At 37.6% G+C, this 71,237-nt stretch overlaps 6 protein-coding genes across 8 annotated transcripts in view; 3 read left to right on the forward strand and 3 right to left on the reverse strand.

Annotated features, from left to right (window-relative positions):
- tmem134 (transmembrane protein 134) overlaps positions 1–2,506 on the forward strand; it is a 5,853-nt gene extending 3,347 nt beyond the window's left edge. Inside the window, exons 6-8 of the mRNA XM_007551869.2 lie at positions 79–123; positions 1,173–1,226; positions 2,140–2,506. Of these exons, the coding sequence (XP_007551931.1) occupies positions 79–123; positions 1,173–1,226; positions 2,140–2,222 (182 nt within the window). The 3' untranslated portion in view covers positions 2,223–2,506. The remainder of the gene's footprint in view (positions 1–78; positions 124–1,172; positions 1,227–2,139) is intronic.
- A 2,426-nt stretch (positions 2,507–4,932) lies between these two features.
- aip (aryl hydrocarbon receptor interacting protein) lies at positions 4,933–9,456 on the forward strand. Its single transcript, XM_007551870.2, has 7 exons — positions 4,933–5,071; positions 5,595–5,777; positions 6,164–6,352; positions 7,096–7,272; positions 7,363–7,504; positions 8,282–8,511; positions 8,597–9,456. The coding sequence occupies exons 1-7, from the start codon at positions 4,973–4,975 to the stop codon at positions 8,600–8,602; spliced, it is 1,026 nt and encodes a 341-aa protein (XP_007551932.1). The 5' UTR covers positions 4,933–4,972; the 3' UTR covers positions 8,603–9,456.
- Positions 9,457–9,626: 170 nt separating this feature from the next.
- On the reverse strand, positions 9,627–14,163 carry cdk2ap2 (cyclin dependent kinase 2 associated protein 2). Of its 2 annotated transcripts, none has more exons than XM_007551871.2 (5): positions 14,078–14,163; positions 11,553–11,711; positions 11,312–11,403; positions 10,809–10,929; positions 9,627–10,200 (listed from the first exon to the last, which is right to left on the reverse strand). In XM_007551871.2, exons 2-5 carry the CDS (start codon positions 11,605–11,607, stop codon positions 10,133–10,135), a joined length of 336 nt encoding a protein of 111 aa, XP_007551933.1. In that variant the 5' UTR covers positions 11,608–11,711; positions 14,078–14,163; the 3' UTR covers positions 9,627–10,132. The 2 variants fall into 2 exon arrangements, with proteins under 2 accessions (XP_007551933.1, XP_007551934.1); XM_007551872.2 differs by having other exon boundaries at positions 11,553–11,708; positions 14,078–14,151.
- A 15,941-nt stretch (positions 14,164–30,104) lies between these two features.
- On the reverse strand, positions 30,105–43,059 carry gpr83 (G protein-coupled receptor 83). Its single transcript, XM_007551955.2, has 4 exons — positions 42,164–43,059; positions 41,294–41,419; positions 34,552–34,685; positions 30,105–33,284 (listed from the first exon to the last, which is right to left on the reverse strand). The coding sequence occupies exons 1-4, from the start codon at positions 42,599–42,601 to the stop codon at positions 32,567–32,569; spliced, it is 1,416 nt and encodes a 471-aa protein (XP_007552017.2). The 5' UTR covers positions 42,602–43,059; the 3' UTR covers positions 30,105–32,566.
- A 2,765-nt stretch (positions 43,060–45,824) lies between these two features.
- Positions 45,825–54,993, forward strand: ankrd49 (ankyrin repeat domain 49). Of its 2 annotated transcripts, none has more exons than XM_007551874.2 (3): positions 45,825–45,930; positions 47,149–47,408; positions 53,994–54,993. In XM_007551874.2, exons 2-3 carry the CDS (start codon positions 47,196–47,198, stop codon positions 54,477–54,479), a joined length of 699 nt encoding a protein of 232 aa, XP_007551936.1. In that variant the 5' UTR covers positions 45,825–45,930; positions 47,149–47,195; the 3' UTR covers positions 54,480–54,993. The 2 variants fall into 2 exon arrangements, with proteins under 2 accessions (XP_007551936.1, XP_016526849.1); XM_016671363.1 differs by having other exon boundaries at positions 45,831–45,939; positions 47,177–47,408.
- A 16,198-nt stretch (positions 54,994–71,191) lies between these two features.
- LOC103137895 (uncharacterized) overlaps positions 71,192–71,237 on the reverse strand; it is a 14,578-nt gene continuing 14,532 nt past the window's right edge. The window contains exon 9 of the mRNA XM_007551875.2: positions 71,192–71,237. This exon is cut by the window's right edge and continues 1,527 nt beyond it. The gene's annotated coding sequence lies outside the window, so the exon portion shown is untranslated.

Below are 71,237 nucleotides of genomic sequence, written 5' to 3' on the forward strand. Positions count from 1 at the left end.
AATTGTACATTTGAGTTACTGATGGTATTGACCTGTCTTTCCTTCTCACTCTTGTTTCGTTTTTATGCTTATTTTCAGCTCTCATTTTCACGGGGATCGTCATACAGCTGAATCCAAATGCAGGTAAGAAACCACTGAGCTGTGGCAGTTTATCATTTTTGTTTCCAGAAATTGCGTAATCAATCTGTTAATCATTGTGTATTTAGTGGAAAATCCCAGATAGATAAACTGATTATACACATTTCAAGACCAACTGACTGAATTGCAAATCAATACATGTTTTACTGCATCATACAAGGTGCAAAGAAAATACCCGGAATCTGTTCTTTCACAAAATATTTTTGAAATTGACTAATATTAATGTTTTTATTGACGATCAGTCGTTGGAAATTGGCCTACGTCGGCGCTGGCTGCCTGATAATGTGTCTCTAGCAGATGTGTGCACAGTCTTGTCTTTATGAGGCCATAACATGCTCCGCTTGGTTGATGATAAAGAGTTTCAAGAGTTCAAAGCCCAAGTTCAGTTGTTGCTATAGAGCTGTTTCTTAACCTCTTTATGAAGGCCAACATCCCCTGCTGCTCTGCTTTTATAACTGCACTGAAGTCACAGGGCTGGAGGAAAAACCAAAGGTCAGGGGCTTGTGGGATTTGTGTGAAATGGAGGCTCTGAGTTTCCAGAATGGATTTTCACATGTTGCTTCTGATGGTACAGAGCAGCAGTAGGGTGCTAGCCTCACGGCACTATTTCTATTTTTGTAAAAAGCCTTGAAATAAAGTTATTTGTTTGTTGTTGTTTTTTTTTTCTTTTAGTGAATCAGTTGACTTTTCTAACAATGACTATGAAGTCTGTTGAGTTGAGTTTTGCCATTTTATGCTTCCGGTGTTCCACCATGTTCCATGTTGTCCTGAGAATTAGATGTGACGGGACGAATTTTCTCTGGCTTTAAAACCAAAAGTACAAAATGTTCTGTTTTGCTGCAGCCCTCACATCAGACCAAATCAAAAACATCAGTTTGCAAGGCCTCCTATGAAACACAAACCTTATAACACTATTTTTAAAACTTTAGTGTAAAACGACAATTTAGTGTAAACCTTTGATAATATTAATGAATTAAATTAAAGTTTGGTTGCACAGATAAGCAGATCTGACACTAATCAAAGTTTCCCTACAGGTGTTTCAAGTGCTATTTTCTTTGTGCCTGGATTTCTTCTTCTTATCCCTGGAGGTGAGTACATTTTAAGTTTCATCAGATGTGCATTTTAATTTTAACGTTTTGTTTGTTTGTTTGTTTGTTTGTTTTTTAAGAGATGCTGGTACCTTTTGTTTGTTTAGGACGTTTTGTAACTCTCTTTTTCCAGATTTAGAATAGATATATCTACCAGCAGGGGGCGACAAGAGCTATTCTGTAAATCTGGATTTACAAAATAGCTCTGTTGAATTTTTTTATATATCCATTTCCACAGATCTGGGGGGAAAAGTCAGTTTACTGGTTGTTGTTCAAAGTTTAAGAATAAATATATTATCTTTATCTGATCCACTTAATACTCTTCTGGGAGAGAAAATCTGTGTTTTTCAAGCCAGATCTTGATAAATATTTAAACAGCTGGTTAAAACCAGGGTACTTTGAAAAAGTTGAAGTAAAAGAATAAAAAAAGCAGCTACTTCAAATGGCTGAAATAAATTACACCAAGATACATTAAAAATTATTTTTTTCTGAATTTGCAAAGTATCCTACTGAGTGAGTTAACCCGGTAATATACCATAAATCAGCTAAGTCTTATTTTCATGAATAGTAAATTGATCTGAAACTGCCAAATGAAATGAAAGAGGGTGTGATGAAAAGATCCCAAAAAAATCATGTACATTTAAATTTGATTATGAATGACATTTGAACATTTTACAATTATTTTTCTGTATAATTCACAAAAAAAAGAGATTTATACCTGTGTTTTTAGCACACAGGTCCATTGTGGCTTGTTTAGATGTAGCTACTGGAGTATAGGAGGGAGAAAATGGTAATATATGGCAGTTAAATGAGGATAAAATCTGACAGAGGGGTGAATTGATCCAGAGTCCTGTGAAACCCTCTCATTGTGTTTCAATAACTGTGTCATTTCCATTTTTTTTTTGTCCTGCAGCGTATCACGTGATCTACATCACCTTTGCTGTCCAGGGTCGAAGAGGCTTCAAGTTTTTCTACTTGCCTTACTTTGAAAAATGAGATTTCACTACGCATTACATTTCACTCCATTCCTGGTGTTCTTTTACAATGATTTTTTTTTTATTTTTATTTGTAACATCTGTAGCATAACATACTGTCACACTGTTGTTGTTTTTACCATTTTAATGACCACTGCTACTTGAACCACTCTGTGCCTTGACTACATTTCCCCAACATGAACTGGCGTTGCTCTGTGTACACACTAAGATTGGTCTTGCCTGTGGTTTTTAGTGTTGTGTGAATAATGTCTGTGAATAAAAAATAAAAAAGTGTATATATTTTAATTTGTTGCAGAGGAATTTGGTTTTCAGTGGGACTCATAATGAGCATTCCTTAATCGAATCATTCTTTCTTTCATGCTTGGACGACGAATGAACTAATAAACAAAACAAGACTAGTTTTAATTTGTTGTGAATGTTCTCTAGTCCATGCTAAATATATCACCAGTATTTCTATTGATATTAAATCCACACCTGCTGCTGATAATGGCCCTTGTAATGCTCAACAAATTAGTCCATAAATTACTTGTAATTAAGTGGAATGGCTCAAGGATTAGGTATTTTAAAACATAAAGAAAATATTGGTTTCTTGGCTTATTTTGCCTCCTTATTAAATAGGCAAAGAAAACAGCTTTCTGGTGGCTACAGAAGATGTTTTGGAGCCAACTTACTATGGAACATTTAACCACATATTAGTGGGTGTGTGTACATTTTTGAGCCTGTGTATATAATTAAATTTCTAGATTGGATAAAATCCTAAATCAATTCTCACTTTGAATTCATTCACATATAAGATGGTTTCATTGTGGAATAAAATAACATTTCTAATTCATGATTGAAGTCTCAAAACTGATAATAAAGATAAGGGAATGTAAACTTTATAAACTTTTCACCAGAACCGTGTGCTTTATTTGAGACATATTTCATGTTTTTTTTTTTTAGCCCACAAGCAACATGACCTCAGGTGTTTATTTGGTCCTTTGACATTTCTGTGGGTGGATGTCTTTATCATTTGCATGAGAGTCCAGACTTATCTTTCTCTGCAAAATAGTTGTAAAGTAATTTTATGTCCAAGTTTTAAGTGAACGGTTCGATTGTTAGAAATGTTCATTTCTTTCCTGAATCCTGTGTGGGATTCAATTAAGATAGACAGCAGCAACCAAATGCTTTTTATTGTCAGTGTATAAAGCTAAATTAGCAATCGCTGCAGATAACTCGCTGCAGTTCTAGTTTAGTTCAGCACCAATCATGGTCTAGTTACTCTTAACGTAAGAAAAAAATGAACCTTAAACTTCCATAAAGTGTTGCCAGATTTATGCTTTAGCAAGTTGAAAAAAGACTTTATCTGTTTAATGCTTATCAAGTAAGTTAAAAAAAATGTGAAAATCAAATTTTAAACATCTTGTAATTCTAACATGGTTCTACTTTTGATAGACTTATACATGTTGCAGGTGACAGCATCAGACTCAAACAAGATGAGCTTATTTGAATATTAACTGCACAGCGCTGTGACAATTCCCCAATCAAGGGCTCAAACTGCCACAGTTTCATAAATTGCAGCAAAAAGTACCTCCAATTCTCAAACAGATTTCCAATTGACAACAAGGTTTGTTATCTTTTTGTTTTGTTTTTTTAGCAAAAGACATTTATGAAAACATTCACAATGTCTGTCACATTTGAGGCTCCTGAGTCAGAGAGAAATATTACATATGAATTTAATGTTCTTCAACACCTCTGTTTTTAAGTCCACTAAAAAATGAGTGGTCTGATCTCTCATATAAAACTTGTGCATATATAGTAAATAGCACTACATTATAGAATATTATTTCTAGTGTTAATATTAAAATTATAACACATATTTATATTGTATTTCTGATTAGTCATGTATTTAGGCAGTAAGCACAGAAAATAAATTGCTTCTTTTTCTTTATATACAACTAAAAATAAAAGTGAATGATATAAAAAAACTGAAAACTGAACTTGTATTAGATTTATTGTGTGAATAAGAATTTGTAATAATAACATGGGCATAAGTACCTCCGGAGTACAGCCTGTCTATTAGATACATCCAATTATATCAAAACATCCTACTGTCCGATATGGGTTGGGGTTTTTATAGACCTGGCCTCAACATAGCTGAGGGAACAAAGATTAACAAAGAAGAAAACCTCATCTAAATGCCCTTAAATGAGCACTGTGGTCTACCTTCAGCAACTATATGATTGCAGAGAAGATAACAGCAACTCACTAGCTTAGTAGAATTTTTTTTCTTTACAAGAAAATGTGTGTATAAGTTTGCACAATCGCGTTTTCCAAATGTAATTAATATTTAAAGTGGTCAAATTTACCACTTTAAATATGTCAAAAAAAATTGACATTTTTTTTAAATAAATCATTTATTATTTAAATAATAATATAATATACAAATATATTATCTGTTTTTAAAATAAATAAAAATCTGATCAACCCCACTGAGTCAATATGTCGTAAAACCATGTTTGTGTCTCAGTTCTACACATAATAATGTCGTTTCATAAGAGTTTGCCAAACTTAATTTCAAACACAAACTTCTAAAGATTTTACAAAATGTAATTTAATGGTATACATCAATGACATGCCATCATATGAACAAATTTTCTGCTTGATAATTTTAGAAAATGCCCTTAGTGACGCTAAACGACGGGAAGGACGTAACACGTTACGAAACAAGCAGCTTCGGTAAACATCGTCATTTTCCGTGAACGGTTAAGGATGGAGGAAGAGGGACGCAGGCTTCTCGAAGAGGGAATAAGAAAGAAAGTGATAAGTCCCGGAAAAGGAGACCTGTCGACCTTCCCTAATGGAACCAAGGTAAAAAGTACACTCTCGGAGCAGGCATGGGTTGTGTTTTGGGTCCAGACGTTTGTAACAGACTCCGACGAAGCACGCTAGCAACCAAAATGCTACCAGCGATCATATCTTTGCCAAATATTCCGAAATATTTGCTATTACGAACATTATACAAAACATGCCAGACCTATACTCATAACCTGTGGACTTTTCCGGGGAATAACGTGTTTAAAATAAATAACTGTTTAATAAATATATGTTAAAAGACTGATTAATTTTCAACCGTATGTTTTTTTTTTCTATCATGGTAAGCTAGTGGGAAGGACATACGTAATTCTGGACGCTGATTCGTTGGCACGCCATGTCAATTAGTTTCCCCACATTGTGATAGGTCAGAATACGATGACGTCAGGACCCTGTCTAGACCTGTCAGAGAGGAGCACATTTTTGTGTTGTTTGTGGCAAAAACCAAGCAGTCAGCTGCCCCTGATGTCTCAGAGGTTTTATTAACCAACCTGCCTGTTCGTGTTTGTTTCTGTGTCAGGTCGTCTTCCATTACCGCACCAGCCTCTGCGACGGCACAGTGCTGGATGACTCCAGAACCATGGGCGGCCGCAGCAAACCCATGGAGCTCATCATGGGCAAGAAGTTCAAACTGGCTGTGTGGGAAAGAATAGTAATCACCATGAGGCAAGGCGAGGTCGCAGAATTTACCTGCGACACCAAGGTAAGCGTACTAGTCATGTTGGTGATGCTGCAGCGTGTTGCATCGCTCTTCATAGCCTTAAACTTTTTCACAGTCATTTGTGACAGACTGACACATAGTAGCACATAAATATGAAGCATTACCTAACATATGATTTGAGTTGTTTGCTCTGGATTTTATGTGGCGGTGTCAGAGTAAAGGGGGTTGAATACAAATGCATGGCTCAATTTTTAGGTTTTATGTAAGGAAAAAAAAAAACATGCATCTCTTCCAGTTCACAGCTGTTCACTGCTTTGTGTTGGTTTATCACATACATTTCTAATTAAATATATTGACATTTGTAGATGCGGTGAGATATTGACATTTTTCAGTGCCGATTTGCTTATTTTTGTCTTGTCTGTTGGCAGCACACGGCGCTATACCCACTCGTGTCCCAGTCCTTGAGAAACATAAGTGTTGGTAAAGACCCTCTGGAGGGCCAGAGGCACTGCTGCGGCATCGCTCAAATCCACTCCCACCACTCCTTAGGGCACAAAGATCTGGATCATCTTCAGGCCAACCCACAGCCTCTTGTGTTTGCCATCGAGATGCTGGAGGTGAGGCAGCAGCAGACAGTATCTAGTCCTCACACCTTTTATTAGTTAGTATTGGATGCACACCATATGCATGTGTGTGCATATCTAGTTTCATTTCATTTAAAGAAGAAATCATTTTCCAGTGGATTCATGTTTTATTCTGACCTCAGGGCGTTTATTTAAAGCTGTTTACTTCTCCTTCTCTGCCTTTTTTGGCTAAAGTCTGTCTCCAAAACCCTCGTATTTTTTTTTCTCCATAAAATAAAAAAAATATGTATACTAATTTGGGGAATAATTTTGAAGTAATTTTTTTAGAATAAGGATATGATGTGTATTGTCACACATCAATATATTTTTGTGTCGAACCGATGTTTATTTGTTTGAAATTGTTTAAGGACTAAATTAAATAATAGCCCATCAGATTTAATATATAAACCACTTCAAAGCACAAACCAAAGTGCTTAATGCAAAATAGGGGAAAAAAAAAATAAAACATTAAACATGAGACGCTGTAAAATACTTACAGAAATATTAGTAAGAAAACTTGATATAAATGCAAGATAATAAAATAATCAAGTGGCCTCTGCTTGGCTTTTGATTGTAGATCAAAAGCCAAGCAGAGAGGGTGAATTTTAAAATTGCTGAGGTGTTTTGTGAGAAATGCCCTGGATGCAGCTGTAATAAAATCAAAGTGACATGTAGAAGAGATGAAGCTTCATGAGAATCCAGTCGTGCTCCTGACGACGTCTCTGTATCTGTCCCAGGTCCTGCCTCCCGGCTCCTTCCAGCTGGACATGTGGGCCATGACTGACAAAGAGAAGCTGGACTCTGTGCCTCTGATCCATGACGAGGGAAACTCTCTGTTTAAACAGGGCAAAATTAAGGAGGCTACAGAGAAATACTACAATGCCATTGCCTGCCTCAAAAACCTGCAGATGAAGGTTTGGGAACAGTTTTTACTTGGAACCTGCTGAGTTCACTGAAACTAGAGTGAGGTTTTTGACTCGTGTGAATTCTGAATCGATCTGCAGGAGCATCCGGGAGATGAAGCCTGGGTGCAGCTGGACCAAATGATCACACCGCTGCTGCTCAACTACTGTCAGTGCCTGCTGCTTCAGGACCAGTACTACGAAGTCATCGAGCACTGCTCCTCCCTGATCTTTAAATATGAAGGTAAAGTTCTGACAAAGTTTAGACCATTTGCAAAATCACTTTTTTCCCCCCAAGATGAATAGTAGCTGATTCTGTATAAAAAAATCTTTTTTTTTCCTTCGATATGTTTTTATAGATGTGAAATTGCAATAGATGTTTAGTTTAAACAAACTATCTGGAGATTTCATATATGTCCTTGGGATTGCTGGTATAATTCATATTAACATTTTTACCAAAAAAAAAAAAAGAAAAAGTTTTTTGGTAAAAAAAAATGTTTTTTATGAAATGAAAATATGTAGGAACCCTGGTCTCATTCAGTGTAAAAGTATGGTAATTTATTATTTTTAACCGTCAGATCAACATGTTGGATTTGTTTACTTAATATATTGATATCTACAGCTAATTGTCTCCATTAGTTCAGGTATGTTGTGGGTCTTAATATTAAATAAATTGGATCACATGTTCCAATAAGGCTTGTTTGTCAGAATTGGTTTAATTTAGTGGTTCTTCTTTGCCCGCCATTTTTAACCAGATGTTACTCTCAAGTGGCCTTCAATTAGTTGAAATTAGCAAAAGGTTTTAAGTAATTGGCTGCTGAGAACAAAACACTGACTTATGGCCTTGGCTTAAAGCTGTATCACCAGTGAACTATAACATTATGTCCAAGAATTTGCTCACTGAAATGGTCAAACACGTCACACCAGAGAATAAATAAAAGATTTGTTTTGACTGAAAAGCTCAGGTAGGTTTGACAGCTCGCCTCACGTTCACTTACATTTTTAACGCCCCTCCTCCCAGATAACGTGAAGGCCTACTACAAGCGGGGAAAGGCTCACGCTGCAGTGTGGAACGAGAAGGAGGCTCGGGCAGACTTTGCTAAAGTCTTGGAATTGGACCCATCTCTGGAAGCGTCGGTCAACAAGGAGCTGAAGGCCATGGAGGAGAAACTGCGCTCCAAGCAGGCGGAGGAGAAGGGTCGCTACAAAGGCCTGTTTGACTTCAAAGCGATTCCAGCTACAGCCACTACAGTCAGTCCCGATCTGAGTTTGGCTTCTGCATTCGCTTTTCATCAACTAGCATGAACCTGAAGAACTCCTTTCTTTCTTTCTGCAGGGCTGAACCCTGAAACTGACCGAGAAGAGGATGCCAATGGATTTTGAGATGGAGAAGCAGGAGAGCAGTCCTGCTGTTTTAGTTTTGTCCATGCACTTCAGCCAAACATGTCGCCAATTTGCTCCTCTTCAGGTTCACACACACACACACACACACACACAGGCGCCGCAAGCATTCTTTAGCCGTACTCCTCTGAATTTACGCTGTGTAAATGTGAAGCCGTGGCTCTGTTTGGCGTGTCTGTAATGGCCTGCGGAGTGGCTAATTCAGTGCTGCATATTTTTCATTTTAAGGGAACACCTTATTTATTTATTAAAAAGCCATTAACGGATTCAGAAATGTTTTGGTTAAGGATTTGCTCCTGGTGATGAGCATTCAGATTGTAAACCTTAACTTTTTTCCTCCCCCGTTTCTCCAGAAACTAATATTTTTTTTATAGAATAAAACATCTTTCCCCAGCATTTTCACCAAGTATGTCAGGTATAGGCCCTTTTATTTCATTATTTCTCAGTATCTCCAATCTTTGTAATCATTGCTCACAATTAGTAAATTGTAACTTCATACAGATGCTCCTTTTCAGTTTTGCTTACATGCACACACCTTAAAGTCTGCTAACTACTCAAGCACTAAGTTCTTGTAGAAGAGACTGGACCTTAAGCCTCACTGGTCTGCGACCATCACTAAATTGAAATTATCTCCTATATACTTATTGAATTAAAATATTTACGTTTAGTTGTTCTCTTGATGTATTCAGCAGAAACTCAGCATCTTTGTCAGCTGCTTTGGAGAAGATGTGCTTTTCTGAACTGTTAGCAAGGTGGTGATAATATAACTGTAAATAAATTTGCATTTAATCTCCAGTCTTGGATTTGTTTTTGTCTTTTTAAATATTACTTAATCAGACTGCTTCTCTTAAAACTGGGAATGGGATGGGATTAAAGTCCACAAAGGTTTTAGAAAAGTTTCTGGTTCAAAACCAGACAAATGGTCCCTTCAATTAGATGCCAGGAAACATACAAAACAAAATAAATACTTTTTCCTCTTATTTAATTAAGATATACATACTGAATTGCAAAAATCTGGTTTACAAAATTTCCTTGCTAACAAAATGACTCGATGTAAAAGGTTTGTGGGAATGAGGGAATTCTAATGTGAGCTTGCTTGATGGTGAAGAGTTTTCAAATTAAGACAGGTGCAGTTTTAACATTGATTGTATCATTAAAAAAGCCAACTTTCCAAGTCGACTTACATTATTAAACAAATGCATTTTACCAGAGGTTTACCAAAATGACAAGCGTAAATTTCACATTCTTACAGTAGGTACAAAATTGGTTTTGCATATGCCCCACATGTTGTAGAAAGTGTAACAGTAACATAATTTAATGAAATGTATCAAATATTGGAAAGGGGAACATGATGCTCCTAGAAATGCTCACAAATAAAGCTCAGGGTGGGAGGATGAGCTCTGGTTGTAAAACATCCAACCAGGATCATGATGAGGAGAACGGGTCAGGAGGGGATTCTTTTCCAAAAGGGTTATGTGCGGGCGCTTCTCTCGGTTTCTGCGAGACACTCTCTGACCAGTGCGCGGGCGTGGATTATACCTGAATGAGACAAAACACATGGAACATCCAATCAAACGAGAAGAATACAACAAGGATAAGGACTATTGTGTTTGATGCAAGATTTCCATAAAGCAAGGAACCTAAAATGTATTGGGGGCTCCCCAATACATTTGGGGAGCCCCCAAATGTATATAGCCCCCCCTATATAATTATATAATTATATAATCCTATATAATTATATAGGAATTATACAATTCCTATATAATTATAGGAATTAATTAATTCCTATAATTAATTCCTATTAATTATAGGAATTAATTAATTCTTAATTAATTCCTATAATTAAGAATCCTACAGAGTTCCTTCTGCTTTGAGGAAGTATTCTTGTGGTTGCAAGTTTAAATCATTTTGCAAAGGAAAAAAAGAGCAAAAAAGTCAAGCTCCCGGATATGCAGGGCAGGAAATTTACAGAATTGACTCTTGAGCCCCGAATAGAAAGGGCAATGCGCCCAAAATTGATGGCAAGGCATTCTGGTGTCAGATCTCCTTTCATACTGCAGATTGAAAACAGTCAAACTGCAGCTGCAGGCATTGATCGACTCTTCATGACACCCATCCACATTGACAGAGCTGACAGTATCAAATACCTCTCTTTAGCCTCTCCATTGCGCTCTTGCTGCCAGCGTATGTAGGCCTGATCTCACGGCTCATCTCCTCGATGACAGACAGAAGCTCGCTGTAGGTGGAGCCCTGGGACACTTTGACAGGCTGGTTGAGGAAAGGGAAGAGGGGGAAAAGGAAAACCCATCAATATTTGTCGCTGATGTGAAATCATACCACCAAACTGCAATAGTGAAGCAATTAAAGTGGCCCTGTGAGGCTCTTCAACAAGACGGGTAGTAATTTATAGTCATGTTTTGTTTTGACCAGAAGATGACTGCGATTAATAGTTGATTCAGAATTTAGTTTGCAAATAAAAACAAAAGCTAACTGTAATCATAGGTCACATTAGTAATCATGGGGAAGTTTTACCTGTTGCATAGATTTAGCCCAATGCATCACATATGCAAAGTGAGTAAAAAGTCTAAACAGAAAAGAGGAAGAGTTTTGTTTTTTTTGTTTGTTTTTTTGAGTGGAGATGAAGACGTACCTGAACAAAGCCCATAGAGGGGGGACCAAAGTCACTGAAAGCTGGTCTAAAGTTGGATGACGATGGGAGTGATGGAGAGGGAACTGAAGACCCTGTGTGGAGGAGAGCGACACAAACTATTTATCTCAAGCTTTGCCATCACCTACGAGAAGGAGCATCTTTCTCCAACCCTAATAAGATTACCTTTAATTATGAAAACATAACGACAGCCAATTGAAATCACATTCAAGCCGTCTTTTACCTGGTGGTGTGTGGTTGGAGCCAGACGGAGCCGGAGCGATAGGTTTATAACTCATGGCGATTTCAGCAGGCAGCTCCAGGTATGATGTGCTGCTTCCTTCAGTCCCGTCAACCCAATGCTTATACAGCTTTCCTGGTGGTGATGAGCTCCTAGGAGCTACTGGAAAACAATTACATAGTGGGAATAAACTTTACAATCCATCTTATTTTTTTCCAGCAAATTTTCAGGTTTCACAGATCAAAATCGTAGATTTAACTTTTAAACATTCTAATAACTCACAGATGCTGCAATTTTAACATTAACACTTAGTCGTGCAGCTCACAAACTAAATGATTCACAGCTGAGCGCAGTGTGACTCTGACTTAAGAAAAATTTAATTTGTTTCTTGCTGTTAAGATAAGCTGCTGATTATTGGAATTTCAATCTGTTATCACAGTGATTATTAGCTGAAATTAATTTAAATTGTGGCCGTAGTGTTCCAGTGGAATATCCTTTAAAATGTGTGTTTTTTTTAAAGCTCCTTAGTGCTTCTGCAAATGGCAAATAACTATAAGAAAAAGAGTATGATTATATCTGATAAAAGCAACCACAGCTCATTGCTCCCACTGCTTTATGATTTTTTTCATCTCAACTCCACATGCATGTTCACACAATCAGCCAATATCAATAGCCGATACAAATATAAATATTGCTGCTATGGACATTTCACTGACCTTTTGATATCTTGGAGAAAACAACCACACCTTTGACTTCACCACTGCTTCTCTGTTTCCGTTAAACTCCCCACAATCCTACAATCCTGTCACTATAACTGTCAGATGACCAAATAAAATACCACATGACCAACCCATTCCAATCCAGAAACATACGGCAACAGGATGGAAATAAATAGTGTTGTTAATTTTGCTCTAGTTTTATTACCGAAATGTAAAAACAAAACAAACAAACAAAACAAAAAATACCTAATATCAGTTGATATCAATGTTGGTACCAAGATACCACACATCACTAAGTAGTATAGATATTCATGAAATTTTAAGGCCTATATAGGTATAGAAGTTCATCAAGCATCATCAGGAAACATTACAGGCTCAGCAGTAAACTGTTCATAATGCATCTTCTGATTTGTTCAAACTCAAAGAGCATTTTCAGTGTCTCATGCAGAGGATTGCCTGCTGTGTAATGCGGTTATGAAACGACAGAGAACATTCTGAATCTATTTCACCGTTACGCTGTGTGAAAGTAGTTAGGGAAATGGCAAATTTTGTTTAAAAAAACACCCCACAGGGACTGTTGGGGTTTGGATAATTTTGTCTGCCCTCACAACAACGTTGAAATCTGTAGGGCTATGAAGACGGGGCTATTATTATGAAAAGCACTTTCTAGAAAGTGTATTGAAGGTTGTGTTAGGCTAAAGAAAAAACGATGGACGTAAATAATAATTAGTATCAGCATTTTCATTTTTAACAACAATACTGACATTATAAGTACCATTCACTCCCACCTAAAACTGCTTATACCGTCTCTATATCTTTATCCCAGATCTGTTTGGTTTGTGTCTAGGCCTTCATGACCTTTATTCACAAGTTATCTAAAAACTCTGCTGGGAGCTTCACAGATTGACTAAATCCATTATAATAAATTAGACAAAGCTCGACTTTATTTACTAGTTCTATGACTTCAGGGGTTGACGTGAATTTTATTTAGAGGTATTAGAGTAAAGGGATCTGGATATACATGGATATATTTCACACTCTGCCACTTTCAAATTATTAAGGGTTTTGAAAACCATGAGTGGCTTTCACAAATATGTGATACTTTGCCTTGGTCTGTAAGATAAAAAGAGGTTTCTGTTAGTAAGGTGATAAATTGTAATAATGTGTAAGGGAAATACTTTTTTTTTTTTTTTTTTTTTTACATATCAATGTATTAAAACGCTTCTAAAATGAGAGATAATCGATCCTTAATCGTTACAAATTCCATAACTTTAAAGTTATTGAAAAGCATTTAAAAACAAATAGAATTATTTTACTTTAAAAAGATGAAAAGAAATAAAAATACGTCTGTCTTTTATAACTTTAAACTCTTTTGATCTCTTAACACTTTACTCAACCTTTATACGTCACTATAAAAAACAATTACATCCATGAATGTACTAAGCATGTGTGACAAGTTTAAGTTGTTCAGTCTTTTTACTCCCTTTAAATGTGGCTGTTTGTATGTCATATCTTGGATTTCACGCAGTCTTTCTCAGTTCTGAATGTGACAGCTCTCGGGTGACCAATACCCGCGAAGGAATATTACTGAATGAAACAAAAGCTGACGTTAGCTTTAAGACGAAGGTAACGTTAGCAGGATTAGCATTAACCGGTTAGCAAAACAACACAGGGGAAACAAAGGAGAAATAAGGGCTCTAAGTACAAAGTATCGCCTTTCACAATAGGCACGTTTATAAAAATTAGGTACCCACACTTGTAAACTCCAAAACGGGCTAAAAAAGATTCAAAACAAAGCTATTATTTTACCTTTTTATGAAGAGCTGAAATATTTAGTTGGATGTGGACCTCTTCCGCTGTGTGTGAGCATGCGCACAGGCAAAGTATAGTGTAGGTTTTTTTTTTACTGTTTAGAGCGATTTGATTGGTTGCTAGCGACACAAATACGTTTGTTGGTAACGGCGTCAGTTTAAGACGTAAAACCAAAACCAAATATTTCAAGTAGTTTGAAGGCAGCCATAACTATTTTGTTAATAGTGAAACAATAATAAAATAAAAACTGAATCTAAAGACTGTTACCCTTTCCCCAAATTTGATTGCCTGCCACTTTGCTGCTGTTACACAGCAATTTTCAACATTGTGCGACATAAAAAAAAACATATTTAATACACTAACACGTTACTACTATAGTCGTTGTACCAACAATGACAATAATAATAATAATAATAAGAATACTGCTTATATCTTATCCTTACTGTCAAAGAGGGGCTTGTTCCCATCTTCAGCAATTTGGGAAATAGATCTGATACACCCTGGATAGGTAACAAACAAGAAACATCCATGCACTCATTCACTATACTCAAGGGTAATTTAGATACGGGAACCAACTATCGTGTTTTTGGAGTGTGGCAGGAAGCCATAGTACACCTGGACCCTATTAAAAAAGAAGAAAGGCTGTAAATGACTTAATGGATGAGCATTGTTGTGATGATGTGCTGAAGGCGAAGTGTCAGAAAGAGCAGGAGCTTCATAAAAGCACAGAAGCCAATTTCGAGGTCTCGAATTGCACATTTCGTTTGTGTTTGATATAGCATTTTAATAGCAACTGAAGGTAGCTCATGGGAGGATTGTGGCAAAGGTGTTAGGAGTTTGTCCTGTAATCAGAGGGTTGTCAGTTCACATCCCTGCTCTGTCTGTCTTAGTGGTACAAGTAGGTTGCCATCATCAGCATGTGAATTACTGAATGCAGAGTGAAGTGCTTTTGGGGTCCTCTGGACTTAATAAAGCGCTATACAAGTACCACTGCCATTTGCTTGTGAGTGCACTTTTCATAAAAAGCAGTTCTGCACATACTTTCTTATATTAATTCTAATAATATTCATTAATTAGTCCTACCTATCCTCTTCAGCCTTGTGGACTCATGGCTGGTGGTTGGTACTGTATACTTCTTCTGACCTATAGCAACTTAGTTATGTGGCATCATCTCATATAAAAAATGTAATTATGCAACATTATATGCCAAATTGCCACACAATTCATTGATTTGATTGAACAGTAATTTGCAAAACCTTAACCGTCTTATCATTATTTGACGTCACTCACCGTGAGCTAGTTTTTGTGAAGAAGTTGTATTTTTTTTATATTAGCTATGTTTCCATGGTTTTCCTCTTTTTAATTTCATCCTTCTCCGAGCTAGCCTCGCTCTTTCTGCTTTCTCTCTTTTAAACATTGCTGACCGCATCTCCGGAAAGAGAATGTCGGCTGTTGCGGTCCAAACATTAGACTGGCCCACCAGTTATTGTCCAGGTTTTCCCAAATAACCCGTCTGAGAGTGTACAGTGTACAGCCTCAGACAAATTGTAAGTTTTTGTTTGTTGAATTAGTAGCGGCGTCGCTTTAGGAAAGGAAAACAACTGAAATCATAGAATAAACTCCATTTCTAAAGGTTATCAGTCACTATGTCTTAGAAGCCAAAGATATGTTAATAATTAAATATTACCTTAAGACAAAATTACAGTACTTAAAAGCAATTCTCAAACACAAATCTGTGTTGTTTCTTAATTTGGGTACTTATGATGGATCTCAGGTCAGCTTTCATCTGCATGCCTCTATAACTTCTGCATGCCTCTATAACTTCCAGAGTGCATTTTGTCTCGTAATGCTATATACCAACCAAAAAGTGCCAAAGTGCAGCAAAGACTGACCTTCATAGAGAAGCAGGCAGAGATTTATGCACATTTAAAACACTGAAAGCTTCTGTTACCTAAGTGCGATTAACCATTAGACCTGCTGAGAACACTGAGCTGTGAAGGCTTTGAATAAAATATAGCAATTAAATTCACAGGCTGCTTTCAAAATAAATAGCATGAGTCATATTTTATCTTAAAAATAATGGATTAAATTCAATGCAGTTATTGATGTGAATTTAGTTTGTGTTGAATTAGTGAAAGTAGTTAATTGTTTAGACATTTTTAAATAAAATTTAAATTTGAAGAATATATTTCACTGAATCATAATATCTGATTTTTAAGTAATATTCATTTCATAGTTAAGTGTGTTGCTGTCTCTACTATTTTAATACTGAAGCTCTTTCAATTTAAAATTTCTATACTCTATAGATTATATTTTCTCAAACCTGATCCTCAGGGTCCACTGTCATGTTTTCAGTGTGAATAAATGTGCAGCTGAGTAGGATCATTTTCATAGATTTTCTATATTTCTTTCTAGTCAAGGATTTTAATTAAATGTGCCTGAATATCTATGCAATTAATCCAATGAACTGAGATCCATCAAAGTTTCAAAGCCATGACATACTTTCACCTTTTTCAAGTTGTTTAAACAAGGCCACAAATCTTTCAAACTTTGACGCTTGAAGACTAATAAAAATGTATCTAAAATGTCCAAATATTCTAGCATTTACTAAATAAAAATGTTAGTAATATTAACTGACCTACAACAGCAGCATTTTAGCCTGATATAATTACAGAAAGTGAGGAAAACAAGGTCATGTGCCATAATAGACACTGTATATAAATATCTATTTTCTACTCTATTTACGCTATGTGAACAATTTTGAGTACGTATGTTGGGGAATTGCCTTCTGACACTCTCCTACTTCAGTTTCGTACCCAGTTATGAATTGGCATATTAATGCGGACATGAATAATAGCCAACATTTTGAGTTCAACAACAATTAAAGATAAATATGCACCAAGTCACTGAAGCTTTTTCTTGGTTGTCTTAAATGTTCAGTCATAAAAATACTTGATGAATATTCATATAAAACCTGTCCACCAGGGAGTGTGTAGGGCTGCCGTTCATAACGATGATAACAATGACAGTCAACCAAATCCAAATTGAACAAATAATCTGTCTGATTTTGTGTCTTGCAAAAGCATTTGACTGACTTTGATCCTTTTATTTTTATCACGTTCCTTATAGCTGGATGACAGGTTAAATAAAAAAATTGTGGTTTTATGGAGACGCACTGCAAAAAGAAAGATGAAAAATTCCTTTCTACTTTCATCTTTCATGATTCTCAACCACTGGGAATTAAAATGCCATATCGATCTCTCCCTTCCCTCTGTGTATTTCATCCCTTTTTGCACAGGAAAAAAAAAAAAAAAAGCTTTAGCTGTAAAATCAGAAACTGACTCCTGATTCCCTCCCACTGAGGATGCTGTCTCTTAAAAACCTCAGTGTCTGACCAGGCTTTGCTTGTTATCGGTGCAGTCGCTGTAGCGGCCTTTAATAATGCCTGCCTTGAGGTTAGAACCGTCTCCCTTCAACAAAAACACAGTCTGACAGTTTAAATAAGTTTAGTGCTAGAAGAAGACTTCCCCCTTTAAATGAGTGTTCCTTGCTGTACCAACGCCACCCACCAATCAGCGGCGGTGCAGACATGCCTCAGTGTGTGGTGTCACACAGACGCGCACAACCTTGAGCACAGCAGTTCTGTTTGCACGCTCCATTATACTTGAATTTGTTTTGCAACCGTCCCCCGTCGGTGGCTCGGAGACGAGATGAATATAACTCCCTGCTCTGAAAAAGATGCAAACTCAGTGAAACATTAAATAAGTAGTCTATTGGGCCTTGAGATTGTTTCCCCTCCTCTTCAAACCGCTGCAACATATTGTCCTGCTGGGCCTTTATCAGTGATTATAATTCATGCTTGAAAATGGGGCATCATTCAAGTGACAAGAACAACGATGCTTACAATATTTCTGCCCAGAGGAGTGTGTAAAAGACTCATTGCTATAGTTACTGCAAACACTGAAAACACTGACCAATGACTTGTTGCTGCCAATAATTGTATTTTTTTTTTTTTTTTCAAATTTGGACCATTTACTCCAATCTAAATTTAAAAACTACTGTGGGGCTTTTCTCAGGTTGTCTTTGTCTGTTTTTGAAATGTATTGAAACATGTAAAACACTGAAGCTTTATCAAAGAATAAACAAAAAAACAACAAAGAAAGAGGCTAACGCTTCTTCAAATGAATAAATATATTTTGTAACTGGGGCTGCACAGTGGCGCAGTAGGTAGCACTGTTGCCTTGCAGTAAGAAGGTTCTGGGTTTGATTCCTGGCCCAGGGTCTTGCACAGGGAGAACTGCATGGAGTTTGCAAGTATGTTTGTGAATTCATAATTATTATCTCTGTTTCCAATCTGTGGCTTCCATGCATTCTCTTCATAAAACTCCATTTTCTTCTAATACATATCAAGTTTTAGGCGTTTTTTTTTTTCTTTATTTTTATTTTATTTTTTCATTGGTTTATGTTTGGACCTGACTTTGAACTGAAATCACAGGGAGGGCAATCAGTGCACAGCAAGTGGATTTCCAGGCTTTTACTGACATATTGGCTTTTTTGTGCTTCAAATTTAAGACTGCTGTTTGACTCAAACTTTTGGTGCAGTCAATTTAAAACTAATCTTCAGATCAGTATGATTCAGACATGGCAGGAAATATCAGTGTACTCTGAAGCCGAACAAAATGAGCAAGAGGACACACACACAAAGTGGATACCGGATAAAGCCTAATTTCTAATCATTGCAGTTATTTACCGGTGCATCTTATGTAAGAGACGAAAGTGTAATAATTGCAGCTATAATGTCTGTAATTTCTAAGATTATGTCAAAAGGATTTGTTAATGTCACTAGAAAGACGTTACCAACCTTAATCACATGCAGGATTACTGTATATCTTGTAATAATATAAAATTGTGAAAATCGCTAAAAACAAACTAATTGGAATATCCAAGCATATTGGTTCCAAGTAATGATGCTAATAACTTTTTTTTTCCCTTTTATTTTTTCTCAAGGCATTAACAAAGCTATCAAATGTTTGCAATGATTTCTTAAAAAATACCCTTTGGCAATGTTTTAAAATCACACCAGTACAAAGGCTAAGCTTGTGCAATAGATTCACATATGTTTAGCATTTATTATCCAGACTCCGTCTGCAGGTGAAGCGAGACAAATCCCTGAAAGGTGACGGGATATCTGACGTTTCAAAATGATGTTTTTGTCAGGTAACCAAACTAAAAATGCCAAACTATTCTTCTGACTGAAAATACCTGCAGACGGTGTTTGAGGAGAGAATTAGGATAAGCTGAGCGTTCGTGCACAATGGTTTCACCAGAAGAAAACATTTGGTGATTATGATAGCAGTGTAAGCAGAGCAGGATTACTCTGCTTACATTGCAGCCTGGAGTGTTTTTTTTTTTAACCTTTTGTCTTGGAAACAAATAGATCACATTCATACAAAGTTTTTACTCTGTGAATACACAACTATTAGTTTCTAACTGCCAGAGAAGTCTGTGGGTGGATATCCCACTGTGAGAAAGCTATACTGGTCTGCTTTATGAGCTCCAGTTGGTTGGTAAGAAAAACAACTGGACTAAAGCTGGACTAATTGCTCCCTTACTTTAACCTCTATTCAGCAGCCTTAATACATTTGCCTCATGCTGGATCAGATTATAAAACCATTTTGCTTGGAAAATGCATACTTTAGTGCACAAACAATTAATTTCAATAATTCTCTCATAGTCTGTCAAAAAAAAAAAAAACTTGTTCCAAAGAATTAAGCCTTTGATACTGTACCCCCTACTCAAATCATGTAAAATCTTATTAAATAATGAAAATCCAAAGTGTACAAGACGGACTTTTTATAGATCTTCAGCTACATTTCCATCTGATGCTATGATTTTCAAGCTATAAGCTGCACAGCTGTGATTGAAATGGAAAATAGAGGCTGTTTCTCGCTTCGAAGAAAAACAATAAAAGAAAAAAAGGGGGGGCTCCGAGGAGCCAATAGAAAACTACTTCTACACAAGAATTTAATAATGAAGTAAGTCATTGATTCTTACAAAGAAAAATAAAACAAACGGTTTCTTAAATGACCAGAAACCAGACATTTAAGATATTTTTTAAAATACTGACAAACAGTTTTGTTTGTTTGTTTCTGATTTATTTTAGGGAGAGCTGAAATGGAAAGCAATGTTTGGATTATTTATGCAACACAGGAGAGGTTAATTGCGAGCTTGACCCCTCAGATTTACTGATGGGCTACACTGAATTGTTCATCCATAACAGACAGTGGGTTGTTATGTAATTTTTTATAAATAAAGGAAAGCATTTCATCAATGGGTATAAGCCCATTCTCCTAGAGAAACCAGGAATTTTAAATACTCAGCTAATCTCCTTGGGTTTAGAGGCAAATTACTATTTTGAGAAAGCAACATTACAACCATTTTTTCCCTCCATTAAAACATAGTAGATGCTCCAAATTCATGAATTTTGGATGTTAATGATTCTGAGTCAGAAAAATGTAAGACTCAACATTTCCACAAAAAAAGGGAAAAATGCCTCAGTGTCCTCTTTGAAGTACTTGAAGAGGTACAAGGTGAACGTTTCAACATGATCCTTTCAGTCCCCTGACCTTACCGTCATCTACATCGTGTGATTAGTCTTTGTTCAAGTTGACCCACTTTGAAAATCCTATTAAGAAAGATAATTCATGAAATAATTAACTTTTTTTTTCCAACAGCTTGCTTTGAAAAAAAAAGACATCTCTGTCAATGGTCTGCAAAATAAAAAGTGTAACACAGAGTAACTCAAAAGGTTACTTTAAAAAACAAACAAACAATGCAATGCAAAAAAGAAAAGCCTCCATTTAGTAGAACCCATTGATGCAATCAATGACATCATCCAGGTATTTAAGCAGGAAATGCTGGGCCGGCCCCTCCCACACACCTGCTGCATCTAAAACGAACAATTGTGAGTAAAAAAACAAAACAAAAAAAAAAACTAATAATTTACCAGAAATGTACCTTGAAACAAAATAAACATCCAAAGGTCCAGAAGTGTTATCTTTAACCAAAGCATAAAAATGTAAACTGATACATAATTCTACCACAAATAAACCCCTCGTCAGTGAGCGAAACAAAGCTGCAACAGTAATGTTTAAATGAAAAACAAACAATGCAATACAATGGAATACTGGTGGCTGATTACGAAACAAGTATAGAAAGATTAAATTAATCAGAAATAAGAATAAGGGCCAAGTTGTAAACGCAAAATGGATCTCTTTGTCACAGACGACAAAGACGTAACAGAAGCTTCTCTACTGAGAGATTTGATAAATGTGCCTTTAAGTTTCTTTGCCACTTTAGAATGGATTTATCAACAAAGACTGCAGGTCTTTATTTCTAAGGCCTTGAAACATCTTAAATAAAAGATAAAGTTCTGAATAAACTCTGAAAAGACTGAAACATCGTGGTTCTGTGCTCAGAATTATTATGTCTTTCGCTTACTTCCACACACAATTTACATGCTGCCATAGAACAGAATAGGAGCAAATAGGTACGCATGATTTTAATTATAGCGCTCCTTTCTTTGAGTTTGTAGTGAAAGTGAGTCAGCATCAACAACTCAGGGATCTTTACTCTGAAGCTCAACAAAGACCTTCCACCATGAATAGTTCTATTTTAATCAAATGTGGGGGGTTTTTTTCAAGTCACAACATGTCAAAAAAATGAACATACCTTTTAGTTTTTTTTTTTTTTCTTTTAGCCTTAGCAACATGTTCATGATCCAAATGCTCACAGAAAGTCATTTTTTAACTTAAGACTCTATGGAGTCTATATTTGTCTCACAAAATGCCTCACAACATAAATACTAACATGGACACGGATGACGAAAAGCTTTGCACACGTTGTTCCCTTACATGGCTCCTTTGGCTCCAGCTGACCAGCCTGCTTCCTTTGTAAGCTCAACAGGCTAAAAGAACCTTCACTAGAAAAATCCACTACGATTCAAAACATTGTTGGCCTCAAAGGGAAAAGTTAAAATTATTCAGACAGAACTGATCTCATTGTTTATTTGCGTACCTTATTTGGAAGCTGGGAAACTACAGTGACTACAGGGAAACAAGACCAACATGTGCAGACACTTACACGCCGTCCTCCCCTCCACATCTTACTTTCGTCACATTAGTTCAGATCAACACTTCACCTATACGTGGCCAGGTGAATGCTGGCTCGCAAAAGAAATGCAATAGTGTACGCTCTTTCTTGATAGCGTGGCCAGTGACTTACGCCAGTCAAGCTACTGGGACCTGTGGAGCAGGAAGAGCAGCAAGGTAGAGTCTGAAAGTCTGTTATTTCCTCACAGAAGACAGAAAATTTCCTGTGTCTTTGTTAAGACACAGGAAAATATTTCTAAATGTTTGATATACTCATAAAAATAGTTTGCAGCTACAGTTGTGAATTAATTTTGGACTTTTCCTCTGGTACCGGTTGTTAAATAAAGGCAATCAACGTCTACGTTATAAATGTGTCTGAGCAACCCAGCTGCTCTTTGACTGAATATGGAATCAAACAACATAAAACTTAGCAGCACAATTACAAACTTGGGTTTTAGGAGACACACATAATCAAGAAAACAAAATTCTTTATTATGAACACAAAAGAACTCAAGACAACAAAATAACGTGTTAAATGATAAAGTTCAGAATGGCGCAGAAGAGAAAAACTGTATGATGTAAGTTGTTGAAAAGAACTGCTGGGTAAATGGCTGTCCGTGTATTGGATTGGACATAAGTGGACACATATTGAGCTAGTTTTGCTTTGTAAAAATTACTTGGGGGGAATATTGAACTAGCATTATGAATAAGGTGAATATAATCGACTTGAGCTTCAAAACGTTGCTTTGAAGAGAAAAGCGACTAGTAACAGAGTTTTCCAACAGGCGAGTTATTTGACCACAGTACACCTAACTATGTTTGTTGAAAAATCAGCCCTGTGACAATACAAAACACTCCAATCAACTCCAAGGCACAGCAGTGAATTGCTTTCTGGGCACTTTGCTTTCATCAAGTTAACTTGATGGGATGGTTGTTGTATAATAAACCAGCACAAAGAAGTCCACAATCATGATTTTCAAGTAAAAAAATCTAAAATATGTTGCATTTTTTTGTATTCAGCTGTTTTGTGCCGTTTTCAGCACAAAAGAGGCACCGTTTCTAAATAAGTTGTTAATGGCAACATTTTGCTTTAAAAACATTTATTTTTCTCATGCTACAATAATTCTAGGTTTGGAATAGTAAGACAGGGAGACAAAGAAACATTAGGAGAAACATTTGATTCAGAAAACAGCATGAATGAAGTCTGTTTTCACACAGATCGGTTGATTTCTTCTCAGGAAAAGTCTGACAGCCATGTTTCTGTCCTTACGGGCTGCACGAATGTCTGCTGTTAAAGTTCAACAGATTTCATCCAGACCCAAGCAGAGTACAAGCTGCTTTTAGCTGCATACACCTCCACACTCAGGCGGGGGTTCTGCCAAACCTTTCAGGTGAGGACCAAGTAGTACAAACAAATGGACAGTAGATGCAGTGGAGCTGGTATCACAGTTGGAGTGCAAAACCCTCTATTGTGATTCCCCAAATTAAAATTAAACACACCCAGCAGCCTTCAGAATCACCTACTTAATTGATAAAATCCACCTCTGTGTAACTAAATCCTAGCAATATTAAAAGAAGCAGCCAAGAGGGACATAGTAATTTTGATAATAGTATTACCATTGGTTGCCCTCAAATTAATGAAAATAGGAAGAAGGCAGTTGTTGAAAGAACAAAGATGACCTGTTTAAGCAAGGTCAGAGTTCATAAGAGGATGGATGGAGTTTGAATACAGAGCAATGGAGGAGAACCTGTTGGTTGCAAAAGGAGTTTATCTTCCAGGGTGAAGACCAAGAATTTGCAGCCAGAGGCATCATGGATTTTTTTTAGATCAGCACAGATTTGTTTCATACACAGATCCAGTCAATGTTGAGATAAAAAAAAAACTTTTACTTTCAGCTACTTATGCTATTACCTGGTAGAAAGTACCATCTCAGCCACACTTATGAGTCAGTTGTGAAAGATTTAGAAATTACATTTCAATTTGCATTGAACTTTGTGATTGTAATGTGTCGAAATGTTTTGCAGATCCAGGTTTATAACTGGTTTTTCAAAAGAACTGTTTCCAAAAAAAAAAAAAATGCCACATTATTTTTTTTTCAAAATAGCCAAAATAATTTAGAAGAAAAATGTCCTTCGTCTTTCTGCAGCTTTGCTTTATCATAATTATTGATTTTTGTAATAATCTGTACATGTAGAGAACACAGTTATAGCTAAGGGTTTCAATTTGTCTTCAAACGAATTCAAACCAAGGATGAGCTTCAGTGATTTTCAAGTTGAGAAGAATCACATAAAAGATGTAACTATTGTAACGTAGCAATGAAACCACTGCAGATATGCAGATATTATCCAAGTGTCCAGTCTGGATATTCACAGGCAGCTGGAGCTCATGAGCTATTTAATCCAACACAAATCTTTCAAATACGGAGCTGTGCATGAAGAAAAACTGAGCCTGAAGCTGCATTAACTAGTTCTCATTTGTGTGCATAATGTGCGCTAATTGATGAATGAGAAATACTGTGCATCACCTTCAATGCTTTGAAGGCAGTACGGTCTGAGTGCAGACTGTCAATTAGAGAAAGCTTTCATAAAAGCCAAAGGAACAGTTGATTTTTATCCCACTGCCCTCTTTGCAAATGAATCAAGACAAATGTTACAGGCAGTTTGGAAAAGAGATTTTTCATATTATGAGTTGGAGAGTTTTGTAAAGATAATTTAGGCCATGCCATAAAGTCCAATGCAAACCTGGAAAAAAAAACCTTTAGAATTCTGAAATTCAATTAAAAACAATTAAAGACTTTCGATTTCTAATGCCAAAACATTGAGTCAACATATTTTCAAAGGTAATGGATTTTTTTTTTTTTTTTTTGCACCCAACATGTACATTTTCCTAAGTAGGACAATCATAATAGTGATTTTAATTTAAGGATTTGCAGATTTTCTGGCAAGAGCATCATGTAAACTGGTAGGGAAATCACAGAAGACAGAAAATTATAAGTCAAATTAGGTAAATAGTGACATATGACTTTATTTTCCTCCAGCATATAAACAATTTGTGGGTTAAAAACTACTAGCTAAGAAGTCGGCTTTCCCTATACACATGAAAAATGCTTCAGTTTCACCATTCCACCTTTTCTTTAAGGTTTATTTTCACTTAATTTGCTATATTTAAACTTTAATAATAACACAGGATTTCTTCTTTTTAATTCCCTAGGCATTTTGATTCTTCATTCTTGAAATCAAATTTCAGTTTTGTATTTGCAACGTTAACTTTGCTGTAACTGAAAAGTAAAAAAAAAAAAAAAAATCTTTCCCTACTCCTCCATCCATCATTCCACCTGACCCAAATACTCCTCCTCCAGCTGAGTTTTTGTCACTTTCTTTAGGCACATTCAGTAACAACCTTTAACGGAACCTCACATATAAATTCTGACTTACAATTACCCATCAAACCGCATACAGCAAACCAGCACAAATAAAGGCTATGAAACAGAAAAGATGGGACAATGTGACTCATTACTTCAGTTTCTCCTCTTAAGTTAAAATATGACAAAGTTCACCTCTGGGATATCCATTAGTTGAGCAGGTAATCCTTTAATCACAGAAGTGATTGGTCCCCGACGTCTTTGGTTGGTGTAAAATATAAAATCACCTCCGAATCTGTTAAGCATCCAAGCACATGCATGTGGGAACAGGTGAATCAGAGCTGTCTTGTAAGGTTCTTACATGCTCGCTTCGATAGAAATAGAAATACATGAAAGCAGAAATTAGAATGCATTAATCTGTGAGTCAGGCGACCTCTCAGCATATTGACATTTCGCGGCTCCCTGAAAGCAGTGGGTTCTTTCAGCTTCTTCAAAGTGTTCAGAGCAGCCTTTAAGAAATACTAGTGAATATGTGTTGACATTTGAATATTTAAGTCTGTAAAGTGCAAATGTAAAACCAGAAGTACATGGAAGGATTATTGGTTGTCTATATATACATATATACACAGGCTTAGATTAATAAAAAGAAGATTTTTATCACATAAAAACCCATGTACATATATATACATATATACACAGGCTTAGATTAATAAAAAGAAGATTTTTATCACATAAAAACCCATGTTTTAGACTTGTGCACATGTTCTGGGGAATAAAAGACAATAGAAGTTTTCCAAGAGTTTTCTTAAGACATCTGTAGTTTCTCTGTCTCTACTTCCCAAAAAGACACAGTGCCTGTGTCTCTTCATAGGTCACAGACAACACGCAAACAGTTTTGCATGCCATATTTTGTATCATTATGTTTAAAAATCACTTATAATAAACTTCCAAGTAGCGATCTTTACCGACACACATCTTCATACATGGCAGCCCGCAGCTCTGCCAGTGAATTCTGCATTCATAGCTTTCCTTCTGTGTCATTCCAGACACAAAAACTATTAGCTTAGATCTGTGGCTGAGACACTGACATATAACCTGTTTTCAGACATTAAAAACCAAATACAAAATGTACCCAGAAACTACATTCTGTCTTCTATTTCCAGCTACATGTGCTTTAATTATTGGCTGATAAATTTATCATGTGCTTATAAATTTGGCTGCACTGCAAATTAATTAAGCCCCACTACAAATTAGATTTGGTGTTAAAATTAAAAAAAAAATAGAAAATCAGTTTTCAAAACATGGTAGAATATTGAATAGCTATGCATTCACCTATTTTATGTTTTAAAATATTTATTTTGTAAAAATAAGATAATTCATTTATTTTTGTGTGGAGAAGAAAAACTAATTTTGCTGGTCATGATTGATTTGCAAAAGCAATAAACAACATAAAACATCTAAAGGAGTGAATACATTTTTATTAGATACCTTGAAATTAAAATTCACGAATTGATTGGCTTATTGGAAATAAATAAATCAATTCGCATATAAAGGCGGGCCTTTTCAACAATTCAACCTTTCTGAATGAAATACCTTCGGTGCAGACTCCCATAAATCTAGCCTTTCCAAATTCTGAGAACATTTTTTTATTACCACCGCCTCGTGGTTTGTTTCCTCAAACTGTTATTCTTACGAGAGTTTCCACCAGTTTAATGTGCTCCTTTGGCTTTAATTTACCTTAAAAAAAACAAAAAAAAAAACCCGTTGCAGTCTGTGATCAATCAGCAGCTGCAGTTGAGTTTGATTATTCATTTTTCAGATGGGAAATAAAACCCAGACTTTGTATGAACACAATGTCTTTTCACAATCTGACGTGACTTTGTAAAACGTGCATTGTGTCCCCAGCTTTAGAAATGACATTTGCCTCTTTTTTTTTACTGAGAAGCTTTGAAGGTTGTTTTCTTCATAGCAGATGAGTTTTAAATCCTTTCATTGATTTACACAGAGATTCTTTTTCACAGAGCCTGAACAGCCTGCTTGTTATTTTCACTCTTCCAGCTTCTTAATGATCATTAAAAACAACCAAATATCCCATTTTACTGAGGGCAACAACTTGACTTTTACCTCTTTAAAAGGAAAACTAATTATATAAGATCAGGTGGAAGCAAATGATAAATTCTTTTTTTTAATGAGTTTATTGTTACCTTTTTATTAGTATGCAGTTATTTACTAATTTACTTATTGTTCTGTATGTTAAATAGCATAGCATCATTCTATCTGTAATAGTGAGACAGGACAAAAAAAAAACATCATAAAAATATTAAAATTACCAGTTTTTTTTGTTTTGTTTTTTTTCACCAGCAAAACCAAGCATCAAATCCTTTTCCATTAGCTCTCACTTGGACACTGTGCATGAACTGTGAATCAAAGCACCTGAAGAAAAATAATAGCACGGTTTGACATGTTTCTACTGTCGCTGTGGCTCTGTTCGAATTTCGTGCTTCTCTGACTTTTAGGACTCAAAGGAGTCTGTGCGTTTTTCCATCTCCTGCTGGCAAACAAAATTACTCTGAAGCACTGGATTATTTCTCAGAATGCCACAAAACTCATTGCGCTGTTCACACTGGCTCGAGAAAAGCTTTATTTTCAGAAACCGAAAAAAAAAAATACACTCCACAGATGAACACATGAAACAAAAGAGAACAGCAAAAAGAAAGAAAGACACCAGCTTAGATTCTAACCTTGTTGAAAAATGACAGTAATCGCTGATTACTGTAGTGTTTAAGAAACAGATGTCTGACACTAGCACAGTCCTATAAGGCAAAAACCTGCTTTTCAAAAAATATTATAAAAGATTTTCTATATCTAATCTAAAACTATGGTTTCTGGACAGAAGATAAATCATTTGTAATAAAAGCCCTAAACTATGTTACTTTGAAGAAAACAAAGTCATATTCTTCAAACTTATCTCATTCTAACCACCAGTTAAGAAACCCTGCAAGAATGGGTTGTTTTGATTTTTCCTTCCATAATCAAGTTAACAGTTCACTCATCAATAAAATGCTTTAATTTGATTGTGTTTATTACCAAATTTTCACAATAAACTAGCAAGCTGCAAAAATCTAAGCAAACACTTTATTAACTGTGTGGCAGAGATTATGGGGGGGGGGGATCAGATTCAGACAATTAGAAAAAATATTCACAGCTCACGTCTTTTAAAACTACATTCATATGTACAAACATTTCACTGTTCACAATTAATGTACACGATAGGAACGACAAAAACATCAACAATTAACAATACATTTCCAATATGTCACAGTTTAACAGGTATAAATGTAAACAGGTACACGAGGTTTTGTCGTGAAAAGCTGCCTTTTCAGTCAGTCACGCAATTAAATTCAACAACGCTGGAACAAAAGGAATGGGATTTGAAAACATTCATTAATAGTTTTAAGCGTAAGAAGAAGGCGTAAGAACAAAACTGTTCAATCTGTGGTCCCAAACTACCAATCAGAAAATCAAGACTGCTGGCCACATTTGCATCATTTGTCTTCCTAATGTACCTTTCTCATTTGGATCTCTGATTTAAAAAAAAAAAAAAAAAAAAAAAAAGAGGTAAATAGATCTGCTGAAAACATGTATTTAATTTTTCAGGCATTTTTAAGGTTGCAATGAAAACATTGCAACCTCAATGTTTAACCTTTGGGTTAAATTGGGTGTGATGTAATTCCCAGATTTTATGCTAACCCTCCAATGCTGGAAGGCGTTGATGCGCTTGGTGACATCTACCAGGCTAATTAGCACAACAAGCTAATAGATTCTGCTGGATTAATGACTCTAGCAACTTGTAGACCAATAGAGGTTATAAACGGTTTGACAATTACTGCAAAACAAACAGAGCTAAAACAGATAACGTTCTTTTGCAGCAGCCAACAGCAGGGATAACGTTGAAGCCATGCAGCTGCACACAGTTGATCCACGGTGTTACATGTTGGAGTCTGGGATTTTTTTCTGAACTGAAAGTCAGCAAGTTCTGCTTTTGAGCTTAAATGAAATTTCTCGGTACAAAGAAGGACCTGTAGTCATTAGTGCATTAGCATGTAGCATTGTATGCAGTAAGAGCTATATGTACTAAAAGCAGCCAGGATGGACCAAAGGTTTGAGCTCATCACAATGCCAAAAAACTAGTTTATGCAGAATCAGGACAGAACCGAAAGAATACAGGCTGTCATGATTATTTTTTTCTATAAAAATGCATAATGTGTTATTTATCACTTCCTATTAAACAGGATTGTTGAATTCACACATTCATCCATTATAATCTGAATCAAAGCTACACCCATTAAAACTGAGCTTTCTGAACTTTATAATAAAGCATAAATTTACATGGAAATGTCACAATGGAATATCAATTCTAAACTTTAAAACTTTAAACTCTTAGATAAAAGAAATGGAGAAAAGTGTGTGTGTGGGGGGAGTTTAAATCAGATAAAATGAGCTCTCCTTTGATATTGTTTGAAAAATGAGATTTTAAAAGCCATGAAGAAATAAATAAAATGAAAATAAAGTAAAACAGATTTGCATATTCATAAATCTACTGAGTGACCATTCATATTTGTGATTGGTAGATTCCTTCCAGCAGTGCTTCTTGGCAGTGACTTTTAAACCGCCAGGAAGCTTGTTTATTTCCCCTTGGATTGTGACACATTTGAAAGGAAAATGCATTTGTGGTTTGAGCAGCAGCAGAGTTGAGGAAACTCGCCAATCCTTTCTGCCAATGCAAAAGAGCTTCTGGTGAAAAGCAGTGTGAAAGTGTGAGATGCCATCTCTGTCTCTGGAAAATCAAGGCTCGTCATCACGGGAGATATTCTTGACACATTCTGCAACCAGTGCAACCCATATCTTTTCATTCAGAGTCTAGACCAACGTCTGCCCTCCAAGCTGTCAGTATAAGAGCAAGGCTTATCAGAAACTATGCCTCCACTCTTAAGAAGGAGAGATTATAGAGTAATCTGCCAACAGACCTACAAAATCTGGTTGACAGCAGGATGTAAACCCACAGCAGTGATTGACCAAACTGGTGACCAGCTTGGTTAAACACTGCTGCCCAAACTGGCCACCGGTTTGGTGATCTTGGGATCTTGGAGGTGCCAAGATGTATTTATGAAAGGCTAAGCGCTGCTGAGCCCCCTGGGTAGAAAATAGACAGTGTCTTGTTTCTTCATTCTTAAATTATCTAATCAAGAAATGGACACAAACCAGTAGTCAATTGCAAATTAAGTTGTCAGGTTATAACAAAAATGATTTAGTTAGTTTTCATCTGCACAACCCATAGTTTACTCTCTGCTGCTCAACCCACCAATGCATTTTGTGGCACCATTTAAGGAGAAATGAAGGGGCTTTCAAATCCAAGAGGCATTGTTAAAGCAAAAAAAGCAATCAAACCAACACAATTTGCTTTCCTTTTGTGCCAAGTGTATCTGTGTTTCTATCTGATTCAGCTGCTTTAGTCCTTTATACCATTTGACAGACTGATTTGCCAAAAAGGCTGGCACTAGGCTGTTTCCAGAAAGGGTTTATCTCACCTTTGTCTGAATGTCAAAGTGAAAGTCTTACCTTTACAGTCAAGAATCCAGATACAGTTTTTCCATACCTCATATACAGGCTCTGCTAGTAGTTGCATATTTTTATGTCATTGTGCTCACAGTGTAAAATACATTCCTAGCAACTGACATAAGATTTTGCTGTGACACATAACAGAAGCTGTAACATCGTACATAATGGTGAAGAAGTGTTAAAGCAAAGTGGCAACGCAGTTGATGAATTGTGATAATGTGTGGGAAAATAGCGGAAATGTGCAAAATGGAAAGCGAGAGATGTAAACAAAAGTATAGTAAAGATGGAGTGCAGTAATTTGTGTGTGTGTGTGTGTGTGGGGGAGGGTATTACACCGAAAAAAAATAAGTCCTTTTTTGTCATATGGCTCTGAAAGAAGTTCCACTGAGACGTCCATGTCTATTCTTCACAGCGTCTTTTGACTTAAGTATTGTTTGTTCCATGATTTTCCACTTTTACCAACACCATTATAGCAAGAAACGCATATCCAGGAAACTTCTGACTTACATTTTTGGCTCTACATTTATGAAAATATGTTAAGATCTTAGTAGAGGAACTCTATATACACAGAAAAAAAAAGTTAGAGCAAAAATCAAAAATAGATCTTTTCCAACCATCCAGAAGCCCCAAAATGGAGATAACACTGAATAGACCTCATGATAAAGTCTTTTTTGTCCCTCCCGGAGTCTTAAGAGATGACCTAATTTGGGCCCTACAAGTTTTTTACTGTGTCAGCAGTGTCCACACAGAGTGTCGTTTCAGGAACTGACGATCTGACAGGACAACCCCTGTCTGGTTGTGACATTTGCCACGTTCCACCTGAACGCTAAGACTGTGTGAGTGTTATATAAACAAAGTGCCGACATTGTGGAATAAATGTACAAGACATCAAAGTGGTGCATAATTGTAAAACCGAAGGAAAAAGGAGAATGGTTTTCATCTTTTTCGCAAACATAAATAAGTGTGCAATGCATTTTTGTTCAGCACTCCTTATTTACACTCTTGAGTTCGGTGCATGAATGTGAAGTAGAAGAAAAAGGACAATTCCATATTGTTAACGATAAATATTGGGAAAGTGCTATTTGCAGTTTCATTCAATCCCTTTTACTTCAGATATTCCGAGATGAAATCCAGTGTGGTCGTCTGCCTTCTGAAGCCACTTCATTTGTAAATTGGAGTCCATCTGTGCGTAATTTCAACTCGGTAGAAATCCAAATGTTCTTCGAAGGCCTCAGAGGGTTTTTAGAGAACATTACTGAACAAACAACCTAATAAAGACCAATGAACACAACAGAAATGTTAAGAAGAAACCTTTGTAGGAGTTTAAAGCTGAGCTAGAGTGCAGCTGTGTCTAGTTATCGCGCAGCCACTATGGGCTCCACCGAGAAGATGTCTGTTTTCCCAGTGAGGGGATGCCTGGCCGTGAAGAGCACATGTGCGTCTTTGAGGTTGTGGCTCTGACTGGAGGAGGCATGACTCTGCTGCAAGGAGTCCTGGCCTGGGCGTGACAAAGCGTGGCTCGGCCTGGAGGACTCGTGGTTGTCGGGCCAGGCGGCTCGGTGACATGGAGCACAGGCAACCGGGGGGCCTCGCTGGGGCTCCAACCCGACCGCCGCTCTCTGCCTCAGGCGGCACCTGTCGAGGAGCAGCCGCAGCTCCTGGCGGAAGGTGGGATTCAGGCAGCAGTAAATGAAAGGGTTGTAGCAGGTGGAGCTCATTGCGAGCCAGTGAAAGCAGAAGAAGAGGGTGTTTGAGGAGTGGATGGCCTGGCTGGACAGCAGCACCACGTAGCAGTTGAGCGGAAACCAGCAGACGGCAAACACCCCGACCACAAGGAGCAGCATGGCCAAGGTCCTCCGCCGCTTCCTCCTCTGCGTGGCGTGCTGAGCTGTCGTCGTGTCGCCAATGGCGTTGTGGCGCCACAGCCTGCGAGCCACCGTGGTGTAGGACGCAGTGATGATGAGGAGCGGCAGCATGTACAGCAGAATGAAGGTCAGGAGATCAATGTACTGCCAGTAGACATCTGATGGCTCAGGGAAATCTGGGACACAAAGGCTGCGCTCCATTTCTGGGCTGGTTGGGGAAAATCAGGAGAGTTGAGAGAGGGAAATAATTTAGGTCAGAACTTGGTACATTTCTTGAACTTGAAGACGCCTTAGAAAAAAAATGCTCATGCTGTTTGATGAGCACCGAAAGTAAAACCAGTTTTGGTGGACTGCCTTGGTGAAGTATTTTTTTTATCAACAAAAGATCACCAGGTCTGGAACAGATATTGAAATTTGTTCCAAAATTGTGAAATTATTAGAATCCTTCATTTTCTGTGTGGCCAACCTAAAGCTAACAGGCATTCACCAGCTGATCCTCAGATTTATGTTGAGCACTTTGACTAGTCTACTCAAAACCTTTGAGTTAAGTTGGACTTGATGTCAGGCATCAAAGTCCCATTGCATAACCAAACCGCTTGAGGTTTAGGTCACAATCTGATGGCCGGACAAATAGTCTCCAAGATGGACTATTTGCAAAGCTTTCAAAATCACCCAAAAATGGATTTTACTTACTCTGTTTGTCTTTGTTTTACATTAAATCTGCTTAATGATGTCAAACATGCAAGTGTGACAACATACAAAAGCAGAAGAAATCTGTTACAAATTACATTTTCGAGTCGTTGTCGGCTTTGCAAAAATTTTTCCTTTCTTATTCTGGTTGGCAAAATAACTCAAGCTCAGACAGAATAAATGGAGAGCAGGTGAGAACATTAAGTTTCAATTATTATAACAGATTATCAATTGAATTTCAACCTAAACTTTGACTTGGCCATTGTAACGCATAAATATACTTTGACCTTAACCACTTCCTTGTAGTTCTGGTTGTACTTTTAAGGTTATTGTCCTGCTGGAAATTGAACCCCTGTCCTCATGCGACCTTTACCAGGTTTTATTATCTCTGCAGATAAAAAAAAAGTCCCCGGTTGAGGGCGGCCAGCAATGTAACAAAAATAAGGAGGTAGAAACCCTTTCGTAAGGTTCTTTTAATCATCTTAAGGACACTTTTGCCATATCTGACTTTGTCTTTTGATTGTTCACCTTTTAATCCTCCCTTATCAACTGTTTTATTTGAGGAGCAAAGTTCATTTTTTACACAGCTCTCCTTTTACTATTTTAACAAGATCAAATTAAAAGAAAAAAAAACACCAATCTTCAAAAGAATGAACAGGATTGCTTATTTGCTTTGAAGTCATCAAGTCAAGTGTCACTCTTGTCTCTCAGGCACAAAATAGGAAGTGTGTGTTTGTTTCTGAACTAATTAAGTGGTGAACAAGTTTGAGTGTCAAGAATCGTACCTGTAGGTGAAAGTCAGGAGTTTCTGGTAGATTGCATGTGGTAGGGAAAAGCAGCTGGCCATTATCCAGATAACAGCCACCCAAACACCGCCTTGTGCTGGGGTCATCCGCGGTCTGAGCGGATGCAGTATCACCTGAGGAAACGGAGCAAACAACACAGATGAACCTCTCCACAAACACACACACACACACACACACACACGCACACACACACACACACACAAACACACTGCAAATCGATATGAAACACATTTGAAGAAGACATGAACAGCATTTAGGATTAACTACTCCCCACAAGTATTTGTCTATTTTTGGCCTTTGTTGTGATAAAAAAAGAAAAAAAAACTAGCCTTGATTTAAAAGACAATGATTAAACGTCAGTTTGTTTACTGGAAGCTCTATTGACCAGAGGCTTCAAGGGGGAGACACAATGTACCGTCGGCTTTTGTTGTCAAATAGAAATAAGGGGGGTCGGGGGGGGGCGCTTTCTTTGTAGGTGGTTCGATAAGAAACTGAGTCTATCTACAAAAAAATTCAGAGGAGCTAAAAAAGAAAAAAATAAATAAAAAGATCTATTGAATTTTCCTGATGCTTTCATGGAACCTCTGTAATTAAAAAAAAAAAAAAAAAACTAAAAGTAGGTGCACAGGCTTGGATATAATGTTTTTGTCCATTCTATGCAGTTCAATGTTTTGGTGTTGATGAGAACACCGAAACAATGATGTCCGACAAGTGACAGGAGGAGAATGGTGAATAAATGAATCTCAGTAAACATAAAGAGACTCACGACAAGCAACAGCAAAAGAACCCAGAGGAACTAGGCAACAGACTCAGGTCAGCAGAGGATCTGACCATGAGAAAAAGGACTAAGTGACTGATAAAATACTACTATGAGGTGAGAGAATCACCAGATGGAAAAAGGCTGAAGGTGTGTGAGGAGCTGAGGGAATTACAGAAGTATGGAGCAGAAAATGTCAACATGAGAAACACTGAGCAGAAATGCAATCTTAACGACACACAGGAACTGATAGACCAGCAGATCTACTCAAACAGAGTCAAAATGACATATAAACGCTAAAAATCTATACAGACACCAAGAATAACATTTGGATGAATTGCGAAGAAACAATCCTGGCTTAATCCCAGGAAGATATGGTATAGCTCATTAACACTGGTATGTTTTAAGGTGAAAACCAGAATATTTTGAAAATGCTCAGCAATGTCAAGGTTAGAGTTGTTCCAGAAGCTTTTTATTACTCTAATTTATTCAAGAAAATAGTTTTATGGTATGTTTGCTGTCGGTGTTTTGCTGAAACACCCAGCGGAGTCAAATCAGAAGGGGGTCTGGATAAAGCAGGCTAACATCAATGCCACTGAAAATTCATGAAGCATGAATTGAAAAGCCAGTGGGTTGTCTTTTCTGGCAGGAGACCAGTCCATCTTAATGACCTCTATCACTTCTGATAGAAGTAGCCGGCCAAATAAAAAATCCACTCAGAATCATGCCAGGAGCTTGTTGACACCTACGCCAAAAGTGTGTTTTCTCTGCAGTTTAAGGGTAAATAAACAAATAGTAATAGTGACAGTCGTGGAAGTGTCCATGTTTGAGCCTGTGGATAAAAGAAAATATACATCATATTTAAGATTATGTGTCTCGTTCTAGTTTAAAAACAAAATGGCAATGATTGTTTTTATAATGACTCACAAAAAAACAACAATGGACAGACATGACATAGCACTGAAATCGGTATTCTGGAGAAAACTTTGATTTTGTTTTTCATAGAAAGAAACATTAAAATAAAGTTGTTGTTTTTTTTGTTTTTTTTTGTTTGTTTTTTTTATTGAGCAAAAGAAAATCTGAATTTGCTTTCTAAATTCTCTTGAGAATTGGACCAGAGCCAATATAATAATCCACTTTCCACTAAATATTGTAATTCTGAGAATAAACTTTCATAAATTCTTGCTGGCATAGACAATGTTATCCTTGAGACAGACACATTTTTTTATAGATTTCAAATGAATAAAAGTGTTGCATTAAATGGTACTGATATTTTTTGATACGTAATATAATAAAAAAAGTTCAAGACCATTTTTTTTTTAAAAGAAAATGCATAGAAGATTCTGTGCAAAAATAAGGTAAATGTGCATAGTACGCTTGGAACCCTGTACATAAAACACAAGCCGGGAAAGGTTAATTTAATAGATATAATTATGCATGTGCAAGGTGCTCAGTAATGGCTCCTTGGGAGCGACTTTCAGGTCAGACTCTGAAGGAGATAGAATAGTGAGAGACTGGCAAATCAAACCTAGGTGTGCAGGCAAAATGGAAACACATTCCTCCATACAAAAAATGCACATCTCTATACACCCACCAGCTCCAATCCTCCATCTGGTCCCCAACACACACCATGATAACAGCAGCCTGTGATGCAACAAGACTAATGCAATGGGATGGATAGTTAGATCAGCAACCCTTTACAACATCGAGACAATTTAATAAGTTGGACTGAACATGCATTATTGGGTGTCAAAGGCAGGTAAATCTGACAGTCGTCTGTGTAGTAGTGGAAAGAGACGACACATTTTTGAGGGGGAAAAAATACCACAAAAGCGGTTAGTCTAATGGCTATCCACACAGACTTGCTAGAATGAATGCAAATAATTTTCTTGAAGTGAGGAGGAAGAATTACACACTGATATTGACCAAAGGATATAGAGGTGTGTCAAGAGGATCTGGGCACAACCTAGCACTTTTCACAAAATAATTAAAAAGTAGAATGCTGAGAAATTACCCTTTTATTACAGCATCTTCATCATGCTTGTTACAAATCACTGTTCGGTGGGTATGTTTCAAACACTTGCTGTTTCTTTCTGAGGCAATAAAAGTGGCTTCAGTGAAATTTTATAACTTTAATAGATGGAGAATTCAAACCCTTGCTAAAGACTTTTTCGTTTTGATAAATATCTGAATGTGGAAATCTATCTACACAGAGATTATTCTGCAGCTTACTTCCTATAGTTCTGCAACTTAAAATCAGCTTGAAGTTCCACTGTGGGTAACGTTCATGCTCCTAGTCAGGTGCAAATCCTCTAATTGAAAGGAGAATAAGCTGTTTGGCTTTGGTGGAGGGCAATTTGGCAGAGTTTCATGAGCCTTAAGCCACAAATTCAACAGTCACAATTGTTTTTTGTTTTTTTGTTTTTTTCAACATAATCTGCCACTTTTTGCAGAAACTATTGCAAAAATCACTGTTACAACAGAAAAAAATAATAATTTCCTATTCTTGCCGAGTTTAATCAGTTTATATAAAACAGGACAGTCAGACAATTATGGATGAAAAGCAGAAATTATCTTGGCAGGTGACCATGACCTGCCGCATCCAAATCTGATGTCATGTCAGCCACTTCAAGCACTCAACATGCAAAGGTAAAGTAAGATTAAATATCGTTGTTACATGGCACTTGAGAAACACTTATGTAATTAATTCAGAAACAGAAAATGCTTCATAATTGTCATGAATTCTCAATGCAGCGCACTTCGTTTAGTTGTTTCTGATCATTTCAAACATCCAAGTTATTCATCGAGTCTAGATAGATTATAATCAATAGATTCCCACTTGTCTGTGGAATCAGAGCAGTACTCAAGTTTGATCACTCAAAGGGATGGAACAAATTTTAAAAAACTTGGATGACAAAGAAGCCTTTATTTTGTTGATTGTTCCAAATAAAGTGTTTTGGTCACTCATGCTGTATTTTAGTGAGAAGCATGGTTCGCTTTAGTCATCAGATTTATTTAAATTACCTTGGGTTTGTTTTTATGTTTCTGTAACTTATGACATGAAGTGACAACTTACAGCAGGAATACTGCAATGCTACTCTTGTCAAATGTTTTGACAAATTAGTTCATAAATGTGCTGATGTCAAAAAGCAGTTTTTTGTGAAATAAAAAGACCAAGATCATGCATAACCCAGATACTTTCATTAATCCGATTTGTCATCATCTGCTCATTGTGCGCAGGTTCATCAAGTGCATCTTTCATCTCCTGCTTGCACAGCCTCTCAGCCTCTGAGGAGATTCAATTTATTTTGTTTCCTAAAAGCAAGGTTTTTGTGTACTTTGGTACTTTTGCACCCTGTCTGACTATTCTCAAACAAATTGTCCCATTGCTCATCACCTCTTTGTTTATCCACATGTTGGCTGCATGCAAACTGGCCGTTCGTAAGACAGTCCATTTTAATGCAGCACAAGTTGGTGCATTCTGCACATAACCAACCATTAGTTCAGTAACACATGTAAAAATTAACTAATGGTATAATAGCTAAAATGTGTAGAAACATGTAGAACTGAATTTCAAGTTAGGATAAAGCGCATACAAAAAAAAAAAATTCAACTGGAAGAACCGAGTGCGGTATTTTTGATGCAAAGATAATGGATCAAAAGAGACCACTCTTCGTTTTCTTCAATGAGGAATAAATGGATCCTGAAGATGTGATCCATGTTTGGGGTCTATTGAGGATCCATTAAGAACTAGAATTAGGCTGTAAAGCATCAATATTAGCCAAACACCGTAGAGAGAACATTACACTTGCCAACCACTAAAACATTCATAAAAGGAGCAGCACTTTGCAAATGCTTATAGCCATCTTTTCTATTCCACAAACCATAATGAGACACAAATAAGTGCACAACTGAAAGCAACACCTCCCCCACTCCACCCTTCCCGAGTACATAGTTTGCACAAGAATCTTTTGGAAATAAAAGTTGCAGAGGTGTGTTTTACACAACACTGCACTCACTTTGTGACATGGTGTGGAAACAATCATCTTGTCTTCAATGGGAGAAGAACAAATGAGATGGTTGCAACTTTCAGGAGGAGCAGGAAGAGCTCAAACACATATATTTGCATCATTTGGGGGAAAGAAAAAAAGTTGAGGTGGTGGAGAATTAAAAATACCTCCAGTCCACAGACCGGACTGGAGGCACAACTATGAAGCTGTCTACAAAAGGGACACAGCAGGCTGTACTTTTTGAGGAATCTCAGATCCTTCAAGGTTTGCAGCACTAAGGATACAATAATAATAATAATAATAATAATAATAATAATAATAATAATAATAATAATAATAATAATAATAATAATAATAAATCATGACAACAATAAGAATGATAATAAAGACTTCATAGATCTCCATGATGACTTTGTAGATGTCAGTCATTGTGTGTGTGTGTGTGTTTTAACTTATTTAACAATGCTTCACAATAAAGTCCCGTTTTGTTCCAAAACACACAATAAACTCAATGCACTGCTGATGAAGCTGTACGTCCTAAAAGCATTAAAAACTACAGTGCTGTGTGATTCCAAAGCAGCAGTGGGGGTGAAATATAATTTACTGTATTCAGATAGACTTTATTTTTCCAATTGTCTTGGCCTTTGTTGTATTTGGTGTCAATGTGAGTGTTGTTGCTGCATGAACTCATCATTTTCTTCATTCATCCATTCATTCAGCCAGACAAAAGAAAAAGACAGAAGACTGAGACATTAGAAAACATGGCCATAGTTCATAAAAGCGTAGGATATCTCCAGATACAATGTGCTTTCAGCATGCGCTTTTCAATCACATCTTAGCTGAAAGGGACCCCGGCCCGACGCGTTTCATTGTTACCTCTGGTCACAGAAGCAGAATCTAAAATGAAGTTGAAGAAAAGAACATTTCATTTGTATTTTATTTGAAGTAACAAATGAAAATGCAATCGGAGGGTGTTTTTTATTGCTTTTTTTTTTTTTACCTATTCTTACATTTTCTACCATTCCATTTTTCTCTGTAGTTTCACTTAAATTACAACTAAACTTCTTTTGTGCTTTTAAGATTAAATGAAGGGACGTAGTGAATCAAAATGACGACAAAATGACTAAAAAAGCAGACCAAACTTTAAAAGTTTATAAAGCCTCGAAAACTATTGCCTCATTCACCACTGAGAGATCACAATCTGGCTCACTGGAAACAAATACATACAGAAATAAAGAATGACTCAATCTTTTTGTACGGACCTGAAAGCTAGTAGCACAGTTAATCTGCCTGAAATGCTGTTTTTAAAAAGCATCTTTGAAGATGGAGCATGTTCACATTTAATGAATCTCACATTCAATATTAATTTCAAGAAGAGTTTTCATATTGCACCTGTTAAAACAAAGACAAAGCAGATTTCAGATAATTACAGCTAAGGTGTCATGACGTTCCCTGAATGGGATCCTTTCAGGTTGCTGGTTTTATGTCACCTCGTCTCCTCTCATCTTCAGCCTGTAATATGGAAATCAATCAAAAGCTGCCATTATGAGGAAAGCCTTATTCTGAAGAAGGAAAGAGGAGAGGAGGCGTGTTTGTAGAGTTATATGAGGAAATGCAAACAGAAGTGTTTTTGACCTTCTGCAGACCTAAAAATAGGAAGGATGCTGTGAAGATTCATATTGTCAGCAACACAGACTTTCTTCTCGAACTTTGCAAAAATCAAATCTAAGATGAAATTAAATTCTAAAAGTGTTCATGTGTTTAAAGGTGTCCTGTGTTCAATATTTTCTATCTTTTCACTCCTCATCTGAATACAGACTTAGACTTAGACTGAATACAGACCCTTAGCAGGGGAGAGCACTAGAGAGAAGATCGTCTTTTGATTTGACTAAAAAAAAACCCTGCAGTTCAGCAAAGACCGAGGGCAAACCCTGTAGTGCATGCACGAGCTGACCTGTCTTCGGTCCAGAGCGATGGCGGTGAGGGTCAGAGTGGACACATGCAGAGAGCAATACTGTACAAAGCGACTGATGTGACACATTGTCCTCCCAAACACCCAGGTCCTGTGCACAAAGCGGACCTGAGGGAACACAAACACCCGGGAGCTCAGATTACAGCTACGAATTCAACAAGGGTAAAGTTTATTAAGCTTTGGAGAATATATTAGTACAGCGCTGCTCCTCCCCCACCTGAGTCTGTAACATATTGAAAGAAAGATCACTTCTTTTCTTTTCTTTTTTTTTCATACAAACAAAACAGACAAATTTGGCTGCTTGGAAATAATTCAAACTCCTAAAGACATGGACGGTGACAGAGTAAGCTGCACCTCTTTCTTGATAGAGTAATTCTGATTTCAAACCACAGCTGAAAAGCTGCAAGGTGATTAGCTTTAAGCAAAGCTACTTAAGATCTTATTTTAAATATTTGGTTATTTAACTCAAGGTTATAATACAGAGTCTCATACAAGTTTATGCCTCACTAATGAATACATTTATTTTAATCATACAAGAACTAGAAGTATTTAAATTATACAGTCACTCCAAATTAATCTCATTGAAAATAATTGATAATTTACTATTTCAGATTATTGATAGCTATTATTATTGCTTATAAATACTGACTGAAATCTACCAACATAAAACTTGTTCACACTTTTACATTTTATTTAACGTATTTTTAGTGCTGTAGAGACATTACGCACGGGTGCGTTAAATGCTCAACAAAGCAACAATAGCTGTTGGTGAGCTTCACTGAAAGTGGGACCCTTTCAAACTCGTCGACAAAATATTTGGCGAGCGGGACAGTTCCGGTAAAGTTGTCTTACCAGAGTGAACGGTGTGTTAAGCACTGTGATGAAGATATCGGCCACGGCCAGGTTCAGGATGAATAAGCTGGTGGAGGACTGAGTGCGCTTGTTTTTGGCCACCACATGGCACACCAGCGTGTTTCCGAACAGAGACACCACGATGATGAGCGAGTAGGCGGCCACCAGCAGCACCTTAACCCAGCACTCCTGCGACTCCTTCGCCCTGCTCCTCCTATTGGCCAGGGCGCGCCAGTCCTCCAGCATCCCGTCGTCGAAGTCCAGCAGGAAAACACCCGAAGTCCGGTTCCCCGACTTGGCCGAAACATTCAGTAAACTCTCCGTGTGTGAGAACATCTCCTCTCCCAGAAGTGAGGAGTCGTTGAGCGTTTGTTCCGCAGCTGCCCGCTGAGAGCCGAACATCCAGACAACAAATGGCCAAACACACGCAGCTCGCATTTTTTTTCTCTCTCTCTCTCTGCCCTCCGAAGCGTGCGGTCTCTCCGTGCTCTAGCTGTGCCTCTGAGGTGCTGTTGGTGCTGAAGCTGCAGCAACAAGTAGTGATGCAGCTCTGCAGCGCTGATGTCTTTAAACGCGCGGAGCATCCTCTGACTGACTGCGGTCCAGGTGGGCTGCAGCTAACTCTGCCAGGACCCCTGGCCGCTCACAGTCCTCCCATTAAACACACACACACACACACGCACACACACACACACACAACCTCACTCACATACATTGCCTCTTCCATTGATGTTTTTTAAGCCAGTCTGACTCCTAAGTCACACTTTGAAGTTCCATATCAGTAAAAAAAAAAAAAGGCTTTTGCTGTCTGCGATTATTGATTTGCACTCGGAAAGCTGTTTGTCTATTCAACGTGACTGTTTTAAAAGTCAAACGCTGCTGTGTTTATCCCCGGAGACTTTCCAGGCGCTCTGAATCTAAATCCTTTTAATAAGAAAAATGGTTGAAATGCATGTAAATGAAGTGGTGTTTGCCCTTCACTCCCATCTTTTATTTCCCATTTGCTTTCACTTGCTCAGAGAATATTGCCTCATTACTGGCTGAGTTATCTTGTGTAACCTAAAAACATTTACTGCAGATGTATGAACTCCCGTGTGAGCTCTTTGTTTTGTCACACAGAACTTACAGATTTCTATTTTGATGTATTGTGATGATACTCAAACTCTTTAGACACAAAGCATACTTCATTTTTAAAGGAAAGAGGCTGTTTGTATCGGCTGTCCTAAACACTAAGAATTGGTTGTGCCATCGCCTTGACAACAGCAACAATAACTGGCATCAAGCACAACACAAAACTGGCAGGGGCTTGAATGGGCATTCTCTTTCAGTATATTTGGTAAAGAGGAGAATCAATTGTTATTTCAATTCTTTCAAGTCATCCTGGTCCTTCAAAAATATAAATCCACTTTGATTTCCTAATTCTAAAGATGTATAACACACTTTAGGTTTTTACTCCAGGCAATTCAAACTACTCATAAAAGTAGTAATATTTTTACAACCACTCAAAACCATCCTGTTTCTTTGCAAGCTTGCGATATTTTAAAAGACGTTGCAAAAGTAGCTTTGCTCCACAGTTCATGAAGGTCAAAGTATTTTTAGACTGTTGCTGCCTTTTATTCATTTGACTGATGATGGCAAAGTATTCTGCAAGATGTGCTTAAAAACATTTGTATTGGATAAGAAGATGCCAAGGAAGCGTCAGGCCACTGAAACTCTCTATTCTTAATTCTTGAATGGTACTGAAGTGATTAATAAATACAAAAGAAACAATTTTGTTGCATTAGCAGGTACTTTTGTGACAAAGAGCAAAGAAACAGACAAAAAAAAAAAACCTTCACAAGACTTCAAGCAGTCTGAAGAATCATTTCTCTTCTAGACAAATTTCAGAGAACACAAAAATGTGCAGATACTTTCTTAAAATTGTTGGAATTAGAAAATAAGTCAATTTTACAGGGACATCGCATTTGACTGAGATAAATTTTAGAAAGGATGACACCAGTATAGATTTAAATGCACATGCACAAGCACTATCTGGACTAATTTCTGTAATATGTTTGCACAAAAGTAACTCATATGGTAATGAGACATTTATTCAGAATGTCTTCTTCATCTTAATGCTTGCCTCTGTTTTATTATATCAACATCCTGTGCTCATAAGGCGTTGAAAACAGATGCTGAGATCTCTATAATATGAGTCACTAAAGAGCTCTCATGAGATAAATGTCACCTTGCAGTTTTACTCATCTAACTGACGCCACATGATTCAGTTTTAAGAACTTTATGTGGGGAAAAAAATTCTGTTTTGTTCATTTCTGTCCTCTTCACTACTCATATATTTTTCCTTTTCTGTCTTGAGTCATTCTTCAGCTGGTGTCGGATAATAAGACGTCTCTGCTTCGGATAGCAAACATGCTTTGTTTGGTATTTTAGCCCGATTTATTCAAACACAAGACAGAGCCGTTCACTTCAGAGTAATTCCTACCGGAAGTCCTTCACTCTGAACCCAACATTAAGGGACATATTTTGTACCACCTGGTTTGACAGCCATTGACTTAAAGCTATTGTTTTTGTGCGGTGTCTGAACACAATTGAAGGATGTTATACATTTGGTTAGCTAGCATAAGCAGTTGAGAAAAATGAAACAAGTAATGTTTTCTAAAAAAATAATAATAATAAAAAAAAGACAGACTTGAGTGCATCCATTCGATAAATGTGGTGCTTTTCAGTATTGCAGAAAGCATTTTCAACACCTAGTCACCCCTATGCTGTTTTTATTGGTGAAGATTATCTAAGATCATAGCAAGAATATATACCCATCTAGCCTAAGAAAATATCAATTTGAGGGCAAAGATGTCAGGAGGAAAAATTTGAAGCCACTGCAGGCTCAAACTCAAAAGGTTTTTAAGATCAAAACTTGTGTCTCTTGTAATGCTGCTACGAATAGGCACAACACGTTCTGTGGCAGAAGACTTCATTTTATGCCTCCAAAATTAGGATTTGAAACAACCAAACCACAAAAGAAGTAGTCATGCAGGGTGAAATGACCAGCATCAAAACGACCCCAGTTCATACCCCCAGTTTGAACCCATGCACTCCTCTTTTTACATCCTTGTAAATGCAGTTTATAATTTTAAAGTATGAAAAAAAAAGTCCTCTAGGGAAATTAGATCATGCTCACATACTGAAATCATGGTGTATCGTTTTTGTTTTTGTTTTTTTTTTTTGTTTTGTTTTTTTTAGGAGACCAAGCCACAGAAGAAATTGTCAGACAAGAAAAGTTCTGTCATTACACATTTTAGGACATCCTCAGATTTCAGGAAAACATCCTCACACGTTAGAACAAAGCCAGATGTCAGACCAAGGCCGTTTTTTCTACGAATTTTTAGACCTTATTGTATGAGGTCGTTTTTTCTGACGTTTTTATATGGAGATCTTTTCGTCTAAAGCCGTTTTCACTGAGAGATTTTATCCTAACACCGTGTTTTCTGGGACATTTTCGACTGAGGCCACACCAATAAGGGCCAGAAAGCAGCGCAAGAAGCATCTGAACTGAACTACTACAAATTAAATCAGCGAAGAAGTATGGAAGCAGGGGAGGCTTATGGGTAATGCTGTTCTTCTACCCGAACGCTCAATTCTTGATGCTTGCAAGGAACTACACATCCCATGTGCCTTTTCATTTGCCTTCTCAGGGTAAAAGACTGCTTTAATTTTCTGTGTCTTTAAAAGCAGATTGTGAGATGTTGTAGGCGAAATTAAGCATCAAGGTAAGTTTGAAACAGTTGCTATTTTGTGTCCGTGGCAGAAGACTTTGGTCTCAGCTACGTTGTTTGGTTTAGTGGTAATAAAATCTGTTACGTGAAGCGACAATGTTTTTGCTTGGAGTTTTTTCAGCTTGTTTTAGTTCACAACGAGTATAAACTGCGGCTAATGTTAGCCTAATTAGCTTTTATTTCAGCAGGGGAGAGCGTTGCTGTTTTCTTACAGTTTACAGTGTTTCTATTGATCATATGGGAGACTTGAACTAATTTCTGATACGAATTTTAACGTACGAGTCTAACGAAAACTGTTATCAAAGTAATCATTGAGCTTAGAGGGGGAAACCGACAAAAGTGCCACTTTTGTAAAAATAAATAAATTGCTAACTATCTGTGTCGTACTGGGTGTTTGCAGCATTTCTCAAAATGCTAGCTTTTTAGCGATTAGTTGATTTATTGCCTATTATAACAGGCTTACTGTTACTTCCAGCTAATGCACTTTTTGACCATAGAGGTTTGACAAATTTACAAACCAGGAAGATCATATATTAATTTTTAAACTCTCAAGCTTGAAAATGGCAAAACAGTTGATGTGCAACAAACGTATATTATACACAGTTATGGGAACAAAAATATGTAAATAATGTGTTGTCTTTAAGTTGCAGGACATACTGAATAATCGGGTCCTTAAAAAGTATTAAAGTATGCTTGTTTAGACTAGTGAGACTCGAGGCTTCACACTGTTTCAATATTCATCCTACAGAAATACGCTAAAATGGAAAACAAAAGGTCCATAGACCTAACTTCACTTTTTATGTTGTTTTTGGAGCAATGGCTTCTTCTCTATTTTACTTTTCTCCCTTCACTGCTACCGGAGTTGTTTCACTGTGGATTATGACTTTCTCTATAGCTTCAGGCAGCAAGGTCTTTTGATTTTGTTCTGGGTTTGATAAATACCATCTTTAACCAAAACACTCCTCTGGACAGTAAAGTTTCAGGCTTCTTTCCTCGGCAGGGGGAGATTTGTCATTAGTTCAATATTTCATGCAATATTTTCATCATGTACGATTGTTTATGTAATATTTGCACAAATTTAAAAAGGAAGAAAATGTGAATTCATCTCTACAAAATTCAGCTCGGCATCACGACAAATCTTTAATGACAAATATGAAAGATGTTGGTTGCTGAACATTGTAAACGGTGGTTTGACTCAAGGTTTTCCTTCAGTTACTCAAGTCATTCTGATTCGGGCTCTTCAACAAACTTGGTGTGGAATGGAGTTTCCGGAAGATTTCAACCAGCTCGAGCTGCTCGACACCCACGGACACCTGATCCCCAGAGGGCCCACGAGTTCCTGGACGGCGAGCAAGGATGAGGAGGAGGAGGTGGACGAGGAGACGCACAGCGAGGAGTGGTATCTGGAAAAGGAGGACGCACTCAAAGACAACCCAAAGGAGCTCGTTCTCTGGGCAGCAGAGAATAACCGCGTAAGTGCCGGCAAGCAAGGGTCACACTTGACAAGGGCTTGAAATAATTGCTTTAAGGTCAGTCCGTGCAGGTTGTTATTTTTGTTTTCATAGTGTTGCATTTCTGGTCTTGTTATCCACATCATCATGAACTCTCCTGAACAGCTCTGTGGACGACTCTTAACAGGCTTCTCTGTTTATCTTATAAAAAAAAATGATTGGGGGTCGCGGGGAATGGAGGCGAGGCAAAATAATAAATACTCACACATGCATATCCACCCCCCCCCCAATTAACTTCCACCAAATATGTTTTATTTGGTATTTTGGGTCACAAACCAGTTGGAAGGGAAAACACTTAATACTTATTTTTTCCAAATATTTTTTGCCAAAGTATACCTAAGAAGTTTTCAACTACAGCTGAAAGTTTTCTGGAGAATGTTTCTACCAACATTACACATCTAAAGACTGAGATGTTTTCTTTCCAAAATGGAAGAACAGATGGGAATGCTCTTCCATATTCTGATGACAGATTGAACAGAGCTCCGCTTGAAGCTTGAGATATTGTTGTTCTCTGAACAGATCCTGCTTTAGATTGCTCCACAAGATTCTCCTCAACTTGCCTGCTGCGATCCTTGCTCTTCGTGACCTTACTCATTTAACTTTTAAATAACAGCTGTATTAAATTATCAGCTGACCTCTGAGAGCAATTAGTTGTATTTGATGTTTAGAGGTGTTGGAGTAGAAAGGTCTGAATTTGCCTCACAGGACTGAACGATATTTTGCATCCAGTCTCGTCTAAATCCATATAGGAAAGAACCGCTTGGACTGGATCAAATGTCTAATTACTCAGGCTCTCTGGTTGTAAAATATTTCTGTGCACTTGTCATTTTAGTTCAGCACATTGAACCCAGATAAAATAAAGATTGTGGTTGCAACAAGGTGTTTGAGTATTTAGCGAACTCTTGGGACTTTATTAAAAAAAAAATATGAAACTTGCTGTGTTAAGATGGCTCAGCCTGCAGTTATGTGCTTTTATAAACTCATTACTATCTTCCTAGATTCAGATTCAGAAAGCACGGTGAGGAAGTTGATTCAGAAAGACGGCAGAGAGGTCAGATAAATCCGGCGCAGAGACGAAGTGAGAATGATCATTTGTTTGTTCCTTCGAGGTTGTTTCTGGGAAACTTCCTTTAGTTTGTTCAAGTTGCCACAGCTTTTCTTTTGAGCAAACTGTTGTCAGTTAGTGAGGTTTCTTTAATGAGATGTTTTCCTCAAGTCTGCAGCTCGAGTCTGAATGTCATGTCGGTGACTAAAATATGTGAGGAAAAAACCCCACAATTTGTTTTACTGAGAAAACGGTTATATAATGCAGCTGCAAACAAATTTCACTCAAACTTTTAAATCTGCCAAAACATTATTTGCAAAAACATAGAATGCATTTCTCTAAAACTTGCTGCTTTATCCATTTGATATTTAATTTTGCTGACTATTTTGTACATTCTAAGTTAATTAGTGATTACTGCTATCTTTGTTTAGAACAAAACGGTTAAAATGTTTTGCTTTTACACTCTAATGCTCCCTAATTTAGGGCCAGATGTATCACTATGTAATTTTAACAAGATGTAAACTCCTTAAATTTAATCTCTAATTTACAAAATGTCTTACAGGATCCCATGGTAACATTGTTTAATGAAGGAAAACAAAGTGGAGATGGGAAAAGATGAGTGCAAAATTGCTGTCCTTGTTGAAAGAAGGGAAAGTAGGAATTGTTCTGGAATGGCCGTCCAACCGCCACCTGCAGGAAAGGCGGAGACAGCGACTCCCTCTTCCTCAAAATCTAACCCAAGTATCGTAGACGGTCTCCCCCATCAGACTGGCTGATAATTCAGCCTCCCATGTTTTCGCTCTGGTTCTTTTTTGGAATCGTCTGTTCTGTTTGTACAGATATTTTGGTCAGTTTCATTTTGTCTACATCGTGAAAAAGGGACTTAAGATTCAAATAACATTTTGAGATGATACAAGACTTCGCTTTACGTCAGTCATCGCCAAACCCTAGAAATCCGTTCATTCCAGAAACTTGTGATATGAAAATTGTTCTGAAAGATTTTCTTTGACAGGAGGTCTCACATTTTGAGGTAAAGTGACTTTATCTCACTCAGGGACAAAAAAACAAAACAAAACATGGCTTTTAAAAACCAGATTTGACCAGTTTTTCAGCTTCATTTCTAAATCCATCAAAGTGCTGAGATGCATCTGATTTAGTCTTGCTGCTGCATTGGCTTAACGTTGCTGCAATTTTCTCAGTGGTGTCATCGTGGCAAGACGAACAATTTTCTGTTTTCCTCAGCTCTCTCTCTCTCTCTTTAATAGTAGCATTCAGACCTCTTCTCTTTTAGCCACCCTGCTTCTTCATCATGAACAACTCGTTCCTCTTTTCCTCCTTTGCTTCCTGCTTTTAGAGTAATCGGACAAGTACAGCGGCTGTCACAAGGCAGATTTTTTTCTTTTATGGCACTTTCTCGTCTTCCATCAGTCTATCCAGTCTGTGTCGAAGGTGCTGAAAACTGTAAAAAAAAAAAAAATGGAAAAGATTCTGCACCACATGCATTTGAGACAGTAATCACAGCAATGCAGAGTCAGTCTCCGGGACGTGCACAGACTTGAGATTCACATACATGATGTACAAATTGGCCTGACTGTGCAAGACTCTGTTGGAATAAATGCTGATTCGCTGAAACAAAAACAACGGCGAGAGGGGAGTAATGGCTACTAATTTAAATCCTGTTCTTTTATCTTGATAACATCCAGTTCTGCCTGATGAATGTAGGCAGAGAAATGTTGTTCAATCAGGAATTTTTTTTTTTTTCAGTTTTGCAAGTTAAACCTTCATCTTGTAAAATTTGATGTGATGTTCAGAATTTGTAAACTTTGACCCACGTTTCCCCCGTGGACTGTTGCACATTTTTACAATTTTTTTTTTCATGCTAATAGTAATAATAATAGTAATAGTGGAAATCAATGGGTTTAAAGTGGCATATGTACTTTGTTTTGCCGTAACATAGTGTTTATTATCAGATCATTGCCATTGAATTAATTCCGTCATTGACTTTCCATAAATTGCATTTTAAGCAAAATAATTATGAAATTGAGCCACTGATCAGTGGAAGATTGTACCTAATTAAAAGAAATGTAATATGGATCGATAATGTAATGTTTATTGGTTGTTTTACAATTGATGACTGATGTTTTATGATGTAAAGCACTTTGAACCGCTGAAATGTGCTATGCAGAAAATTTGACTTGATAAGGTGGGACCTGTCCGGCCCACTTTGTGGGCTTGGACCACTAAAAATAGGTTTAGTGTCTTCAAAGCACATTATTTAACTTCTATGTAACCATTTCTGCCGAGCACAGCTGTTGGTGGCCACAGTGCATGGATTAGGACAGTAATTATTATCCTTGAATATTTAAAAATGGCCAGGTATTAATATGAATGGCCCATTTTCTTTTGGGTCAGTTCTGTTAGCCGAGTCTCTTTGTTTTGTGTGCAAGTAGTGAACTGTCTGCTCTGCGCTATAATTATCTTGGTCTGTGCCTTGACTATTTTTTTTCCCACACTGTGACTTGGTACAGTGGAGGTTTAGTACCCAGTGGTGTCCAGATGGAAACCTGTTACAGATTCTTTCATACTGTGGACAGAAATTCTTGCAACACAGTTTGGCATTTGTTAGCAATTCTTAACAAGGCAGAAAAGGTGGAAAGACCTTCATCCCTTCAAACCCGTTTTAACTGAACAAAGAACATTAAACTACAATGATTTCTACTGGGATTCTCCGTCAAAGTTTAATATGATGTGTAAAGTGTTTTGCTGCTATTGGAAGAGCAATTAGTCTAACCCAGCGTTTTCATCTGCAATAAAGCTGCAGTATGTAGCTTTTATTTAAAAAAAAGTTTTTACATATTTGTTAAAACTGCCACCATGTAGTGACAATATAATCTGTGTACAAATTTAGTTTTTCTGCCGTTTTCCTATGGACCTGCTGACATGCACAAATGCGTTGTTCAGTCAAACAACCAATCAGAGCCAGGAGGAAGGTCTAAGATCTGTCAATCACCCTCATGTACGTGCTGCTCTCATCACTTGTCCCCTTTCCTCTCTGCTACACTACAGCTGGTTCATCACAACAGAGCCTGCCACGAATGCTCAGGCTAGTTGGCATGATAAATAAGCTGTTTTCCTGGAACAATAAGTTGTTTCTTTACTATTAACACATTTAGCGGCGCATACACAAGCATGATTGACTACACTAAGGCTTTCCTCCTGACTCTGATTGGTTATTTCTTGACCAGGGGCTTTTCTGCAGATGGCAATTTTCCAGTACACTGCAAATATCCAGCACATTTCATGACAGACACAACAATTATTCTGTAACACATGAAGTGTTGCTTTCTCTCACTCTCTTGCAGCCTTAAGGCTTTCCCTTACTTTATCCAAAATGTCAAAATCGGATCTCATTGACGTTGTTGCGTGACAAAAATTGCACCGTTTTGTTCACAGGAAGGCGTTCTCTTAACACCCGGCTCAGGTCGGATTCTTTTAACGAAGCTCTGGGTGCTCTCTCGCCGTGATCACTTTGTTTCCTATAAAAACATGACAGTGAAAATAAAATGGTAGATAGTCCTCTTCGCCCAGTATGTGTTCACACTGAATGGTTTTGCCATTTCAACCTCGTGGCACTGTGGCGTTCACGAAGAAGATGAATGTTTTATTGATTTATTTTTTGCATTTTGACCCAGTTGAAATTGACAGATTTTATTCTCTCTATGTCCTTGATAAAAGCTCCATCTCCTGGTTTTCCCTCCAAGGATATTTATTTAAGCACAGTATTTTTTTCTGGCAATTTTCTGTTCCAAATAGTGTGGCTTAAAAAAAATGCTCGCAGCAACACCTCCTTCCTTTTTTATATTGAAAGGAAAAATATGATGATACAGTCCAACTTGCTATCAGAACACAAAGACTTATTCTTTTCAAAGCCTGTTATTTGGATAAGCTGGGCTGATGACTCACACCGCGAGCAATTTTCAAGAAGAGGATTTTTAATTACACAAGGTCAAAAATAAGTAGAGGTAACAGAGTGAATTTACTCTCTTTATAGATGGTATTCATATTTTCAGGGAATTCTGAACTGCATGGCGGGTTTTTTTTTGTTGTTGTTTTTTTCGATTCATGGAGATGAAGAGGATCTTACTTGCACCATTGAATCACTACTGTTCGAGTGTGGACGGTTGTTGTGAAGTGATACAACTGCAGTGTGGTTTTCTGCCTGTGGTGGAGGGTCATTAGTCAGATATTACGGCTGCAGCCTTGGTGACAGACTTCTCCTGCCTGAATCCCTCAGGTAGAAGCCTGATCTAGATCCCTCCAGACGAAGCCGCTAGACTTTTTTTAAAGGGGAAAAAGTGACTCTTTATGTGATCCATTATAATTGACCTGACAATGAGTTCATTATCACGTAAAGATTCGAATGTGTTATTGACTGCAGCAAATGAGAGTTTCTTTGATATGAATGTTGTTGAATAAGACTTTCATTCTTCCATCTATCATCTACACTGGTTTGTGTATTCAGGGCTGCAGGAGGGGGGGGGGGCTGCTACCCATCTCCATCTGTCGTTGGGTAACAGGCGGGACACACCCCCGGACAGGTCACCTGTCCATCAGAGACACACAAAAACACACTCATGCAGAACCTTGGAGACTAATTACCTTAATGGTCATGCTTTGCACTGTGGCAGGAGAAGAAAAAAGGAAAGTGAAAAAAAAAAAAGTCTCATAATGACTCTCAAAAACTTGTCTATGAATCTGTTCTACTAAAAATGCACAGCTTTAGCTTCCCCTGATTTAAATTCTGTAAAAAAATAAAATAAAAAAATATCAATTAAGCACCTTTTGCTTATTTGAATACTCAACAGATTAGCCCTTTGATGTTAAGTCCTGCAGAAAGCACAAATCTGCTCACATTTTGACGTTAGAAGTACAGCTCTGGAAAAAAATCAAGAGACCTCTGCACTGAACCCCATTGAAAACCTCACGGTAAAAACATTAATATTGTTTCTAAATGAATATGAACTTGTTTTCTTTGCATTATTTGAGGTCTGTAAGCGCTGCATCTTTTTTGTGATTTTGACCATTTCTTATTTTCTGCAAATAAATACCAAATTTATGCTCAGACTTTCGGAGACATGTCAGTAGTTCATAGAATAAAATTTTTTTTTTTTTTTTTTTCCAGAGCTGAATGTTATTTAGCTAAAGATGAATCCTGAGGTGCAATCTTAATTTCCCTATGGGATTAATAAAGTTTTTTACCTTTACCTTACCTTTTCTGCAAATGACAAAGCGTTCACCAAAAGCAATGCTGTAGTCTTGCATTTTAGGCAATAACATGTTTGTTTCTGTATTTTAAAAATGTAATCTACCTTTTAATGTGTCTCTAAATGAAAAATTAGCAGACTGTGCCAATTAATTTTTTCCCATTAGTCATCAGAATATTGTTAGTCGTTTTGTCGCAGCCCTTGTGATGATGTTGTTCTGTCCTGTGTCGTCTTCAGCTCACCACCGTCCTCCGTTTGCTGGCTGCCGATCCTCTGCTGGTGCACTGCTGCGACGAGGACGGCTACACCCCGCTGCACCGTGCGGCGTACAGCGGCCACGTTGAAGTCGTGAAGACTCTTCTGGCCGCCGGCTCTGTGGTAAATCACCGCACGGTCGACGGCTGGACGCCCCTGCACAGCGCCTGCCGATGGAGCCACGTCGCCGTGGCGAGTTGCCTCCTGCAACACGGCGCCCAGCTTAACGCCCAGACCAACGGTGGCCTCACACCGCTGCACTTGGCCGCCTCCCACTCAAACTCCTCCAAGCCGAACACGGCGCACGTTTTAGAGTTCCTCCTCTCCAAGAGGAACCTGAAGCCCGGGCTCCGCAGCAGCAGCGGGGAAACGGCCGGCGACGTGGCCCGACGCAGCGGCCCGTATTACTTTTTGTTTGAGATGGTAGAGGACTGCGTTAACGCGGTCCCGTCTGTTACAGCATCTTAATCTGACTTGTTTTTATGTTTCTTTGAGAAAAGAATCTCTGCAGCATGATGCGATACCTGGGGATGGTATGGTTAGGATGAGGTTCAGCTGCCTCAGCTGATGCTCTTCATGTGGCACAAAAGTGACATTTTGTCACATCTTCAACACTTTTATTGAATCTCTTCAGGACTCAACTTTAGACTTCCTGGTTCTGTCTTTTACCAGTGGATCTCTCTTTTTCCACTCTTTCTATAAAGAGCAGATTGGTGGAGAGCACAGCAGAGCCGTACCTTTGCCATCAATAGTAAGCACTACTTTTGTCCGTCTGTCGCGTAAAATCTGAAAAAATTCAGTTAGTTTTGAATACAAACTGTGAAAAGACCAAGGGACATGAACCCTTCTGTAAGGCACTGCAAGATATCTGATTCAGTCAAAGTTGGGTCAGCCTGTGAATGAACTACTTGCTTTGTTGTTGCAGCTGTATGATAGGTTAAGTATGGTTAAATGAAGCTACAAATAAAGACTTGAAATTGAACCTTGTATTTCTTTCCATTATTTTTATTAAGTTTTATTCGTGAGTAAGACGGATCACTGCACAGTACAGACACCGTCCCATGAGAAATGCAAATTGTTTACTTTCAGCATCTTCTTCCTCCTTCATTGTTACTGGGTGGCATGTTGGATGGTAGCTCGGACACCCTGCAGGAAAAAGTCCTGGGTTTCAATCTTCCACCTGGGAGCTTCAGCTTTCTCCCACATCCAAAAACTTTAAAGTTAATTAGTCTCTCTACATTACCCTTGGGTGTGTGTGTGGCTGTTAATCCTCTGTGTCTCTGTGGTGGACTGGTGACCTGTCCAGGTCCAGGGTGTGATGCTCAATACCAGCTCCTCCACAGACCTGCATGGACAAGTGAGTGTGAACAATGGATGGAGGCATTGTCGCCCCGAAAGGTTGCCAAGCAGCAATATATTCCTACATCTCAGCGTAGTAGACTCATTTTGTGACTTGTCTTAAGATTTGAGAACTAAGCCAAATGCAGTATATGTTTTTGCTTTTGTGAAATCTACAGATGCATTTTCCCTCTTTAAGTTCAAATTAGCCACAATACAATTTATTAAATTTGTTTCAAACAATGCTTAGATTTTTGGCATTATTAGCCAGTTTAGCTACAAGTGGTTGTAGGTCATTTCTATCTTAATTTGTTGCAGGCCAATTGTGAACCTAGTGAAGCCGAGTTGTGAGTGCAGTAAAACACCAAGTGATCTGCTGAGTGCATATTTATTCAGAGCTAAGGGTTCTTATTCAGCTCTGCGAGTGGACTCACTCAGTGCTTTCTCTAGAGACAATCTCTGATTCAAAATGCAGCAGCTGAGCTCTTAACTGGAAGCTGGAAGTGAGAGCGACGTGTAACCCCAGCATTGGCTGCCAGTTTCTTATCGGATTGAGTTTAAAGTTCTTCTGTTGGTTTTTAAAGCTGTAAATGTCCTACCTATTTTACTTTAAGTTTTTATTCTTTTGTGGGGGGGGAGGGGCGAGTGTTCTGTGGTTTTATGAATACTGTACTGCACTTTGATGCAGTAAATACCTGTTTTTAAAGCGTTTCATAAATAAATGGACATTGACACAGAGGTGGAGAAACTCTCAAGAGAAAAATATTTGTAATTTATTTCTGTACATCTTCATCAAGGACATATGTAACTATACAAGCTGAGAGTAAATTAAACACTGCAGCAAAACAAAGTGTCTAAAATGTTTCTACTTGCAGGTGACTATATAATTTTTATTATATGTAATATACATTTAATGATGATCAACCAGACGTACTGGGAAGCTGCTGATGTGACTCAATAGAAATGACAAAATACAGTTATAGTTATACATGGTGTTACCATGGCAACCAGTTATTTCCTTTAATTATAAGGTTAGTTGGATTAGATTACAGATATAATTTACTCAAGTGATTAATTATGTTTGCAAGTTGTTTAAATCGATTACTCTCAGTCATCTTACAGCTTTTTTTTCTTTTTTGAACTTAAATGCTTCTGAGATGAAAAGCTGGTTGTGGTCGCCTTACACACACGTGAAACCTGGCTGCACTGATCGGACAAGCAGGCCGGTCCGCGCCTCTCTCTCTCTCAAACTAGCGTCATGAAAATGTAAACTTCCAGCACATTTCTGTTGCCGATTTAAGCGTTTTCACACACGCATAAATCCTCCCACGATGGAGATTTTGGGCCTTGCCGACGACGTTCTCTGATGCCCTGCAAACTTCAACAATACAACTGTAAAAAGTCAATTTATCCCGAAAAAATGTCATATTTTTAGCTTTCATTTCTAGGCTTTCTTTCGACTCTCATTGAACTTTATCGAACCCTCTTTACTGTTCACCTTCATCGTGCCACTTGTGCTCTCTGCAGCTTTGGTTTGTGATCTGCTCCACCATGTGCTCCACTCAGTCTGCTGCACTTTTACTAAAAAAAAAATCTGTGGTTACCATAACAACTATAATGTTAAAATCATTTTTAATAACAAGTCAATTAAAAGCATAAAAATACTTCGACATTGAATCTAAGCTGGAAGAAGGCCTCAGATTTGTCACTTCAAAAACACCTGCTAATTCATGCTACACTTACTTCAAATTGTAATGTGTGCATGATGAGGAATTTAATTATTTTGTTTGGAAAAAAAAGAACTAGTCGAGTGGTTTAACATTTAATCAGTGCGGCAGCTGGTGACATTATGTTAGAACACTTTGCAGTCACTTATAAACTTCATTTCAGAGTAAATGTGAAAGGTGACACAAGGTCAGTGTTGCAACAATTTTAGTGTTTAGAATTTGAGACAATTTTGTTTCCTGAGCCACCGTAACAATATTCGTGACAAATGTCAATCCGCTTACATACTGGATACGATTTTAGCAGAAAACGACCAGAGAGACTGAGAGGGGGAAAAAAAGTCAAAAACAAGGAACGCAGGATAAACATACGTACATGCAAACAAACGTATGTACAAAATCGAAATGTAAAACTAAAAAATGGGATGTTACGTGATTTTAATTGGCGCCTCTGACACCCCCACAGAGGCTTTTGAGCAGCACGTCTTAAAAAAAAAATCACAGCCTGTTTTGTTCACGCACCCAGCATGTTACCTGTTTTATCTAACAAACCCTTTGACAATAACTGGAGGTGACTGTAATGGCTGCTGCAGCTTCCGGCTGAAACTTTGCAAACTCTTCCAAAGATTTTGTAACAATTATGAATACGGCATCATCTGGTTTTGGTTTGCTACATGATATGATTTTGCAGACGTTTCCTGCCCTCTGGAGATCAGCACACGTTTTGAGCACAGAAATTGCTCTGAATGAGCCACGAAAACTGTCTGCAGAGACTAATCAAAATAATCATATATTTCAGCATCATTTGCAATAGATTATTCTCTGAGTGAAAAAAAAAAAACAGCAGAAAGTTTCAGCATTTATATCCATTTGTATGTCTCTGGTTACTGAATAAATCTGATGGAAAGGAGTTATGAGAGTGTTTTATTTGTTGACCTGTTAATACTTGTGCTGTAGTTTTTGTTCTGCTACTTAGAGTAAGCAAAGCCTCTAATTATTTCAAATATAAACTTAAATTCCTGACAAATGAGACTGAAATTACATTTCTTGATTTTTTTTGTCAGAGTACAGTGACTACAACTCAAGTGTCAGCAAGCCACAAGACAACAGATAAAAGATGACTTTAGGTGATGTTTCAAGAGGACATCTTGATTTTGTAAGCAGGAGAATTTCTTGAAATGACTCTGGAGTCAACATCTCCAGAGTCATTTTTTTTGACTGTGAGAAAGATGAGAAGACATAAATATCTCAAGATTGCATTCAATTTCTTGCTATTGTAGCACAGTCAGCACATTGAATGATTGTCATTATAGCATCATCGTGCTGCTTTACAAAAAAAAAAAAAAAAGTGAAATTGCTCAATGATTCCAGTTACTGGAGCGGCACAAAAAAATAAAATAAATAAAGCCAAAATTTCAATGCAGAACACCTAATGGAAATTATGCTTGAAAAGGGTATGCTGTGATATCGCTTAGCAACGGGAAAAAATTGTCCTGATACAAAGACTGATGCCTCTAACACAGGTTTGGCATCGCCCCAGATAAATTAAAAAAAAAAAACAGCAGATCAGAGTAGTCTTTAACTCCCACGAGGGCCATTTGCACTTGTTCGTTGTGCAAATAGCATAACAAACAAGCAGTTTGACCAAAGGTTAAATTTAATCAGCGCCCTCCCTGGTGTTATTACCGAGAACAGGCAGGAAGAAGAGGTTATAATGGCAGATATGGAGGAAATGTTCTATCAAGTGACCGTCTCAGAGGAGGACTTTCATGTTTTCTCCGGCAGACATCAGGGGGATACAACTCAGGAGATTGTTGAGCACAACATCTCTGCTGTGCTCCACTCAGAGCTATAAATGTTCTCTGAACCCTGCGGACTTCACTTCGACAACACTCGGGGCGGACCAGCTGGAACAAAGTCACCCTCGGTTGTAGAGGTCAAACTATGTCATCAAACCTGAGGAAGAGTGAACAAATAGCATCAATAAACAAATCTTCACCAACCCAAAAGTAAGAAATGCTTTGGATTTTAATTTAAGGCAGGTAGTAGCATTTTCCATCTATCGATTTTGTACCGGTTGCATTCAGTTCTTCCCATTTTAAATTGTATTCAAGTCAAGTAATTGACTTCTTAAGTTTTACTCTTCTTTTTCTAAACCCCATGAAGATTTTCTTGGCTATGTTCTTGTTTTTGTCTCCTTCTTTCATTTATACGAAGTCTGTTGCCGCCATGTGATTTTAAACGGCCCGTATCGTAATTTTTCCAACTGCACTCGTCACTTTCAGCTTTGATCTCATCTGACCACAGTATTATTTTTTTTCTCAGTGTTTCAACTGGCTTCTCCAAATGTTCAGCAGGAAGCGTTAAACAAGCAACTTTTCTTTTTCAGCAGTGGAGTCTTGAGCAGTGGATGTTCGTAGAGGCCATTGTGGTTGATGAGTGTTAATTGGGAAAAAACTGCACCTGGTATTTAGAAGTCTGTCTGAAGATTTCTGCAGGAGCTCCTTGAGCAGCTCTGATGATTATTCATCCTTCAAAGGGCAACCGGCCACGGCTGGTTTATAGCTTAATGATCTCCTTCCTGATTATGACTTCAAATACGGAAGAGGATTAGGGCCACCGAAAAAAAAAAAAATAGAATTCTGACATTAATCTCAGAATTCTGACTTTAATCTCAGAATTCTGACTTTAATCTCAGAATTCTCAGAATTCAGAATTTCAGAAGTCACTTAAATCAGACATATTTCTCCAGAACGTTAGCTGTCCGCCACAACTCGCATCTGTGATTCTGAAGCTGGTTGCTTGCTGGCACCCATCAGCTAGGATTCTGACATTAAAGTCAGAATTCTAAGATTAAAGTCAGAATTCTGACATTAAGTCAGAATTCTAAGATTAAAGTCAGAATTCTAAGATTAAAGTCAGAATTCTAAGATTAAAGTCAGAATTCTGACATTAAGTCAGAATTCTAAGATTAAAGTCAGAATTCTAAGATTAAAGTCAGAATTCTGACATTAAAGTCAGAATTCTAAGATTAAAGTCAGAATTCTAAGTGTCAAGTTAAAACAGCAAATGGTGTATATGTGAGTGCATTACCATCTCCACCCAACTGGCACGCGCCTCACAGGAAATCAAGCACACCCATCCCTTCTCAGGCCCATCAGAAACCTATAAAGTAACTCGGCACGCCTGTGTTCTGAATCATCCCTTCAGACGAAGAACTCGGCTCCAAATTTCCACAGAGACACCACTGGTAGGGACTGAACATCAAACCGAACCTGCATTCAGAAAACCTAATTAGTCTTGTTAATGGAATGTGTTTATGTATTTGGAATGTAGTTCGTTTGTTTATTCACTGATAACTTAATGGTAAATTAATATTGTTTGGAAATTTATTTTGTTCACTATAATCTGCAAGTAATTTCGGTTCATTTGTTTGTAGGTTTTCAACCTGCTTGGTGTGTCTACTCTGACCACTCAAACAAATCATGGTGGTCTTGTATTGAAAAGTGAAGGGATTTAAAGACAAAAGAAAAGGGAAATAAAAAGATGACACTGAGATGAGTTGTTCCTGCGTCTCTTTGACGGGAGCAAGCCTTTTTCAAGTTTGGGCAGAAGCCGAAGTGTTTGAAGAGGCCAAAAAACTTGACACTAAGATTAAAATCAGAATTCTGAGATTAAAGTCAGAATTCTTTCTTTTTTTCTTTTTTTTTTTTCAGTGGCCCTAATCCTCTTCTGTACTTCAATGATGCCTAATGGACAAAAAAAAAAAAAATGCAAATGACCAGGCCTGGGAATAAATTTAACTCTCAAATCCCACCGTAGAGGCAAAGACATTTTCCTCCCAAATGTGCAGCATCACTTAAGAAGTCTGACTTCCTAAAGACAGAGCCAACTACATCAAATCTAAAAATAAATAAATAAATAATTTAGCTTTAATTTGGTTTAGCTGTTTTAATACTGAAGTAACATATGTGCAGAGCGCGTAATAATTAATTAGCTTCAAAACATTTCTCTGAACACGATGAGCTGCAGCACGAAGGACAGGGAGTGAAAAAAAAAACATTCTCACAAGCAATCTGTCAGAGGCAAGACTAATGAGTTTTCACAAGCTAAAAAATAAATGCATGAAATAAATGAAGTTGCTATTCAGCAACATAATTAGCTGATGGTTAATTAAGCAACACAGAGAGAGAGTTGTGCTGCATGCTAATTTACAAAATAAAGATAGCCCATTTAATGTTGCCGCCATGTTGACTCCCGGGCACAAACAAAAAGGACCTTTAAACCCTTCGATCCTCACACAGCCCATTTCGTCTCCTTCGATAAACCTTTAAGTGGACATTGGTCTCAATGGAAGGCTGTTCCAGAGCGAAGGGCTGTGACAGAAGAGGCAAAAAAACAAAACCAAAATTGCTTTCTGGTCCTTGTCAGCATCATTGAAGCTAACTTCTGAAGTAGCTGTAATGAATCCATTGTTCTTTTAGGAAAGCCAAAAAGCTGAACATTACAATAATCTATTCTGCAAGTCAGAAAAGCCTCCGCACTCCTCCGCATGCAGGAGAAACGGCTATGCTCAATTCTTCAGATGATGTAATGCATTATTGTATTAAATTTATTTTTGCAACAGGGTTTTTGAAACTTAAGTTTCAAGCAAATGAAGTAACACAGAGTTGTTGTTTTTTTTTTTGACCTCATCTGAAAGGTTCATCGGCAGCGTCCAGCGCCGAACTGATAAAAGGGAAGAGTGGGAAAGTGATTTGATAAGCAAACTAATGGAGGTCCATTTTTGTTTCTTGTTGCTTTTGCGTGTCAAAAACCCAGAGCTGCTTTAAAAGTGAACAAAATCATGTTTCACCTTGTGGAACCTGATCACCTTTTCACCCGAAGCAGAAAAAAGGGCCAACGCAAAATGGTCACTTAATCAGGCAACACGGAGGCAGACACAGACGGAAGCAATCTTCCCAAACATACACAGCTCAGAGTGAAGGACTTTCATCTCCTCTGTGTCTGTCTGGGCTGAACCTCAGTCACGGCTCTGTGTTCACCGTTTAGGGTGAAATATGTATTCTGCATCGGTGATTCCCCATAGAACTGTATCGTGGCCACTCGTTGCATTCAATCTGCATTCAGTTCTCCGGCACCCAGCTTGCTTTGCTGAAGACCTGTTCTGAATGCCAACAGATTAACTTCCATGATAATAAAAGAGCCTCTGGGACCTCAGTCTTTCTGCTCTGCCGCTGTTCATAATTAATAAGTAATCCTGTATTTTGCCTTGGAGTTATGAGCTACAGTGCCTATAAAAAAAATGGCATAACCTTGGATGTCTTACTGTGTTTTTTTGGCTGTAAAAAACATTGATCATGACTAACAAAATGTATTTTCTTTTTGACAAAGAAATGTACCAAAAAACTGATTTAGACAAAATAGAGATGATTAAATAAACAATGTGTAACATAAACCAAGTGATTGGTTAAATATTGATCTCTTTTGGCACCTTAAGTAAGTTTCTCATTGCCATCTTCCCATAAAGCTTTGACTGGAGAAGAACCAGGAAGCAGTCGGTGTCTGCAGAGTCTTTGCCATCTACTATAGTAACATTTACTTGAGTGACTCCTTTGTATCTTTAGGAGTATTTTTTTTTTTTACTTTTACTTAAGTCATTTATACTGTGGGGTAGCATTACTCTTACTTGAGTAATATTTCTAGATTCTCCATCCACTGAGTGAAGAACAAACATGTTTTAACCAAAACTTCACCAGACAAAGACAAACACCTGCAGTTTTTTTTGCTACAGTTTCATAAGTTTTTTTTTTTGTTTTTTTTTGTTGAAAGAAACTGATTTGGAAAAAATAAAAAAAGGATTTAGCCTGATTTTGTCATTTTTTTATTACTTATATAAAATATTGTAACTTTCAAACTTAAAATACCAAAATTTCAACTTAACTTTATATTTTGGTCCTATCACTTATTTTTTATGATAGTTTTGTAATGCTTTTTTATTTATTAGTCATTATTTTAGTCAAAAATCAGTTTATACTTTAACATAAAAGGGTTTTTTAAGTAGTTTTTTTTTTCTTGTCTAAAAATTTTACTTCTGTTAAACCATCCAAGGGGATGAATACCTTCTACAAGCGCTGTATATCACACTCTCCTCGTCTTTGCTTGTCGTGCTCGGTTTGTCCTTGCCGTGTTTTTCTCTGTTTTGTTCACAGGACTATATTAAGAAGTGAATCTCATCCTTCTGTGTTTATATTCTTACTTTCAGCGCACAGAACCCTGTTTCAAATGATGAGAAATAACATTTAGGTTTTCTTCTTTGCAACTAAGAAAGTAATCGACTTTAAAGCACCTAAATGAAGAAAGGCTAAAAAAAAAAAAGGGGGGAAAAAAAGGTTTTTAGATGATGTAATAATAAGATGGAAGTTTTATGAATAACTTTGGCCTGACTTGTCACACATTTGGATTTTTTAAAAATATATATATTTTATCTTGTGTAATATTTGCATTCGTGGTTATTTTTAATGGAATCCAGCTGCAGCTGCCTCAGCCAATAATCACTTGTATAAGTGTTAGATTTATATCGAAAAGTTTCAGCCTGTGGTCACTAAATGACAAAACACATGAGATGAGAGAAATGTATTATTACAAACATTTTTATGCACAGTATGTGCTCTGGCAAAACTGTTTAACAATAAGATCACGAGCCTGATGCTGAGAGAAATGGCAAACCAGGCTTTCCGGAGGGTTTTCTGCTTGCAAAGAGAACTTAGCCTCCTGTTCCTCTCCAGTGATCCTAGAGCAGACGTTAACGACGCAGGTCAGGTCGTTCTGGCCCTGCGGTGGGAACACGAGACCGGCAGATTAGAGGAAGACGAAGGTGACGCTTGTCAAAGGCTGATAAAAATGACAGAAGGTGATGAGATTTACTCAGGAGGCTTTAGGATTAGAGAGCACATGACTTATCACTTGTTGTCACCGATAATAGTATTCAGTTTGATCTGGACACAAAAATACATTTTCGAGCTTTTATTTTCATAAAACGTGCCCAGAGACACATCCAGCAGGACAAGTGATGAGCATAGCAATATAGCAGCACAGATTCAATTCAAATCAATGATCTGCATAACATATCAGCTGCCAAAGAGAAAACATGGCCCAAACGATGACTGCTTCAGCTCCTAAACGTCTCATACTCTTGATATTTTGGACTTCCTGTTCTTTTCAGAGACACACAAAATTAAATTATATCTAATTGGGTAAGAGACGCGTCTCTGGCTACACAAAGGAAAAGGACAGCTGTTATTATTAGTAGTACTTATTCCAAAAGAATAATAAACCTTCAGAATACACAGCAACAGCGACTGAGTCCAGCCTGATGCGTAAAAGATGTTAACGTCGAAGCAATGCCATTTTGTCTTTATCTTGATCGTCTCATTGCTAAATGATAAATTGCTTCATCTCATCTCTTTGTCCTCGTTTGCAGCATCTAACAAGAGCTCAGAAATGTGCTTTTGTGTCTGACAGGAACTTTTTGTGCAGTCAGTGTCTGGTTATCACTGTGTTTGAGTGACAGAATGATAATCAGACAGGAAGTTGGTTAAAGTGCTAATGCAAACCCTCTCCATCATCTCTTTGAGTCCGTCCTTGTTGCTCAGAGTAAAAGTCAATGTCGTTGATCAGAATTAAAGTACTTGCAGGATTTTCCCGACATTTGGATCTTACAGTTAAAGCCCGAGGCTACAACGCGTCTAATTAGTCTCATGGCGTACAAGTATCTTCCAATCTGAGACCTCCGAGTCATGCACTGATTCATTTTACCAGTGCATATCTTATTTGTTTGCCTGACAGTACAGTGGTTTACTTTATCTCAGTTCTGAGGGGGGGTTTTTCCCCTCTCTTCCAAAATGCCAATTTTAACCATCCTATGAATAAAAGCATCTTTTCTGATCATTTCTAACCATCTGTGGTGAAGGCTGGTGTTGACATTTTGCTTTAAAAAAGCCATGACTTTTTACACTAATTTGTAGGTACATCATGCTGAAGGATATTTGTGAGTTTGAAAATGAATGGCTGGCATTTATAAGCATTCATTAAAGAGACGAGTAGGACGCATAAAATCCCTCAGGTTAAAGTTGACAGTTAAATGGGCTCATGACTGTAAGCAGCTTGTGTTCAGGAAAACAAGAAGACATTTACTAGCTAACAGTGTCCACTGGAGTCGTTTTCAGTGAGGTTTATTAGCGTTAAATAGGAGGGATTTCTCCCCACCGTCACCACATGATTGAGTGACTGATGCAGAGTTACTGACTCAAATACAACAAGCTGGGCTTCTTTGGCTGAAACATAGCAGCAGCGGCATCATGCTGTGGGGACGACGTTCTTCCACAGGACACCGGTCAGGTGATCGGACTGCAATCTTACACGTCTCAGTTAGCTGTATTGTAATTTCCGTTGACTGTAATTGTTGGATTGTATTAAAAATGTTTTGAACTTGGTCTGATTTGGATTTTAGATTCAAGCCTTATATTTTCTGAAGTACATGTCGGCCTCAAGCTTTGTTCCATTCAGGATCTTTTCGGCGTTGGCTGAAGTCACTACAGATGAGAGGCGGAGTCCAGCATGAAAAACAATCTAAAGACGCTTCTATATATATTCCATGTCTGTGCAGAAAGCTGGAAAAAACTCATGAGAGCAGCTACGGGTGTTCATTAGACCCATTTGAGAAAAGTATAACAGAGAGATGTGTTTACACAGACAGCCCACCACTCCAGACTCTGACTCACACAGCTGTGACTCATTTCATTATAAAAAATTCTCCACAAAGTTCAAATACTATTGAAAGTGGCATTGGAAACCAAATTCTCTTAAGTTTCTAAGTTTCTGTCTGAAGACAGAGTGGCTTTGTCTTCAGGGTTTTTTGCTAATATTTCTCAGTGTTGCATGTTTATCACACAGTCTGTGTTTCCATCAAGCAGTTTTCCTGTTTATATTTTAGGATTTTCATGTTTTGCTGAGCTCTGTTAAATGTTTCTTTAAATATAAAGTAGTAAAATATTTCCTATCAGTGTAAGGAGTGAAAAACAGATTGTGGGGGGGGGGAGGACTGACAAATTCAGACAATACATCAACAATAACTAAGCTGATAGAGCAGGGGAGTCAAACTCATTTTCATTTAGGGTCAAATCAAAATTAGAAATATTCAGATTCAAAGATACTTTATTAATCCCATAGGAAAATTAAATAATATTCTCAAGGGGCCATTTATAACAGAATGTTCTGATAAAACAACGTCTGAAATTTAAATAATAAGAAATGTCTTTCAGATGTAATTTGAAAGAAAAGAAAACTGCTTTGATTTGATTTGTAAAATAATATTTCAGCACAGAGCTGTTACTTTTTTAAGTTTCCATTTTTGTGGCCCTCCAGGCTCCAGAGGGCCACGTTAAAAACTTAGGGCGGGCCGGATTTGGCCCCCGGGGGCCTTGAGTTTGACTCTACCGGTGAACTAAAAAGCCGAAATCAGGACATTCCTGCACTTCCAAACAATTCCCTCCATGAGCTTTCATTGGGTCCTACCAAATACATTTACTGCAAACTGAACATTTTATATTACTTGTTAATTAATAATGTTCCTCAGTGTAAATATAACACCTTCAAATTTCTGTAAAATTCTGAAAATATAACATTGTGACAAAATTGCTAGACACAGTTGATCGGGGAAAGCGCAGGATTACATTTTTATTTTGCATTTGTTAATTTGTTTATATTAAAGGATTAAAAACCCCAGTGGCTTAAACCAACTTCTATCTCTGCAAGTCTTTCCTCCCCAAGGACTGGACATCAGGATCTAAAATCTGTGTTGTTTAATTAAGTGACGACATTCTCTCTCAGAAGCTGCCGACAACACTGCACAAATAATTATGAATAAAAAAATAATAAAAAAAAGCCAATTAACCCATCTCCCAAGCTTTCTAGTCAAGCATGACCCCGCTGTCATGCTACATGGAGGGCTGGAGGGTATTAGGGGTTCGTTCTCTCACCGTCTGAACCACAACGCAGCGACCTCTTAAGGCTCATCAGCACAAATATATTACACTTGATTAATAGTTTTTGTTCCAGCTGGATGTGCTGGTGCCATTTAGGCCTTAATAATAATAAAAAACGCAGATACATCACGGTTTAAGAATGCAACAACAACAACATCAACAATGTGGATAACGCCACTTTGGGAAGCCAGTGACCGTCTGTCACTCAGGGCCATATAGGCAGAGCAGGATGTGAGCAGAAAGAGCAGAGAAGCTGCAGGAGGAGCGGCTGACTGGAGCAGAGCCGCCCTGAGGCTCCAAAGATCAGGAGCCACGCAGTGAAACTCGCCGCGGTGGTTTAATACTAAAAACTCATGACGAATGAGGGAATTATTGTGACAGTCCCTGAAGCGAGCTGAACGATTCCTGCAGGACCAAACAAATGTCGCTGGCTGCCAGATTCATTTCATCAGCACGGATTAAGATAACACGAACATGTTTGATACTGCGAGTGCAGTGCAGGATCCTGTTGGGGGGGCATGAGAGGGTTTGGAAGACGCGCACTAATTAAATGTGAGGTGGGAGTCATGACAATGTGAAATGCATGGAAATGTTAAAGTTACAAACCAGAGGGAGTCAATTTCCTCCGCCAGCTGGAGAACATGGCCAGCAGGAAATGTGAAGATATGAGAAACAGGGAACATAAAATAAGCCTGTGGGCAAAGCGAGGCGTGCAGATAAATGCGAGATATCGTTCAAATAAAAATCCTGGCTGATTGCTGCGATGCGTTCTGTAAGTGAAAGGATTTCTTTTTCCTTCCCCCCCCCCCCCTTTTGATAAATGAAACAGGAGAAGGTTTGCTTTAGCAGAACACTTAACCAAAACCCAAACAAGTGAAACCAAATTTTGGTACGTCATATATTTCACACATTTGTGCAATAACAACTAAACTACTTGCTTCTTCACAGGAGTTTGTGTTAGCCAGAAATATCCACATATGAAATCTCTGCGGGTATTCAAATGCAAATTAGGACCAATTTGCATTCTTTTGTTGTGACCACAGAACCACATACTTAAACAAATGTGGATATATACAAATCAGCCCCTTCACTCAAAGAATATCCACCCACAATGAAATACAACGGTGGCAGGAAATGAGCTAGAACTACAAATATGTGTGTAAATGTATGGTAAAAAAAAAAAAAATGTCTTACTGAGACTGGGACTGTGCCACACACAACTTCTGCAGGTGGACTCAAACGCAGGCAGGATGCAGGCAAACTCATATTTAAAGTTTACCTTCAAGGGAAGACCGAAGAAAACGAGGAACACGACCAGCAGAGGATGAGGTAGAACCAGAAGAGTCTGAGAGAACTTGGTACAAACCACTGAGGGGGAAAAGACAAAATCTGACTAATTATAAAGCTTTATATTTTAAATGTGATTTAGTTTATCTCAGGAAGCCAAAAGTGACCTTTGACATTAATTAGAGAGTTAAGATTTTAGTGTGTGTATTCGTGCGTGTATTTCCAAACCTGCTCCACCTGGAACGTTGTGGTCTAGTCGACGCCCTGACATGTTTTCTAAGCAGGATGAGGAGCTTTAAATACACCTCACATTCACCCCTCCACCTGCTCGCATATTCGGTCAGTAGGGGGAGAGGACAACAAATTCAACTCCAGCTGTTTGGGACTCATGTTTTCTTCAAGATGCTCTCAGAAGAAGCTGAGAATCAAAGCTGCACCAGTTCCACCTTTTCCAGCAGGCATCCACCCACATGTCCTCCACCGAGACTTCATGAGGCTCGGTGTGAATTGTGAACAGCCTGGTAGATGTCGATATACAAGGATGTAGGCTGTTGGGTTTCTAAAGAGTAAGCTGCATTTTCTAGATCTTGTATAAACTGAACAGGCTTTATTGATAAAATGATGAGTTTTTTTTTTTTTTTTGTTCCTTTACTACCACCTTTTGGAGAGGAATGGAAAAAAAAAAAAAAAGACACCTCCTCTGGACAGTTTAACATGAAGTTAATATTCCACGGATCTGCATTTACCCCAACTTCCTGGTAGACTTTAAAATGTTTACTTGAATCAGAGAAAAGCAGAATAAAAGAACCATTCAGCTTTTTCTACAATCAGATTCCTCAAAATTTTCAAATTATTTATAATTTCAAGGGAACTTTGCAAGGAGAGCTTTTTTACAGTCAAAGACGTGTCTAAACCTTTTCAGCTTTCAGAAGGATATGAATTAGGAGACATTTCTGCGTGAAGGCAAATCTCTGCAGGCAAAAAAAAAACGGTCTCCACATTTTACTTTAATTTCAAGGTTTGACATCTGCTGACGGGTTGAAAAGTTTCAAGGAAAAGTAGAAAAAAATCACTTATTCTGAATTTGGATGTCAATATTCTGACAGTGGAAAAGTCCCTGTGAAACTGAGGTTTTTAAAAACATAAATAAAAATATATGCTATGAATCACTTCAAAACCTTTCCCACGTATGTGATATATATACGCCATATAGTTGGAGGAAAACTAGGATATTGAGAAAAAGCTAAACAAATACAGTGGTGTCACACTCCAGTCAGATAAATATGTCGAAACACCTGCAAAGGTTTTCTGAGCCATGGTCAAGTATCTGTCTCTCTGTCTTGGTCAGTAGGACACAATCACTGGGACGTCTGCTGACTGGACAGATGTCCAGAAGACAGTTATCGATACGAGAATAAGCCACAAAAGGTCTAGAGCATCATAAATCTGATTTAATATCGATATGATTAATTAACTGCTTAGACAAAATACACCTCAATGACTTTCGCTGTTTAGTTTATGGTACAACACCTCCCTCTAGTGTTTACAGTAACAACTGCATCTGGGCTACAGCGGGCTGGTGCGTTTAGAGGTCTTAATATGGACCAGTAAGTTTTAACAAAACATTTTATCATATCTAAACTTTTTTTTAGCATTGTTTTTAATGTGCTAAACAGTGGAACACAAGGCTGAAAATGTTAGCTAGTTTGCTTTTGATTTAAAGGTATATTATGCATACAATTTTGTGTTTTGAGGGAACCATTTTCTTTTCTGTGAATAATTTTTTCTTGATAAAATCACTGACGGATTTGGTTGCCAACCTTGAGATTTTCTCTGCATGCCTTACTTCACCCCGTTTCTTGCTTTTCTAATTTGGTGCCTTTTTGATGAAATGAGCTTTTGTGTGTAACTTGCTCATATTAACAGCTGGAACAATAAGTAGAAAGCTCAAAACAGCTCAAACTGGGACAAACAAGACTGGACTGAAACTGCAGATTTTTCTGCCACTACAAATAGAAAGGAGGATCTAGGTGGAGGTTTTTTGTTTGTTTGTTTTATTGTTTGTTTTTTTAAATCCAAAACTACTTGTTAAAAAGAACTGCAGCATCAATTAAGGGCATCTGAGGTGAACAAGTGACCATAACGACCTTTTGGCAGCGTCCAAAGACTGGCACATAATGCAGGGACGGTACAAACTCAACACAGCATCAAAGTGGTTGACGCATTCAGTGACCTCAACAGAGCAAGTCATGAAAATCTGCTAAACAAACACGCCTTTTCAAAGTGCTGCTGAAGGCATGTTCTTGTTCACGTTGCTGAAGAACAAAACCAAGAAAATGGGAAGAAATCGGCCCAAACATTTTAGGAAACCGTTTTGTAAGACCAAACAGTGAAACCCTGTTTATGATTGTGATCTACAAATAGTTATTGATCCCTTTTCTACACGGCTATTTTGTTCATTTCATTAAAATGTTGTAAATTTATTGAGCAATAGAAGAAATAAATACTATATTAAAAGTGCTTTTAACTTATTTCTGGCTCACATGGCAAAGGACTTGAGGTTTGTGATGGTAGGATTACATGTGGTTCTCTCTGTGGTCTTCTTTCTTCATTAAAAACACTGGGAACTTTGACGAGCGTGATTAAATCTTAGAAATACCAAGAGATTTTAGCAATATGTTGAAACTTGACCAACATCAGCCGATACCGATACTAGAGATATCGTGCAACCCTAATTTAGGCACAAAGAAACAATTTCCAGTGAAATAAATACCCACAACACAAATGAAGCTTTAACTTGTTATAAGATTTATATAAAAGAAAAAACATAA

Source organism: Poecilia formosa, unplaced genomic scaffold (genome assembly GCF_000485575.1).
Source record: "Poecilia formosa unplaced genomic scaffold, Poecilia_formosa-5.1.2 Scaffold44, whole genome shotgun sequence".
In the NCBI taxonomy this organism is placed as follows: Eukaryota; Metazoa; Chordata; class Actinopteri; order Cyprinodontiformes; family Poeciliidae; genus Poecilia; species Poecilia formosa.

Coding starts and splice junctions, on each gene's coding strand:
- cdk2ap2 (XM_007551871.2), bottom strand. CDS start 11,607: ATGAGTTATAAACCTATCGCTCCGGCTCCGTCTGGCTCCAACCACACA. Junction 10,930..11,311: donor CCTCTATGGGCTTTGTTCAG/GTACGTCTTCAT, acceptor TTCCTCAACCAG/CCTGTCAAAGTGTCCCAGGG. Junction 10,201..10,808: donor AATGGAGAGGCTAAAGAGAG/GTATTTGATACT, acceptor TGTCTCATTCAG/GTATAATCCACGCCCGCGCA.
- ankrd49 (XM_007551874.2), top strand. CDS start 47,196: ATGGAGTTTCCGGAAGATTTCAACCAGCTCGAGCTGCTCGACACCCAC. Junction 47,409..53,993: donor GGGCAGCAGAGAATAACCGC/GTAAGTGCCGGC, acceptor TGTCGTCTTCAG/CTCACCACCGTCCTCCGTTT.
- gpr83 (XM_007551955.2), bottom strand. CDS start 42,601: ATGCGAGCTGCGTGTGTTTGGCCATTTGTTGTCTGGATGTTCGGCTCT. Junction 41,420..42,163: donor TTAACACACCGTTCACTCTG/GTAAGACAACTT, acceptor GTGTTCCCTCAG/GTCCGCTTTGTGCACAGGAC. Junction 34,686..41,293: donor TCGCTCTGGACCGAAGACAG/GTCAGCTCGTGC, acceptor CCGTTTCCTCAG/GTGATACTGCATCCGCTCAG.
- aip (XM_007551870.2), top strand. CDS start 4,973: ATGGAGGAAGAGGGACGCAGGCTTCTCGAAGAGGGAATAAGAAAGAAA. Junction 6,353..7,095: donor TTGCCATCGAGATGCTGGAG/GTGAGGCAGCAG, acceptor TATCTGTCCCAG/GTCCTGCCTCCCGGCTCCTT. Junction 7,273..7,362: donor TCAAAAACCTGCAGATGAAG/GTTTGGGAACAG, acceptor ATCGATCTGCAG/GAGCATCCGGGAGATGAAGC.